Genomic DNA, 72,089 nt, shown 5'->3' with positions numbered 1-72,089 from the left:
GTTTATGAGACTTCTCTATTAAACTGTCCAACATACCTTTTGATAGTCTCATTACATTTTCAACGTGACCCACATGGCAACTAGAAAGAAAAACAGATGACTAAGGACCAGGATTGAAAAGCAAGGCTTTCCCTTCTGAATGTGCTGTATATTTAAAGCAAAATTGCTGTACCATTATTGTAAAGTTTCAGATCAATATGGTCTTTGTGCCATAGTGTTCAGTGGTTCAACAAGACTCTTCTTGTATGCATTTGGTCCTTGATAGTGCTTTATATTCAGTAATTTCACATATTGCCCCCCTGTTAAAACAGTGGTGCTGGGTCTTATCCTGCCGGTCCTCTGACAGTGGTACAGGTGGGGTGAGCACCTTCCCTTCCCCTCTGAGTGAGGGTTTGCACATGGTCTCCTCTGCAGAGGGAAGCCTCTCATGGAGCAGGAACATCCCCACCATAAATCCAGCCTGTGGCAGGTGCATGAAGCCTGAAATTATACTGACCTGTGGGAGTTTATATGTAACAGGTTCACAAAGTCTTACCTTTGGAAGACTGAGTCTCCTGTCCCTCTTGCTGCCAGCAGATTCCCCTCACACTGCTGTCATCATGCTCCACTGTCTTTTTGATGCTTCAGCAACCTGTGCCCCCCTTCTTGCTAAGGGTTCTGGTACGTGGCCATGGCTGAAGCAGGAGTCTCAGTGGCAACTAATAAAAACTTTCTATGGGAAATAAAGTCCACTCCCTAGGGAGCCTTCTCCAGCTTCACTGCTACAAAGAGGAGGAGCTGCCGGATGTTTGGTGGAACAGAGCAGTCACCCTCAGCCATTGCTGTGTTTGCCATGCACAAACCCCTCACTGCTGGTAGTGATGGATTCTTTTTCAAGAGCGACTGCCCCATCTATAAATACAAGGCCGTGTCTTTTAAAAACCTGTTTTATTTTAATTATCTTATTCATTTAGTCCATGGCAGTGTCCAAAAACCTCCAGCTGCTTCTGCAGCTTCCTTTGGAGAGGACTGTGGCAGGACAAGCCTCCAGAAGGCAGCTGGCAGACTGTGGCAGACTGGCTGCCAGGGACATGGAGTGGTCTCTTCAGCTCTGCCTGGCCCTGGGAGAGCCACGGCCCCTGTGGACAGATGTGTGGCCTCTGGCTGCCCAAGAGGAGCAGGAGAAGCACGGAGCAGCTCTGCAGGAACAGGTGTGACCGTGTCTGCAGGACAACACAGGTAGTGCTTGTTCACCTTTGCTGAAGTACTAAACCTCAGCTGACCTTTGGGGCTTGGGAAGAAAGAGAGAGATCCAGACAGCCCGTCGTGAAAGAGTATTAATTTCTCAGACGTGTGTGTGCACCGTGGCTTAAAACAGACAGTGGAAATGTTGCTGAAAACTGTACTAGATGCCTTAGCCTTCATTTTTTAAAGGCTTTGAAGGATTAATTGAATATCAGGTAAATTAGTTTGGTAGTTAATTATTATCTTTGTTTTTCAAAAAAGGTTAGCCTATCTTATCTCTGGCTTAACAGTTAACAATTTGATAGTTGCCTTCTTTCTCTATCCTGTGTCTGTGAGTAGGCAGCCTGGGTTCACTTATTTGAAAGGAATTGTGTGAGCATTCTGCAGTTCATAGAATGTTTTGAAATTACTTTCTGGCTGTTTACATTTGAAAACTCAAGGTGGTCTGCCTGGACATAACACCACCAACAATTTCCCTGACATCCGATGTGGAATACTTCTAATATTTGGGTGAATGAATATTTATGATTTAAAGTGCATTTTCTCTGAATGTTCTCCAACATCAGTTCATAATATTTTTTATGACTGTGGCTACCATTAACTTGCAAATGTATGGAAAACAGGCACAACCACAGTAATTGTGTGGTTGCATTCGCTCGACCCTTTTTGTAACTGAGAATTTCTGTCACCCAACAGCTGTTGGGAGCCTCTGAGAGGAGATAGGTGGTGTCAGACCCACTTCACAGGAACAAGCCACTGAGGTCCACTGCCAACGTGCAGCGAGAACTGACACCTGACAAAAGGAGGTGAGAATGAAGTGGGACAGGGTGTCCTACCTTTGCTGCAAGGTGACTCCTAATTGCACCTGAATAAAATAGGAGAGCAGAAAAAGTAGTTTGCATCATGGTTACCCCATTTTTCTGCTCTCTAGATAATGAGATGTCAGCCTCTGGAGCCACCTTTAGCATATTCCACAACTGCTAATTTCATTAAATGGCCATGAGAAGGGAGTACATTAACTAGTTGAGGTAGTTTCACTTTTTCTTTCCCACTATTAATTCATTTAGACGTCTTAGCCTTTATATAGGAAGAGAAATGCGTATCAAATTGTATATCCTGTCCTTGTTAATTGAAGAAGAAGTAAATTTAAGAGTCTTAAAACTTTCACAAAGGCCAAAATTTAATGGCCCTCAGAAATCTGGGAAGAAATGAGTAAGTAAAACAGAAAGGAAGAAAGAGAAAATACTAGAAGCACAAGTGAAATGTGTATATATATACAGTCTTAAATCTCCTGCTTTACAACTGAATAAATAACTCCTTGAGCAATAATTTATTTTCATGCTGTTAATTAGAAGCATAATTAATTTCTGTAGATTATAAATAATGGTGCGCAAAATGTCATTCTCAGCAGATCAAATGGAAATAATATAAACATTCTTAAAAAAACAACAGTAACTTGCAATGAAGTTAATGAAACTTGTACTAATGAAAACTATAAATTTGTGTCTGAAATTAGTAATTTATTGGTAAAATGCAAGGGTTCATTAATCATTCTGCTTTCTCTTATACTTGGCACATATGGAAGGAAAATCTCTATGTTTATCACTGCTTCAAATAAACAGTAGCATAAGTAGATTATTCCCAACAGAAAAATTTTTCCCACACCCTAATCTCAGAGCAATCATTCACTGATCTAAATGAGCAGTTACTTAAACCGCTAAGAAGGGATGCTAATTAGCTAAGGAAAACTAGGCAAGAGTATTTAATTTACAAAAAAAAAAAAAAATTCCAGCACTTTTTTTCCTCTGCTCTCCTATTTCCTGTGTGTTATTTACTCCTGGCTGGCTTGGATGCTGTCTTCATGACAGTGTCATACATGGGTGTGTCTTTGGAGGAGGACTTTGGAAGTTCTTACAAACTTCTCCAAAGCTTTGGGTTTGTAGCCTCCGCTCAGCTGTGGTTACACCTCTCACTTCCCAGTGGGTTTAGGTATGTACTGGGCTAAAAATGGGAATGGATGTGAGCCTGCTTTGCTCTCTGCAAGCAGGGAGGGCGCATCTGCATTTGCCTGGACTCTAAACACTTTAAAACATGTAAATATTTTAGTTTTTCTACAGATGTCTCATGCCTCCAGGTCCAAACAGCTCCTAACAAGCTATGTGCCTTAGAAAGAAATATTTTTTAGCCTTTGATGCCAAACAGAATTTGCAGGATGTGATGCACAAATAACATCAGAACTCTGCTAGGCTTGTAGATAATGTTGGGTTTCTGCATCCTGGAAGCCTCCTCTGATATTCTAGCCAGCAGCAGGGAGAATGAAGTGGCACTCAGGAGACATAAAGAAGGGTTTGTCACTCAGCCATCAGAATTCTTGCTCCTACTGTCTGTCCTGGGCACAGACCTGTCCCTCTTCCACACCTCCAGTAGTGCTTAGAGAAAAGTGTTAGGATCATGGGCGCTGTTGGCACAGGATCGGTGTTGATGTGTTGATGCATTAATCCTGTGTCAAGCACATCTGGTTCTAAGTCAAAGAGCTGCAGAATGGCTTCTTTCTGTAGATTCTGGCAGTTCTGATCACCCAAAGATGTAGATTTTTGTGATTTTTGGAGATGTGAGGTGTCTTATTTTTTTGCTAACTGTTGTCTTCAGTACTGTGAGCTGTGCTGGTAGTCATCATGTGAAGAGGGACAATAACCAACACAGTATTGAGGTAGCACATTTCCATGGATTAGAAATTTGGATTTCAGCTTTTGGTTCCATTTTACTCTTTTTATTCTGCCTTCTGACTTGCCAGTGTTGAGTGATGTAGGGAAGGGTCTTTTGGAAAATACATGGACATTGTCAATAGGCTGCTAATGGCTGCAGGAAAGCTTTCAGGTTTTAAATTTATGTATTTATTCCATTAAAAATGAAATGTTTCTACAGAGAGGAGAGGCATTATGTAACAACAACACTATTACTGAATGGATGGAATGGATAGATATGGATGAAATTCTGGAACTGTCTTACATGCCACCTCACTCATTTATCCTTGCTTCTAATTCCAGCAGACAAACAATGCTGTATAAGCATGACCTTATCTAAGATATAGCTTATTTCCTCTCACTAAATCGTATGTATTCCTTTTACATTCTCTTTTGCAAGCACAAGAATCTAATACACTATCCTGCAAAAATACTTCCACCTCAATTTTTGCTTTAATTCTTCAAGTAGAATTTTAATGTGTTAAAAGAGATTTTCTGGAGGGTTGGCAAAGACAAGCTTTTAGCAGATCTAGGTGTTAGAGATTTTGCTGGTATTTCTAGAAGGCTGCAAAACTGTGTGTGAATGGTAAAAGCAGAGCTAAAAGTTGTTGAGCCCAGGCAAATACATCGTGTATATTCCCGCGTACAGAGATTAAAAATCAAGCCCATGTAGAGTGTGTAGATTGGTCTTTGTTTAGCCTGTGAGCTGTGATTCACCAGTTTGGCATTCTGTTGAGTAGCCAGGCATCATTGTCGACCTTTGATGTATTCTCCATTAAAATGCATGTGCTGTACTTCTGGAGGATTGATGAGAGGTGGAAAAATTGAAGACGTAGTAGAAAGAAAACAGAGTAAGAAAGAATTCTCATAGGCTACGTAGAAACAATTCATGTCAACATGTGAATAAATACTTCATGTACCTATGGCTATACAAAAAACACTGAAAGACTTCAGTGCTCTGCTGCATTTTCCCTACAAAATTAGTAGCATAGAAAATAGTTCTAAACAAGAGCAAGACACATTCTGAACTAAAGCTTTTGTGTTTAAAGCAATTGGACATCTGCAGTAATGGGTTCTGTTCTTAACTCTGCCACGAGCTTATTTTAAGGCATAAAAAAATGTTGCCAAAAATGCCTATGTTTCTTCTTCTCTATTGGTAAGAAAAATATGAATCTGATTAGGAAGTTGTTAATTATCATTTCTGAAATACTTTTAAGGTCCTCAGAGAAGAGTACTAAAGACATGAAAAGAAGTATTATTTTACAGAGATTTTACAGTTGGGCCTAAATACTCTGACACTAAGGATAGATTGGTTTATGACAGATACCTTCAGCTGTTTGATATAACTGCTATGAAAACTGGCAAAAAAAGAGCTTGAATTTGAGAAAGCACACTAACAATCTGTAGTTTTGCATAAGTAGTATTTTAAATTCTGACCTCCAGATGAGATCTTTCATTGGATAGATGCATGGTTTTATATACTAATATACAGAAATAATAGAGACGGGGAGGATTCAGAACTATGTGAACAGAGGCATGAAAGGCTCCCAAACCCTTTCATGTTTTATCATCTTTGAATAGTGCTTTGGTCTTTTGTTCCTCTTATGTGTTGCAATGACAGAGAAACTCCTTCTCTAAGTTGAGGGGGGGAAAAGTTAACCGAGATTAAATATATGTTCACTTACTCACAAAATTTTTCATAAAGCTAATTGCTACCAATAGTTTTATTTTTCTGTTTTTGATGATGTATTGCTCATGTATGACTGCTTTTCCTCATGTCATAGTTAAAAGTAATGAGATGTTTCTATGGTAAAAATGTTAAATTTCTTCTTTGAGTAAAAGAAGTAGGTATTGACAAATATTGCAAAAAAGCTCTATGATGAGGTTTTTAATGAAAATGCTAGATAGTGGTTTATAGAGATTTATGTATCATCTCATATTGTCTTTAGTCTGAATATTGTTATTTTACTATTCTCTGCCTGACTCCACAACTTTCATTTGGACCTGTTCCAGAAGCCTTAGTGAATCCAAAATCTTATACAAATTAAAAATTACAGATTGTGACCTTTTATAAGAAAGAAAGAACCCATGTGAAAATGCTGTTCTCTTCCTCCAGCATCACCTTTTCTATATAAAACATGAAACCTAGATGCAAAGTTTTTTTTTTGTTGTTGTTTGTGGGGTTTTTTTGTTTTGGTTTTTTATTTTAAGTAGCAGGAATCTGAGGGGGTAATTACTGGGTAATTGATATGCTGTACTACAGAGCTACTGGGCTCACACAGCTGCTCAGAGAAGCAGGATGGTCCCTTTTCCTTGCACTATTTGGTACAATCAAAAGCCTGCCACAGCATCAGCTGGTCATTTTGGCAGGGCTCTGTGGGTATTCTAGACCAAAAAGCACATGCAAAAAAAATGGATCTATTTTGGATGTGCACTTCACCAGAGTGCTCCTGTAAGACATCTCATTTCATAACACAAGCCCTTTCTAACCCGGCCATTAAATTATCATATAATTAAAGCCTTTCTTTGTTAATTATTAGGTCATTAAATGTGTTCTGCCTCCTGCAAACCTAAGGAAAAAGCCGTGGGAAACTCTATAGGAGATAATGTGGAGAAGCCCAGAAGTCCTTTAGAGGTTGTACTGTAGGTGTTCTCTCTTATGCAAACACTGTAGGGCCCCATTTTATTAAACAACATTCGGGAATATTCTGCATTGTTACATTTAACTGGGGGAACCACTGAGGCTGCCCCACTCTTGCAGTAAGACTTCTATCATGTTAGTTCAAATGTGAGCTGTTAACCATGCTATTCTATGTGTTTTTTTGCAGGCTGTCTGCTACTCTTGTTAGATATTTTTGAGTTCTATGGGGTTTTTTTCAGTCTAGTCTAGAGCTTCTGAAATGCTTCCCATAGGATAGAATGAGGGAGGGGGTACTGCTAAGTGCTCTCAGCTGTTGTGGGTGGGTTGTGTGCCCTAATCTTACAGGACCACAAAATGAAAGTCTTTAGAAATAGGGAACTCAGCTGCAGCCTATTCCCTGGTGGCAAACTGGTATGTTCCTGTTAGTGGTTGTCACCTTTTGACCATGATGCCTAAAAATTAGAGAGAAATAGAAGAGAAGGGGGTTTAACAGGCTCATATTGGAGAAATGCTTTACAAGAATGATGAGCTTGTTTGATTTGTGTGTAATGAGCACCAGGTGCCACACCATATGTGTAAGCTGTGTTACTCACCATCCCCAGTTTCAGGAAATTTGTTGTGTCTGGCCTCTTGTTTTCCTGACTCAGTTTACACTAAACTTCAGATGGGTGACAAAACAACCTAACCAGTTCAGATTCACTCCTTACCACTGCCCAGGAGAAGATAATATAGGTATACAGGTAATGGTGCATTCAAGTAAAATACCTAGTGCTTGTAGAGCTCTTTAGATCTCCAGATGTGTATTTTGTTTGGTTTAAAGGCATTATATGAATGATACAATCTACTATATGTATAGAAAATTATGTTTATGGAAATGTCTGTATATTATATATTTTAGAATATCTTACTTGGCATCTAAATGCAGAGCAGCTTCATTTTTACTGAGATGACGTGGTCATGAATAGGAGATATTGAGCACTAGAATAGATAATGACCCACATGTAAGAGTTGCCTTTAGATATACAGCCATGTTTACAGAGATTATGGGAAGGCTTCATGCGCTTCAGTGCAATTTACTAAATACAATGTGGGATGAAATTGCTGTTGTTGGAGCACAGGACAGCTTTAGAAATGAGTAGCTTGGGGGAGGAAAGCCTTATGTATTCACCTGAAACAAAAAGCATTAGTAAATTTAGGTGACTGTTCTCTTGAAATAATTTGCAAAATTGCAATACCTTTGACAGTGAATTCCAGTTAATTGCTTTACAATAAGAGAGTGCTTGTTTTTCCAGGAACAGCTCCCTTGTGAGCCTTTCCTAATAAAGTCTTGCAGATTTCTGTCCCATTTCTTCGTGTGTTCTGTCATGTCATCAACTTCATTTCTCCTCATCACATCTTCTTCTTGGCAGTACCTCAGAGTCTTTTCCGTTTCAGCCCTGTTTTCTGATGAAGTTGTTTAACTTAGTGTTTTGTAATCTCCCCCCAGTAACTCATAAGCTCTTGTGTAGTTAGAGGGGACAAAGACAACACATATCCCTGCTAGTCCAGAGTGAGCCTGTCCTCAGCATGAGCAGCCAGAAGTGATGCTGTGAGAATGTGCAGGGACAAAGTCCTCTGAGCATCCCCTTAATGGGGACAGAATTTGGCTCTGGCTTTTGTGAAATCTTTAGCAACAATCTCTCTGATAATACTGCCTGTCTGTTGAGGATAACTGGCCAGCAGAATCAAAGGAACAGGCAGAGGCACAAGCACAAAAGACTCATTTCTTTAGGAAAGCGGGCTAAAAATAATTTGGCCTTTAGATATCTGCAATATGTTACAAATGCATGGTATGTTACCACACAATTCTTATGCCTCTCTTCTATCCCCAGAAAAGTCTGTGTGTATACACACATTTATTTATTTGTTAAGTATGGTGAAATATTCAAGGGTCTCTGTAATGTTATCCAAAGCATCAGTGCATGCTGAATTAAAAAAAAAAAAAATGCATGTAACTTAACTGTGAAAAGCCTGCAATTAATTTATGAAATAACTGCTGAAATGGAAGAATAGATCTTCCAGGAGAAGTTGTGAACACTTAATGGAGCGAGCTAATAGGATTGGCCTGGCATAGTTGCAACTAATAGTGTGCAGTGGGATTTTCAAAAGCACTAAGGGAAAAAATACTTTTATAGAACTCCCATACTTAATCTTCTCGTTGTTGCTAAGCTTCCATGATATGAACATTCTAACTCATGTTAGGAAATGTGTGCCTTGCTAGACTTGCGTTTTCAGACTGTGAAACTGGAAATTCAGTTTTGTAAAGCACTGACGTTTTCCATGACACCTTCTATACATTGTACGGTTCTATAAATCACCATAAGCCTAACTTAGGTAGACATACAGATAGCTGAATATCAAACCAAACTAATTCTTCATTGTGTTGAACAATTAATGAAGCCTTTTAGGGAAGCTATCTATGAAGCCTTAATGTAGCAAGCAGTATAATTTGGCTGCACAGGAAAAGCAGTGTGTTCTGGCATTTCTGCAAGGGGGAGACTGGGCCCATGTAGATGTGCCCAGGTCAGTCTGTACAGTGCTTGTGCTTGCTGGGAAAGAAGCAGGGTCCAGGGCTTATGTAAGTGTTCTATTTCATGACAATTTAGCTGGTTTCCATGGAAATAATTATGTTGTCACAAACTAAGGATAAAGATTTCAAGCGCAAGATAAATAGGAGGAGCACATGGACTTCCAAGTAATAAAGATGTTCTTCTTTTGCTCTGTTGTAACAAAAGGCAACTATAATCACAGCAGTGAAAGAGTGAGCTGTCCTTGCGATAGACATTGTTAGCACTCAGTATATCAACACCCTGTATTTCATACTATGCCTCTCAATACCTTTTTTTTTATGATCATGCTTTCAGTGGATAATAGTTTTCACCAGTTACACTAGAGTGGGGCCAGCCCTTTAGCTGGAATAAATCAGCCCAGCTGGACTGCAGTCAATGAAACTGTGCTAAATTAAAGCTGAATTAAGCTGTGCTGAATTAAACCATTTGGGAATTTGACTTAACATTGTTCACCTACCCTGCCAAGTGATCAGGTCAATAATATAAACAACAGAAGATAGATATCTGATGGATTTTTTTCTGTAAGTAGTTATTTCCTTCAACCATCTGAGTTATTCAAGACAAAGGTTTGGTCAAGCTTCTGGCTTACCAGTGGCCCAACCAATTCCTTGCAGTAAGGGTGCTGTGTACTCCTGTGTTTTAATCACCATTTTGGTTAATTAGTACGGTAACAACATTTGCTTTTTCTTTTTACTTATTCCTTCCCCCATCCCCCCTTCTTTCCAGCCACAGGCTTATATACGTTAATGACAAATGCATGTTAAAGAGTTGGATGTCATGTTTCCCAAGACTATTTACATTTCTAGTCTGTGAAACTCTTGATTGAAATTGCTCTCAATTTTTAAACTGTTGACAGTACTGGAAAAGAGTCTGGATAAAGCCTGAGTGCAGGCATCTATGTATACAAGAAAATAAACTGCAGGTGAGTCAAAGTGTGTTTGTCATCTGTAGAGCCACATCCATATGGTACAGATTTGTTAGCTATTGGTTGTGCTGTTAACTTGTTGGCCTTGTAAATCACATCTAACATCAAAATAACATGGAATATCCCCTTTGAGTGGGCAATATGCTCAGTTTTTTAAATTTAGAAGCCACTCAACACCATTACATGCAAATTACTTGGTACGTGCTGTTGACTGTGGTTCTAAATGTTAACAGTACAATTGAGTTGCCTGAGCACAGGCCCCTGGTGTCACCCTGCTGCAGGGCTGGCAGAGCTGATCCTGGCTTTAGGAAGACCTTCATATGCTGGGAGTGTAGGAAAGATAGCACAGGAGATTGTAATGTAAAGATGCTCTTAGCGGGGTGATTGTTTGTACTCAGTGGGTGATCCATATTGTACTCATAGAATTTATATTTTCTATATAATGCTTACTTATGCATTAAATATATTAGTTATAAGTAAATATTAGAAGGTAAGGAGAGATATATGCATTACACATGTAGCAGATTGTATACTTAGACTATTAATACATGTTGAAACTCTATCTTTTATTTATTAATTCAATGGCACTGCCTCAGTTGTGTTCTTTGTTTGGCACTGACAAAAGCTTTTGTAACTTTGCACTGAATCTGAAAGTTCTAGCTTTCTTTCTGTGTTTTCGTGTTACTTGAGTGAGAAAGATGCCCTGGACAGTGCTGCCCTGTGAGCTGGGGCTCTCTGTGGGAGCCCAGCTGTGGGGGCTGCCCCACTCCCCTGTGGTGCCAGGAGCCCAGGCTGGGAAAGCTGTGTCCACGTTGTCTTTCTCCTCCAGATCAGAAGTCCTATCCCATTCTCTCACTCTGCCACCTGCTTTTAATCTGTGAGTGAGGCTTACTGCTCTTGTGGCTCTCATCTGCTTATTTTGTCTTATTATTTGCTAAAGTATATGGTAATTAGAATGAGAGTATAGAGACATAACAATAAGCAGAAAATTCCTTCACACTCCCTTTTTTCACTCAGTTGTTTTCTTATATCCTTTTTCCACTGTATACGTCTCCTCCTTTTTTTTCATGTTTTTTCTTCAGTATTATGTCTTGATTTTAGCCTTTGGTCTGTGCTGTATTTTCCATTCTACAGGGAATTTTTATCAATTTTTTTCCAAAAGAACACGTGTTTAAGAAACTTTCCAGTTTTCTTTACAAACTAGACTAAAACAGTGATTCAGAGTGAAGCACTAAGCTGTCTGAATTATACCTTTCAGCCGATACAGCAGTGGAATGTCATACCATTTAAAGCAATTCAGGTTTTCTGTCCATAACTTAGTTATGCTGTAAAACCCAACTTGGGAATATTCAAAACCATAAGAACTGAGTGAATATTTGAATAGCCTCTCTCTAAAAATATTGGGTTTTCTTTCTGTTGTGAGATTTTAATAGATGCATTTCCAAAGTTACCAGCTAATCTGTGGTGGGGATGGTTGAAATCTGGTCTTGCACAAACTGCAGGCACTGAATTTTGAGGAAACCCACAGTATGTATCTTGTCCTTCTGAATTTCCAGTGGGGTTTCCAGTACTTGCCACATGAGAAAAGAACAAAGGCCCCAGCTGCATTTCTTTGTGTTTGAATTTGAACTTGTAAGTCAGGCATATCCCAGAGAGACACTTGCTCACGTTAGGGTTACACTCATTGCTTGGTCTGGTAATGAGCTGGGATGGCAGCCCTGATGGGGCAGGTTCAAGGCATTGTTTATATGATGAAGCACCAGAATATGAATAACAGATGCACTCATTTTCTGCTTGCAGAATGTGTGATTGTATCACAGAGTGGCACAACTCAAGGGCAGCCAGAAATGCCTTGCTAACAAAAAAGGAAAGACCCTGTAAGTTGCATGGTGGTCCATTAGTAGACCTGAGGGAAAACCTGTGGTACATCAGCTCTTTCCCAGGCTTCCCACTTCAGATCATTATTTTTACTACATTTCTTCTGCAAGGAGTACAGAAAACAGAAATTGCATGCAAAAATCTATATATCCTAAAATAAAAATATTTCTCAGATTGTAAGAATCTGAGATTTTTACTCACATATACCACAAAAGACAAGAGGACAGGACATACTGAGCATCAGTACAAAGATGGTGCACCTCTGCACCATCTCCAAAGTAAAAGCAGAAGCAATTGCAGAAGCTGTAGTTTGTTGTTTAAAAGGCACAGAAGACAGATTTGGTCATTCACTTCTGTACCTTAGTGAGTCTCTGGCATTTAAAGATGTTATTTCTCATCCAAGATTTAATGCTAATGCTATAACATCAGGTAAATTCTTTGATGGTGGTCGCTGGTCTGTCTGCTACAGTTAGATAGGGATTATCTATCAGACCTTCAGGTTATTTAATCCTATTGAACAACACTGTGAGATGTAATAATTGATTTATACAATGATCTCTGGATTGCATTTATACTGTCTACCAAAGGACTCCTAGGTCCTAACATTTGTATTGAGAGAATTTCAAAAGGCTCATGGGGGATGGCAATAACTCAGATGATATCAAAAGGCGATTTCAGTGCCTGGGAGTCTGGGATAGTTTGCAAAGTGCTCCAGTGTCCTCAGAGGTCAAATTAACCACAACGTGTTGTATAGCTGCTGTTAGTTTGGTTGCAAATCAAATGCCTTTCCTTTGGTAGTGCTTCAGAATGGAACATTTTGTGAGAGTGTTCCTTGAAGCTTTCCAGTAAAGACAATGACTTAAAAAATAAATCTTTGTGATAGGGTTTAACCTTTCATGGCAAGAGTGTGTTAATGGCAGTTCTTCCCTTTAGAAACTTAGTATGGAAAGACAGGCTTAGAAGCTGTTCTCTGCTTTTGCCACAGATATTTTGTTCATCAATAAAATTAAAAATTCAATGTACTGTGGTTAAGTTTGCAATGGGACTGTGGATGAGAGGAGCAGCTATAATATCATACTTGAGTCATTAGGATTATATTTCCCCTTGTCCATTATTTTTCTTACAACAACAACAAAGTGTCAAACTGAGAATAAATAGGCAGCAGTGTCAAGGCTTGTCACTCTTACCAGCTCTAGCAAGGGTAGGCTTTCAGTTCCTGGTGGTGTTTTCTCCCTGTCTTCACCATCGTCGCTGCTTTCACTGGAGACAAAAGTGCACTTTTTCCTTTTTTAATTTTGGATGCTGAGGAATTGTGCCAGGTTGAGCTGGCAAAGAGCTAAGTGCCACAGCAGGAAGGAAGATTCATAAATGATGAAGACACAGTCTCTTAAACTCCCTAGCTCACAGGTGTTTTGTTATTAATGAAGCTGAAAAAGATGCTCCAAATTATGTCTCCTCCTTGTCATGAGAGCTCTGGCAGCTCTTTGTGACTGAAAGATCCTGCTCTTGCAGGTGTGTGGGATAAACTTGCAAGCCAGAATGGGGAAACAAGAGAGAGAAAGAAAAACATTCACATACCCAAGGGATGCTAGAGATGGGAGAGAAATTAAAAAACCCCTCAGTCAGTGCATAGTGAAACGTATTCTATCAATATATGGGAAAAGAGATAACTACAGACTTAATCTCCATGCATCTTATTTATCCCTCCAGCCCACATACACCTGGCAGCAATGAGAATTGTCATCTGGTCTGTAACCCTACACTGACATCCTTTCTAATTCCCTAAGCAGAGCAACCTAAAGGCTAAAAAGGATTTTTATAGTTTTGCAAGCTCTTTTCCAAAAACCAACAGTGATGACATCAAAGCCTTGGAACAAAAGCACAAGTTTTCTTTTTTTCAGTTTTTTCATCTTTTGCCCCCGATGTGTTAAGACCTGGCTTATGGAAAGTAATAATATTATGCTGGGGTTTATTGCCTTGTTATGGAAGAATGAAGTTCATTTTTGCTTTTTATTGGCACCATCTGTTTCTTTTCTGGCAAGACAGCCCCAAATGGTAGTATCCTACATATAAATGGCTGGTCCTGAGGTATGCTGGCTGTACTGATTGTTATATGTTCAAGAGTTCTGTCTCTCCTTTTGCATAGTCCGACCAAAAAAAAAAAAAAAAAAAAAAAAAAAAAAAAAAAGCTCTCCCTGCCCCAAAAGCCATAGGACACATTTTCTGTTGAGAAGCTTAGCAAAATGTTATCTGTTAGACAAAATGAAAAATTTAAATAAGGTGTTTCGGAAGAATGTCACTAGATTTGTCCCATATTCACCTTTCTAAATCACTGGAAATGCTGATGAGAAACGCCCTCCCCTCTTCCACCCTGGACTGTGGTGCACAGCTGGATGGTCATGGTGACTGCACAGGTCAGTGGCGCAGGAGGATGTGCTGTGGTTTGGAGGATAATTAAAATTCTGTCACTGACTTCATTTCCAGACACCGCCTTAGTCTTAGACACTTGTTTTGAGCCTGCAGATTGAGTCATTATCTGCCAGTACCTACTGACTGCTGTACAGGGAGTACAAGGAATGAAATTAAGCAAGATGCATCCCACTGACTGTTATGTACAAAAGCAATTCCAGGTATTGATATAGCAAAGGAATACAGCCTTATTTTAACATTTATTGCAGTCAAATAAAGAGAATTTCAAAAGTCCACTATTTCATAAGGGCTTTTATAGAAACTGTGTATTTGAGAAGGTTTTGGGAATTTAGTATGATGTCAAAGCTGAGCCTAAAGTGATCCTCAATGATGATTAAAGTTCTAAAATTAGAAGCAGCTGAAAAACAAAGGTAATAGGAATTTAACCTCAGAAAGCTTGGTATACACTTTTATACTGTAAGCAGTATGCACAGTGTTTTCTTTGGTTTGTGAGTCAATGTCATGTGTCAACAATTCCTAGTAATCAGACACCTAACTCAGGTTAGGCTGAGCAGAGCTACACCTGAGCATGAAAGAACACTGAGCCATGTATCCTGATGCAGAACAGCTGAGAACTTTACTTAGTCCTCATGTAATTATTGATTTATTTTTTGGCTGGTTAGAGGTAGAAAGCGGTATTGTTCTAATAAATCCCTACTAAACTGGTTTGTGGGTTTCTATGAAATCTGCCAGTGGTGACAGTTTGTGCAGTACACATGTTTACCAGGTTTTCAGTAAACAGGGTCCAAATATTGTGCAAATGCTTCATTTCATGAGAACTCAATTAGTTTCTATGGAGACAATTATGTTGTCACAAGCTGAGTGTTGTGATTTCAAGTGTGAGATAAATAAGAAGAGCATGGGAACTTCTAATCAGCTAAAATAATCTATTTTGCTTTGTACGGACAAAAAAGCAAGAGCAACCCACAGGAATGAAATTAAAGTCAATTCTTTCTTTAATGTTGGCAGAGAGTAACATTTTAATATTCTGAATTCATCCTGTGACTGTGTAAAACTGTCTCCTCATATTAGTTCTCATGGTTCTTCTGCTAAAAATTAGCATCACTTTTTAAACTGCTTATCCAGTGGTAGAGGAAAACAAAACTGGTAAAGCACCTATCAGGATTGATATTTCTTCAAGGACCATGTGGCAGATCAGATGACAGATGCATGCACATTCCCCATCTAATGCTTCACTTGTTTGATGTAGCTGGTTAGAACTATTTACTGGAATTTTAAATCTCTCTTATTTATGCATTAGAAAATGAAATATAGCCTGTAAGCTGGATTACATACTCAGCTCTTACAAATGCTTGCTGTTCACCCAGTGTATGTTTTAAAACTAAGAGGGGAGAAAAAGTGAAGATTTGGTAATCATTGCTGTAGTTCCAGCTTTCCCTTACACTGAGCGACACTCTGTTCTAGGGAATGGCGAGGGGATTGTAGCCTCAGGGCGTGACACAGCCTACACCTTTATTTCATGTAGCCCCGAGTCAGAGGATTCTTTTCTTGTATCATTATTAGATAGCTGTTGACATGCTGATGTCTGTTTTGTCAAAGATGCGTGAAGGGGTCATTCACCCCAGGCAGGGAGATGTCTCCCCGCTCTTTAAGTACAGCGTATGCAGTTTGGGGATGCTGTTCAAGGAACATACACTGAGCATGAATAAGATATGAGTGTGCTAATTAGAGAACTATTTTTATTTTGAGTAATGAAATACAGAAGAGGGAAATATACATAGGGGACAAGTTTTATAGATTTACTATAGATCAGCACATACCTATGTGTGGGTGTGCATGTTAACAGATATTCACACAGTTTGCATCCTACTTTGCAGAGTAAATATGAAACTATAGTACATTTAGAATATTTTCTCTTTCGGTACAGACATGCACATTATATATTTATATCGAGGCTCCTTCTTTCTCTTTTATTTTGTAATTCAGTAGTACTGTCTTGGTAACACAAATGGCTGGTTTTCTTTGTTCAGCATTGACAAGAGCTTTTCCAACTTAAAAAATCTGACACAGTTCCAGCATTTTTTTTTCTTTTCTTTTTTTTTTTTTTTTCCAGGGTTTCATGTTACTTGAATGAGAAGGATATATACTGGTTGAACCTTCTGTGTTCAGCTGTTAAACTGACAGCTTTTTCTTCTGCCATGAGAAGGCTTTCAGTAATTTGGATGTGGTGCCTTTTTCCTGTCACTGCCAAGAACAATGCTTCTGTTCAGGCTGACATCAGAGGTATAGAATTGCTCTGTGTTTGACCTCTGATAGCTGTGCATAATAGATCTGTGCATCACAAATGCTCCACAAATAGTCTATTTGGGTGCATAGCTCAAGTCAAAACAGCAGTATATGTTACAGGGATGTGTAAGTCAGAGGGGAGAGAGTTTAGGGGGGAAAAAGTCATTGCTAGACTTGCCATTTTGTATCAATGTTTACAAAGGAGCTATCTTCCTTATGCAAATGGCATATCCCCCATCCCTGCTCCTGCCTCCGATCTGCTTCGTACTTTGCACAATAGCATTGAGCAGACAGGTTTCCCAGAAGTTTAGTTTAATTCACTTATGGGTGCAAGAAGCATTTGCAAGACAGTTTTGGTTACACTTTCCATTACATTCAATTCCATTACATACTGTTGGATGGAATTGAAGTTTTTGGTACGGTTTTCTGAGAGTCAATATGCAGTGTAAATAAGGCAAGGTGGCATTTGCCAGTCGGCTGCAAAAGTAAATGAGAATTATTTGGAAGTGGGGGACAGGCTGGTTTGATTTACATGCTAGAGTGGTTTTGGTTTTTTTGAAAATAAATCCCTTTTGATAAGGTGTATTCTTCAGACTCCTCTGAAAATCTCTCCTAGAGTTAGTAATTATCTAATTAGACTTTTATGGGTGTTGTCTTTTCCTTCTATTAATCACAACAGAATGGAGAAGCCTTTCTAATATACTGAAATATCATAGTGTCTATAGATATTTTGATTAGGAATAGTGTTTCTTATATGCCTGACAGATTAAAGCTCCCTGAGTCTATAGTTTTGATGTATCTTTTTCTCTGCTCTGAAATAAACAGGAGAGTCAGAAAAAAAAAGGAAATTGCACATCTCTTTCTTTACATGTGGAGAATGAGGTGCCAGGTGGATTGTTTAAGCTGCTAAGATCACTAAAAAGTCTAGCAAGAGAGCTGCTGTATCCCTGAGCAGTATCCAAAGCATAAATCAATCTGGTTTCTGGTTTTGATTTATTCCTTCAAGAAGTACAAGAATTTGAAACTGAAATTGCAGTGGAAAACCTGTTTTGATGTGTCTCTACATAAGTAAATTTGAGACTGATGCCAGTGTGGTACAGTTGGGTGCGCTTGGCCAGGCTGAAACTTGGGGAATACAGAGTAACTTTCTACAAACACACATCAAAGAACACCTGTGACTACACCACCTGCAATGTGGCAATAGGTGTTATATGAAGGCTGCCTCCCTCTATCCCAGTTATGATTAAAGGAAAGGAGACAGCAAGATCTCTTTTAAGGGAAATCCCAGAATGTTTATTTCAAGGCATCCTTCAAAATAAAGCTTTTTATTATTTCTGTTTGAATAGTTGGTGCATACTCTTTTCCTGCTATTTTTTAAAGATAAATTCTTCCTCATATTAGCCCCCACTATTGGCCATGGCATGAATTGCTTCACATTGCAGCTTTGCAAAATTATGCTGTGTACTTTGCAAGGTTTTACCTAGTCTTGTGTTCTTTTCTGATTCTATACATATACAGTGTGACTGTTTAAAGGACTTTTATATTTCTAAATGCAATCACTTGTAGAAATGGAAAAATTAATATTTATTAAAACTGCCTCTTATTTTCCAGAAGGCCTTCAAATACCTTTAAAACACAAAAAGAAGTATCTTTATTAGCAGTGTTCCATAGAAAATTGAAAATAATTGAGATGAAAAGCATACATAGAAGTAAGTAAAACACCACTGTTATTAATTGTTGGTGCAGTAAATCAATTTATCTAGACTTACATTGGAAGCAGATTTGGCCCAGTAACTCCACTGAAAATTTGGCAACTTCAAATTTTTTTTAGCAATTGGAAGTAACTAATAATGCAAATATTCTTAGCAGGAGAAAAACATACCTAAATGTCTATTAAATAAAAAGTACAAATTGAAATTAAATGCACTATGTCTTGGTCATATCTCTTGGTATAATATAGGAAGCAAAACCCTAAAGACATAACTGGGAAGTGCCTCACTAACCTGTCTAGTAACCTGAGAATTTAATTTAACCTATTATTGGCCCCACCATTTACAGAAACTAGTCCCCTTACTGACAAAAGCTGCTGTACTATAATGAAATGAAGAAACACTCTTTTTTTTTTTGTATGAGATGCAAATATTTTTTTTTCTAGTAAAACAGAAAGGTAAAAGAAAGTTCACATCTACATTTGAAATACTTGGCAGCTTAAGTATAACATTTTTTCATGCTTCACAGTGCAATTTTATTTGACATATAGCATTTGTAACAATTTGTTAGTTGTTTACTGAATATTTTAAATATTTCACAAACTGACAATCAGTTTGGAGCATTTAATGCTGATGGTAAGAAATGGTCAGAGATACTAGTGTGGCACATGTCTCATATGCATATGGCATGAATCCTGTTTAACTGGTTTACAGAATATCGAGCATCAGGTGTCTAACACTAAGAATTTCAAAACTTATGCTTGTTACAAATAGCTGTTTCCATCTTAAATAGCTGAAATATTTTATGTTAGTCATCCATCCATGAAGAAAAGATTGATACATAGGCTAACTATTTATCCTGGATTTATCAATACCTCACACTAGAGTTCTTAAGTAGACTGTAGATGGTATAATGTGGTACTGTTCCACTGAGGTTTGGAATCTGGAGCTGTTCCACATTACCAGAGCTAGGGACAGAGGGAGTTCAGAAAGAAGATGAGAGAAATGTCGCCCTCATTTCCTGAGTAGAGATGCATTTGGTATAAGTTTGCTTTTCTACTCTGTACATATTTCATTTGGTTGACTATTAATTCCTGGAAATCTCTGAATGCCTTCGCTACTGCAGAACTTTGGAAAATACAATATTGTGACACTCTTTTGTTTTCTCACCTTCTGCTAAAATAGCCACCTCCTCAGGAGACATAATGGAGTCCGGTTTTTAATGTAGCTTCTGGTACAGATCAAGACAGATTATTGGACTGCATTCACATTGGAACTATAAAAGAGTGATCTGTATTCCTCAGAGCTGTGTAAGATCACTGTAGATGACTGTCAAACATGGCATTTTAGAAACAACTGTAAACCATGAAACTATTTGGAAATCACAGTCTGTAGATAGCTAGAGTTTGCCAGTTTAATTTTACTCACATATTCACAATTTGGATGATAGCTTTTTAAGGAATGGTGCTTGGTTTAACTGTGAATTTTTGCAGTGTCAGTGTGTGGGAAGCCAACGTAAATCATTGGCCATCACCACACATTGGACTTGGGTCACATCAGACCATGCTAAGAGTCCCTGTCCTGTCTCTGTTTTCCTTGAAGACACATTGCTGGGTCTCATTGGTTATCAATAAGCACACCTTAAGTCTGCAATATGATAACTAGAACTTCATCTGGGCCTTGCATCCAAACACTGTAAAATATTAATTAGCAAAGATAATTGCTAAAGAATAGCACTCATGAAAAAAGGTGTGCATAATGTCACAAGCAAATTTATGATCACGTTTGCCCCAACACTGCTCAGCTCAAAACTGAGCACTGAGAACACTGCAGACAAAAGCACGTGAAGTATGAGAGAGTAGGTATTTGAAGAACAGCTTTCCTTCCCACCATCCTGTTTTATTCTTTGCAAACTAATAAAAGATAAAATCAGACAAGCTGTGTAAAAATAATGCTCCCTATTGTAACCATGGCTCTTGCAGCATGGAAGAAAAGGTAGGTAACAGAAATACCGAATAGCTTTGTAAAGACAGGTTAGTCAAGGGCTATGTGGGAAGAAGTAAGGTAATGCTCTTTCTTTCCATGCCCATCTCACACCAAGAGCTATGTAATGAGAAAACTGTAGTGCAGGTTTTTGGGAAAAGAGCGGTGGTTATTTGTCAGTATGGAACTGGTCCAGCTCTCAAAATGTAGGTTAAGTCCACAATAGACCAACAATGGCCATATCTTTATCTAAAGATTAGAGAAAAAAGGCATTATTTCTACCTTTGTTAGCATAAAAATGATGGCTCTCTTCTGTCCTTTTTCTAGAAAAAGCTTGACACTTTGAAGTCTGAATCCTGCCTTTTCATTTGTAACAGAAGGCAGAATTTTCATTTGGTTTCTTTGGAAATGGATGCTATAAAAGAACTCCTACCATGTTGGTGTCTACCATTTACTTCTCATCACCTGACAACAGGAGCAAATTGGAGTGAATTATTCATGTTAGGTGGATATAGTTAAGTGAAGTTCAAAGACTACTGGTTTTTTTTCACCAAATCTGGTTTAAGGTAGGCTAGCCAATCCATTATTTACAAACTTGTGACTATTATATACCTATTTACATGCTGCATTTCTGGGCTACTCTGTAGGCAAGTTGCTTCATCGGAAGTAAACTGCGTGGTGTGGTAGTTGCTTTTGCTTAGTACAATAAATTCCTTCGCTCCAAAGCTTTTGCAAAGTAGAAACCCACATTGATCTTCTATTTTGTGGAATAACTTTTCTTCCATTTAATTTTACTGTAGGGAAAACAGATTCCTTAAAAAGCTGGTATTTATGAACATGCCCAACCTAGACTTCTTCTGCCAGCTGGGGCAGGCAAAAGCCCAGGATAAGTGCTAAAAGTTTCCCTAAACAGTCTTCTTTTTGTTTGATTTCTTTCTGTGTAGATGTTCTTATACTAATGGATGGATGTAATTTCTGATTAATTAGTGTTCATGTCCAAAGGCAAGGTACTGTTTGTCTGGATGTGTATAAAAGAAATTTGCCAACTCACAGCTTTGAAAATAATGTAGGAGTCTGGTACTCAAACTGAAATGACTTGGTGGTAAATCCAACAAAATAAATACTCAAAAAAGTGAATAAAGGTCTCATTTTCAAAAGAGATTAGTTCTGTGGTAAAACTCCCATTTTTGTCAGAAAGTGAACTCCGTATACTAAATGCTGGAAAATCAAGCCACTAAGCTTTTATCTAGAGTTGAGTATAAATAATAAGGTAAAATGTGTCTAGAAAAACCAAGTATTTTCTCAATTAGATATTTTGTTTTTCTTTTAGCTAAGACAATATGGGAACATGATGCAGTTTGCAGAAAGCCAGCTACTGAACTAGCAAATCTAAGTTCTTCTGTTATTCTTGGTTTACATTTTATTAATTACTGAAATATCCTAGTATCTTACACATTTGACCAAATATTAAAAGCTAGAAAATTATATGTAAAGTCTACATAAAGAAAAACTTTATATTTTTGCCTAATGTAATTTTATGTTCCTTTTTTTTTTGTCCCTATACATTTTTATTTAAACTAACATGAAAAAATATAAATTTTACTTGATTTTTTTCTCTTACGACTATGCATTATTGATGCCTTTTGAAATTTTCAATGTATTTTCTCAATGCAGGGGCTAATACCTCGTGCTATTCCATGCTGTCAATGGATGTCTGTTTATCTGTGAATCTCCCAACAAGACAGATTTTTTCAGTGACTATATCTGATAAACATGAATAAATCAATTATTGTCACTTTACTTGTTCACATGTATTTATTAAAAGAAAATGTTTTAACTTCTAATATTTTTCTGATGATCTTTAAGAAAGCAAATAATTATTTTCAGTGTCTTCAGAGATCTGATAAAAAGTACCCTCATCTTCATAAGGGGTCTGGAGCATTGCTAGTCCTTTTGCCTTGAGAACTATTGATTATTGCATTGTATTAAAATATATACTAAGTTTTGAAGTCCCAAAGGCACTTAGGCCCATAAATCCCATTGATTTCAATTGGAATTAAATTTCTACATGAGTTCAGAGGACTAGGTTTTATTGGATTTTTTTTTTACTATAATTTCACTCGTCAAATTATCTTTGATTAGAAGATGATGAGCAAGTAACAGCAACAGCCTTTGAGTCTCCTTCTGATGGAGTTAATTCTGTAGCCAGCATTGGTGCTGTGGAAAAAATAATGTGAGAGGTATGGTTTTATTTGGGGTTGGTGAGACCCTCAGGAGTTTCACCATTTCTACATCTATGTTTGGAATATACTGTTGCATTTTCCATGAGAACACCCTTCCTCAATGGCTTTCCAAGCAGTCCCTGGAGATTAATATAATAAAAGGATACCACTGTGGATCTGTTCCTTCTTTAGGTAGGAGAACAGGAGTGATGTGTTTGACTGGGGTTGACCTTGTGCAATTTATGTACTTAAAAAAAAGACAGCATGGATGCTGATAATTAGAATCAGTTTAAATTTTTTGATAATTTAAAAAATTTTGAGGGGTACTTAATTTGACTAACTTTCTTTTCCTTGTGAAAGCATTCATTATTTCAGACTGCAAAAGTGTCAATTTAACTAAAGATAAGACACAGACAGCTTTGACAAATCATTGGCTTGTTGAGATTAATACAGGAGAGATGTAGTTCCATGAATTTAATTTGGTTTTTATTAACATGCTAGAATGTGAAATAGATTACAGCATGCAGTAAGAACACCTAGCTGCACTACTCCCTGAAAAATATGTATGCTTTGGTTAGTCTGACACATGTAAGCTCTATTTAGTCTGAGCTGGCCCCAAAATGTCCAGGGTGTTGTTCACTAACGCTGTCTGAGTGGTGGGAGCTTCATCTGTTGCAAACATTATGCATAAATATCAGGACTTTGCAGACTGACACTTAGTGACAGCCTTGTGCCCTTTGAACAAGCATTTCACTGAATGGAAGAGAAGGGGAAATAGAGGGATATCAGAGGACAAATGGTGAGGGGGGAAGAGTTTTGTAAGAAAGGAGAGAGACCACTGTGCACCAACAAGGCAAAGTATTTTGTAGAGCAAAACACTTCCTATAGGAAAAAAAAAATATATGAGAAAATGTAAAGCTCTTAGTACATATTACCAAATGCAAATTCTTTGAAGTATTTCCCTTATTTGGTTTTGAGTTTTGAATTTGTTCTGTAATGTGGTAGATAAAAGAAAAAGAAATCTTGACCTCAATTTCCCCCTCTTCTTTTATCTACTTCTTGGGAAAGGATAAGTGGTCCTGGGATATGACTATTAGGTTAAAGGAGCCCTGCCTAGCAGCAACTTTTTTACTCCAAACATTTCTAATCCCTGGTGGAGAAAGCAATAAAGTTCTGTGCTTCAGGTCACGTACCTGAGTACTGGCAGTTCTTTTCAATATCTTAGATTAAATGAACTGTGAAATATTTGTTTTATTAGAAGAGCTTTAGTTTACTTGTGAGTTGTTTTCTAAATCATTTCTGTCCGGAGTAGCTTTGGAAATCAAGTAGTGTGTATTGAACACAGTGTTTAGAAACATTTTTAACAGTCTGATGCACAATACTTTATTGTTCTGATTGTTAAAACATTCATATAGGGCCATTCTCCTCCTTGGATGCATACATAAATCTCAGGAAGACTAATGGGAAATTAGGCACATGCAAGGAGAGCACAGCTCCTCTAGAGTTGCTGGTAAAGGTGTACATAATAGGCAGATTTCTGGATGAAATGGAGGCAATGGGAATAAAGGCTTCTGCTTAAGGGGCTGGAATAGGATTCAAATGGCCCACATAAATATGTGGTTCTGCTACAGGTCTGTGTATGTCCCCAGCATGCAAGTCAAATGGGATGGTTGTGGTGGGGGTGCAGGTAACAACACAATCTGCTCATGCTCATCTCAGCAGGGACCTCCTGCTCTGGGAGAGAGCAGGGATAGAGTGAGTCCAAGAAGCTGCTCAGGTTTGGACTTGAGATAGTAAATCCACTATAGGAAGCATCAGTTTGGACATTGGCTGTCTAAAGAGGCTCACATCACATTTTATTACTACTATGGGCAAATCCACAAAGGCATTTGTGTGTAGGAATGGAATGAAAATCTTGCTGCCAGAATGGTTTTGCTGCAGTGGAGTTTTGCATCTATGCTTTCACATTTGGAGGCACACTTGCTCTGATCTCTGGCATCTGGAAAATGCAGTAAGCTATTTCTGCTCTATCATGAGTTTCTTGGTTGTTTTTCAGGTAAGATCACCCTGAGCAATATTGTCCTAGAGGAGGTGGACCTGGAGGGACCCAGGCTTTGCCAGTATTTCAGCCATTGTTGAGAAAATCTGTAATGGATGAGCTGTGAACTGGGGTGTTAACTCCTTATCTGGTGAAGGCCATTCTGCAGGTATGATGCTCTAACTGGCAGCAGCTCCTTAGCACAGACAACAGGTAGACCCTTCCTCTAAAAAAGAATAAATTTTGGAATAGTGCTGTGGACTGTTTTTTTTTTGTTGTTTGTTTGTTTGGTTTTTTTTGTTTTTTTTTTTTTTTGTTTTTTTTTTTTTTTTTTGTTATTGATCTTTAGGCTTGCATATGGGAATCTAAGAGAAGGATTTTAGTGAGGTGCTCAGTTACAGACATGTTATACCTTGCCTTCTACCTTCACCTTCTCTGAATTGTCAGTAGACTTGGAAAAAATTTCTAATATTTAATGGGTCCTAGGTGTAAAAATGGAATGTAGATCTGAGAAAAGTCTGAAATAACATTTATAGTGCAGCCAAAGCAATTAGAGAAGCCTGAAGAGACTGTATCTGTCCTCTTAATCAAAAAGGATTACCTGTCTATCCTTTGTCTATCACTTTCTAAGACTTGCCAGAAGAAGAATACACTAAAATAGTCACCTCTCTTCACCTCCCAGAAAAAACTGCAGTAGGCAAAGAAACTAAAACGGGTGGGGATTGGCCAAATAATTGGCATTGTCACAATCCTACTGTGAAGCTCGTAATAAATGGGTTTAAAAAACATGGGATGTGAAAGAACTAGGATGGAGTGAATGGAAAAATATTCAAAAATATGTTATTCAGAACATTTCATGTATTCATAAATTATTCACCCCCACAGAACTGCAGGTGCCTCAGGATTTTTCCATGTAATATCAGATCCTCAGCTGGCACAGGCTGGCACTGCTGCATTTGTTTCCATGGAGTAATGTCAGTTTACAAAGATGTGGTCCATGTTATTATTTTTAATTTTTTTCCTTCTTCTTTTTCTGTTCCTAAACATTCAAATACATGTAAGTCTACAGAGGGAGCTATGCTGAGTCTGAAAATGAACCTTGGGGCACTATGATTGTGCAAGCTCTTTAAGCTTTACTTTCACTGTTTCCATGATAACATCAGTTCTTTTCTGTATGTGTTGATAGCGTGCTGCTGACAGCTACCTGCATGTTCTTTCTCTCTCTCCTGCACCTGTTTGGTGTGTGTATGTTAAATGGTCAAGTTCCATTATACACCAATCTTCAGCCGTTATCAAGTTAATTTATGGATGAATGTAGTTAGCTTTGTATATATTTTCAAAACTGAGAATAAACAGAATTGTTTTCCCTTATTTAAAATCCCATTATAGCAGCTGCACTATAAAGTGTAATTTTTCTGCTGTTAAATATTTTATCTTGACCACAGCTTGCATATCAGCACACTAGTAGCAGTATGTTGACTGTTATCTTTTGTGTACCAAAGCACTAGATAGTTTGGAATAATTAAATAACATTGCTTCTCCATTATCCTTGGAGGGCTGATACTCTTTTCTTCTAAGATAAAAGGTAAACATATATTATAACAAATCAAACTGTCAGATGATAAATATTTTTGTAAGCCTGGATAATAATGTAACAAAAATAAGATGAAATCCACGCTTTCCCACTAGTATTCATCTCTATATTTATCTTTGCTGATAGAGCTATGGAAAAGGAAGGCTCTGTGGCAGTGCATTTGCAAGGCCATTGCACATTCCTGAATGACACAGTCATCACTACTCTGAGCCTTATTTGCTCAAGGTTTTATAAATATAGATTGGTGTGTGGGTTTGGGTGGGAAAAATATCAAATCTAGGACAGATACATAACTCAAGTCAGCACCATTTCAAAGGGGTTTTTTTTGAGATTTTGTAGCCTTTTCTTTATAAGATTTCCAGGCTGATTTCTGCAGAAATAGTTGTGACCATGTGTTGTCTGTGTATTTCCCACATCTTTGTTAGCATGACTGACAGTTGTAGTGTCTTTAGATCTTCAAGTGAAATGAAGGCATTCCCGAGTACTACTGAAATTAAGATTCATAGGATCAGAACAGAAAATATTTTTCTTGATATATTTGTGTCTAATATATTTTCCATGGCAGAGATGTTTATACCAAGACCAACATTTCATTGACTTCTGGTCATTAATCAAGTGAACTACTCAGAGGAAACCCATTTTTGATTTGAGAAAAGCCTAAACATTACTTTAATAGAATAATGGGTAGAGATATGGCGAAGAAATAGTTTTAGATGTAAAGGGTGAAGTAGTAGTACCAGATGGGAAATCTTAAGGGAGTTAGGACTAGGATAGAAAAGTCTTTATGGCACAGATTCAGGGGGGAAAAAAAGAATAAATTGAACACAATAAAAGCGTGTGATGAGGATCAGGAAGTATCAGAGGATAAAATTATAACTCAATCTGCTAATTTTTGCTGCAGAACTATATGATAATAATAATTAATAAGACATATTGCTACAGCTTAATTAAAAAAAAAGAGACAAAAGCTTAGGAAATCCCCCAAATAAAAAAAAAAATAACCCCTTGAAAATTCATTCAATAAAATATGCTTTTATATGTCTTATATACTATTTTTTCCATTTTATGTTGCTTATTTGAAGAATCTGAATTAAAAGGAGTCTTCAGTTACCAAAAGTTCCTTTTCCTTTTATTGTCCTTAAAGGAAATTGTCACTAGCACAAAACCTTCTACCCCATTGCTATGATTGGTTACAGAAAATTTCAGTAAATTTTCAGTAAAAATGGTAACTTACAGGACCTATAGATGAGCCCAAGTATTTGTCAAAACTCAGTTTTCTACAGAGTATAAAAATTAAATTGCTGTGAATTAATTTTATCGTATTTCATCATGACTGTATTTATTCTGCTACACTCTAAAGGTGCCTTTACCTGTTTTTTGTTTATATATAACTATTAGAATTTGTCCTAGGAAGTATAGAATTTGCATAATAGTAAAATAAAGAATGCATATACAGATGTGAAGTAAACCAGTAAACATTTTCATCCATGAAATGTTATTGCTTGACCTGATGTAAATTAAGACCAACTGCTAATTGAATAGTAATTACTTGTTATTTAGAAATGCTGTTACTGAAAATAAATGAGTAATTTTTTTGTCATGTTAAAATAGTGATCTTTATTCATCTTGTTGTAAGTCTTTCGATTTTATAGCACTATAGCTGTCATTTAATTGTAGCAGAGATGAACAATAGTTACTTGTATTCATTTTGGCAGATATAAACAAGTAAAGAATGTCCAGCACGTATTTTCAAGTGCTGTAGTCATAGGGAAAACTTTATGAAACATTTAGTTGTTCAACAGAGTAGCAATGCTTAGAGGTTGACCTTGAAGTTTTTGAAATGTGAATTGATCCACTGGAACAAGTACAAAGCCAGCTTTGGTGCTAAATGTAAATTGTTAAAAATGGTGCTGCATAACATCTGCCTTGTAGTACGCCTTAATCAGCACTGTGAAAAATGAAAGTTTAACGATCTACCATAGTGGCTTCTAAGTGAAGGATAAACAAAGGATGAAAGAGTTTCCTTGCATGGTTTGTAACTGATGGCATGAAAAATGTCAAGAACCATCTGCCTCAAACTTATCCAAACTGTCATCAAGTATTCTAATCCAGTCAAAGGAGATACAACTTGAACAACCTATGTAACTTGCTGAAGGCTTATCCAAAGAGTTGTAAATAAGGGAAAAAAAAAAAGAAAAAAAAGAAAAAAGGAGAAAAAAAACCCCCTATCAACTGCATAAGCACAGATTTCTGCCAGCTTGCCTGTGGCTTTGAAATTCAATCCCATTTCTCTAGTCTGACAAACTGTACTAAATGGTAAAATGGATTTTTATTGCTTTCAGCCATTTTCATTCCAGCTGCTATCACTAGGTAAGTACTCAGTTTTCTAATATGAGAATTATATTTTTTTATTTCACTTTTCTCTTTTGTGTGTGTATATAGACTGCAATATGCACAAAAACCTATTTTTGCAGAGCTAGGGTATAAATGGGGGCATTTACACATCTGAGCTTAAAAAGCTGCTACTCCTTCTAACTCAGCACACAAAAGAATCCCAAACATAGCTATGTCAGTGCAGAAAGCTACATTCAAGTGAACAGATATGTTTTTTTGCATTGGCAGCAGATAGGAAAGCATGATTTTCCGAAGAAAAGAAACACACACATTTAATGCTGATCTTCCTTAATTACACCAAGAATTAATCAAATGACCCTACATTTGCTAGTCTGATTTTCAGTAAGTTATGCAATTTTCAGTAAGTTAGGTCATTCTGTATCTTGGGCATAGATTTAGCTATTTGAAATGTCCCTTGGTAGCCGAAGAGAACAATTCTCATTGAAAGTCAATGAAAAGTCTGTTGCTAAGTCAATGAATTACCTGGAGCTCTGTGTCTCATCTACTGGTGCCTGATACTGCACTTGACCAGAGCATATTGGTTTTTTACTGCACGTAGTCCTGCTCCTTGTGCTTAAGGGATTCCAAGGGTTGGGAGTTAAATCCCAAGGTTTCCTCTTCTATTCCTACAGAGGTCCCTTGGTTTTGACTGGTTTCCAAAATGGCGAAATTAAAGGCTTTTTGTTTTTACTAATGTTGTGAAAGTGAGGTTTAATCAGGGCTAAAGCATGTGTGAGCCCTTTGTTAAAACTTCCTCTGAAGGCATTTGTTGAGAATTGGAATTTTGGAGAGGCTGGATAACAATTTAGGTAAGCAAAGGTAATCAAAAGGAAAACAGGAAAACAAAAGCAAGGGACACAGAAGGAAAAGTGAAAGGATAATGAATTTCAAATATACTTAGTATTTTCACTTGCATTTAGGTATCACTTTTTTGTAATAAGTAGCGTAACAAACTGTCTCAGAGCTGAAAACTATAATTTTTGGGCATGGAATGGGAAACATGCAATTTCATCAGGTTCCAGTTAAGGTTCCATATTGGCAGTCTGTATTGATGTATTTAATTTTCACTCAAAATTCAGAAGTCTTAGAATGCATACAAACATCCATATATTGTGTTGTTTGAAGTTGTAATTTTTTCTTTGCTACCAAGCTATGATATCTTCTAATAGCTGTGTAGAGTTTAAGGGTAAAAGAAATCTTTCTATTAAATGTATCCATACTTTTCATTGGCTCTTGAGTGAATTTATACAATTGATGTTGATACATTTGTCATGGAATATTCTAGTGTACAGGTGGAAACAGATGATACAGTATAACTTTTTTTTTTTTTTGGTGACAAAATGGTATGCAATGCATTGGAAGATTAGTTATCTGTAGCAGTTATATGAAATGCAAATGTCATAACACAGATTACATTTCCATAAAACCAAAATAACACTTCAATATATGTGATTTAGTTTTACTGTGCACATTTTTATTTAGCAGAAATGACACATTGCTTCATATTTGCATCATTTTTTTGCCTCTCACATTGAACAAAAAGGTGAAGAACTATTTCAATGTACAGTAACCATTTCATTTCTGGCAGTCTCTCAAAAGGGATTTTCAGTTTAATGAAAACAACCTCCCACTTTTTCATCCTTATTGCTAAAAGCTAAAGGGGTAGGCCAAAAATTGAATCTCCTTGCAATTCCACTATGGGAATCTGGCACTTCTAAAATCCTACTTTGAGCAGCTTTTACAGAAAAAGGACTAGGGAGAAGGAACAGGGAAGGATATGGTAAAGGGACAGTCCTGCTTAGGTATCATCTGTTCTTTTTTATCCATCTGAATTAGTTAGGTTTACTGGGTATTTATAAAGATAACTGCTTTCTTGTCCAATTCTTGGGACTGGCCTACTTTAGCTAGAGCAATTCTTAGCTCATCTGAGTTTCAAACATGCAGGAAAGAACTGGGAATAGCAGGGTTTGTAGGTAGTAAGGCATTCATCAGAGTCTGAACTTTGCTCCTTCTTTGTATTGTTTAGTCAGTTGGCTTTTGCTTATTAAAACAGTAGATGTTAAGTGGGACCACTCATCCTCCTGAGAGCTCTGGGAGTCTACTTAACTTGATATTGCCTTTTTTTTGTTCATTAATTATCATCATCTGCTTACATATTTGGGTAATAAATTCATTTAGTTAGAACGTAAAAAAAAAAAAAAAGCACTTAACAAAGAGTTACAACAAGCTAAGTGGAAGATGACACAGAAGAAGCTACTCCAAGAATGAAAAAACTCCTAGTTTGGTAGTCAGAGCTCTCGTCATGCTGCAGACCTCATATACTGTTTTTAGGATGTCTCAGGCTATAAAGCACCATGTGCAGCTGTGAGGATCACTAAAATGCCATTGCTATGTTCTTCACCACCTCTAAGATAAACAACCACCAAAAATTATTACTTAATTTCTCTCTATATTCAGTGCAGATGTATAAATACCTCTGGGTTATGAGCATCTGTCTTCAGACATCACTGGAGGAGGATGTTTCCACTGATGAGTGAGGGGAATAACTAACTTCATACAGCTAAAGAAAGAGAAGTCCCATGCTCTGTGTCCTCCCTCAAAGAGCTGGCAGTAACTTCCTGTGTGGGTTGTGGTATGGTTGGTGGTGTGGAGTTTTTTTTCCTTTTCTTTTAAATTTCTACACCTGCATAACTTCATCCTGTTAGTATTCATATCCAGAACACTTGGCATTCACGGGCATTTAAAACTAAATTACTGTTAACAGTCTGTAACACATCAGTAGTAGTATGAAGTGCTACTTTGTGAGATAACAATGGATGCTGTAAATGGAACTTGATTTTTCACAATATCTGACTGTGGCATGAGAAAAGTAGAATCTAAATGATCATGATACAATAAAGCATCTGTGGACTAGCTGAGACACTAATTTAGCATTTTTTGATAAAGAATAGTGTGGTGCATAGCCTATAAACCATGCTAATAGCTCTATCTTTGTAATTCATAAAGCATATACAACACATGCAGGTGGTTTCTTATTTTCATAGGAGCAGAATTGTTTGAGTCTTGTACCCAGGTATGTATCCTGTGATTTCCTGGCTTTCTCATAAACCAAATTTCTTGTTCATTATTACTTTCTAATTGTTTCCACTGATTGATGGTATTTATTGTGTTTTTCTATAAACAGCATGTGATTTAAAGAAAAAAACCGCTCTGATTTCATTGCATATTACTGTTGCTGTTATTTTGCACAGTTGTTAAACAAAAATCTCATGTGGTTACTATTCATCTTCTTGTGGCAATTTCACTTTCAGTACTCAAAGATATGGCAGTGATGGCAATGTGTTTACCCTGTATTGAAGTACTAGGTGTGTATTTGGGGTTTTTTTTGTGGGTTAAGCAATCTAGAGCAACTACAGAAACTAAAACTTTCCAAACAGCAATGTTCAGTTTGCTGGCCCCTAAACAGAAGGTTATTGCAAGAAGTTATAAAATGGCAGGAGAAGAAAACCCAAACTTTCTCTGTTCTCTGTTTGCTGCAAGAGACCCTCGGAGGTGTGCTGGTCATGCAGTCATTTCCAGTGAGATACACGTGAATTTTAATAAAACTGAACAGGTCTTTCCAGCTCAGGTTTGCAGGCAAGCTTTACAAAAATGTTGGATGGAAATCAGCAAAGAGCTGGATTCTGGTGCTCAGCACACCTGGAAGTACATTAATGCACTCTTATGTAAATGGACTTAATGGAGAGAATGGAACATATCCAGCTACAACGGTTAACGGGATAAATCTCCACATCTGAGTGCACGGCTCAGCCTGGCCAGCTGAAAACAAGATAAGTCCAGGCAGGAACTAAGAGGAAAATCGTGACCTGGTTTTCTAAAGGCCCTGGCATGCTGGCATTTGGGCAGCGTGTCATACTGTGCATACTTCTCCCTGAGAGGAAAAGGGGATTTTTTTAAATGTGCTGTGGGACTGCTCTAATTTTGAGTTGTTCTCTGTTATTTTTGTCATGCAGCAGACTCAGAGGTTGCTGGACTCAGGTTGAGAATGGATGAGTGTGAGGCCATGGGGAGCACCATGAAAGGGAGCTTCTGCCAGCTGATGGATGCTGCTTGTTCACTGTGGGGAGGCTCTGGCCAGCCCAGGGGAAGCCATGGCAGCACAGGGGACTCCTGCCACAGGGACTGTGTCCTGTTTGTGGTGCTGGATGGGACAGCAGGGAGCCCCACTGTGGGGACTTTGTCCTGTCTGTGGTGCCAGGAGGGCTGTGGGTCCATGCGCAAGCTCCCTGTTGGTGTCCGTGACTGCAGGGAGGACAGGGCATCCTCCCAGACCTTCCCTCAGCCCAGTGAGTGCATGGCACAGGGGCATCATCCCACCACTGCCCTCCTGCATCAACTCACTTGGAGGTTTTGGGGTGGGATTTGGCCCTGGATCCTGAGCACGAGGGCTCCTCTCAAAGCCAGGGTGATGGGACCAGGTTCTGCATCTTCACCGGGCTGCAGTTCACAAGGGATGCTTCTCCCTTTGCTCGTTTACTCTGTATCACTGTGAAGTGTCACAGCCAGGAGAGTCACCAAGCTGGTGCTGGCGCCATGTGCAAGGGCTGGTTGGGGACATCCCCTGTCCAGATGGAGCCAGGCTCTTTATCTGAGGACAAATAGGAGCAGTTTCCCAGGCCCTGGTCAGCCCAGGAAACCAAGCCTGAAGGCCAAGGGACCCTGGCACGTACTGCCCTCTTTGCTTCAGAAAAGAATTGACTACCTTGACTTAGACAAGCAGTTGAGCTGGGGAAGAGGGGAAGAGCCATAGCAAGGGAGAAATAAAGTACATTAATTACAGATTTGTAAGTAAATGTCTGTTTCTTCAGTTTTATATAAAAAAGGATTTCTGGCAGTAATTGCAGAGGGCAGGAGAGAAAACCATGAATATTGATTTATCTCCTAAGAGAAAAGGGTCATTTGTTAAATGTAACCTAACATTTGATTGCAGGGGAATAGGTTAATTTCAAAGAGTGATTTTCCACATTTTGTGTATTGAACATATTCAAGGAAAGAAGAAAGTGATTGACCACATTTCATTACATCTTTCTTCCAGCCCCCAATACCCATGCTTAATTGACAAGGACTTGGACAAAAACAAGCAATAAAAGGTTAAAAAGCTTTTTAATTGTGTCTTAGATACTGTTGCTTTACTGCAGCTCTAAAGGTTCAGCTTAGTACGGGTTTGGAAATTGGGCTTATTTTGCACTGAGTGGAGAAGTTTTTATTATTGTAAGGTGTACCTACCACAATATAACTTTTCTCATCTATTAGGGCTTGATGGGAACATTTAGTCATGTCATAGAAGAAAATTGGTAATATGGTTCCATAACCACTGCATTGATTAATTTGGAGTTAAAAACAGGTGAGTTTTGGATTTGTTTTATCTTGGTCTACTTCATTAACTAAATGACAAGTAATTTCTTCAATGGTTCTTCACTTCTGCTGTTCTAATGGAAGTTAACAAGTGGAATTATTGCACCTACTGATGGTTAACATCGAAAAGTCTCTTCACCTGCTGTTGTGGAGGAAGAAAAATCCTGACCACTTCCAAGGAAAACTGAATTTAATACTTATACTGCAAATTTGAGACAACTTACATTTCTTGTCTGTAAGCAAAAGCTTCAGGTTTTCTCTCACTACCAGAAGGTCATAACCATAAATCAATATTTTTCTGAATCATGTTAGAGTTCTTGCACTAGTGCAAACTAGATGTCAATTAGTATGAAGTTACAAAGATGGCACTTTTCATGCACCCTTTTTACATTGTTACAACAAGCACTTGAAAAAGAAACACAAATTAAAATCTATTAAGTTCTTTAATTGGCACTGGTGAGTTATAGGAAAAGAATAAAAAACAATAGGTTGTGATCATCACTAAGCATGTTGTAGGAAGAGACGGAATTTGATCTAAAAATGTCACATTTCACCATGAACACAAGTCTTTCACGATGAAGTTATATTGCTCCCTGTAATGCTTTTATTTCTAGGTTGGATTATGCTGAATTTCAATTCAATATGCATAAGAAAAAACTTGGCAGATTGTCTGCCTGCTTTCAGGAAGATTTGTGTGCTTAATACTTAATCTATTGGATACTATTCCTTGTTTTGCATTTTTTGTTCTGATTTAGAAAAAAATGGTTTTACCAGTTTACAAGCCTTACTTTCTCTAAGTCTATAAACACAATGATTTCCCCCTCAGAACCAAGTCTTAGGCTAGCAAAATTGGATGTATTATTCTTATGAGTACATGGCAAATTTTACTCTTAGTCATTGTTCCCTTTTTTATTTTTCTGTGTGTTCATCCAACTCTGTTCCTATCCAGGCTGTGGTTTATTCTTTTTGGTTTGTCAGTTTTTTGGGTTTGGTTTTTTTTCCCCTCTTGTGTGGAAATCTTGCAGACTGTGTCAGTTCCAAGACTGTGCTTGATTTTCCTTGTCGACTTTGGTCTCTGAAGGAACATGATGTAACTCAAAATTTAAAGTAGGCCTTGGTGAGCTGGTTCAAATTAATGGAAGCCCAGTAAGCCCAGTGGGGCAGCCTCCTTTTTTTTTTTTTTTTTTTTTTTTTTTTAGTAATAAGCTTAAGGCAATTTTTATGAAAGCCTAGCTCATTGTCTCTTTTTTTTTTTTCTTTTTTAATCTTAGGTAAAAATCATCATCCACTTCCCACATAGCATGAAAACATTCTTAAAATACTGAAGAAAGCCTATGTATCACAGTACTTCCAGCCAACTAGAAATTTTCTGGAAATTGAGACTTGCTGACTAAAACTGTCAAATTTTAATTCTTATCTGAACAGGGATGTAGCTACAGATCTTTGGTGGTTCACCCTTTATTGCTTTTAGAGGTACCATAATTACTAACCTGCAAGAAGGTCGTGATCTACTGAAACAGAACCTGATTTTAAAACAGTGTCTGAAATGAATGAAAGAAAGATTATAATCCAACTCAGTGGCTGGATCCTTGATCTGGTTAATATATCATTCATATTTTACCGGCCAGTGACTTGTCTATTTTGTCAAAGAGACTTTTTTCTTTGTCCAAAGCTTGGGTGTGTAGAAGTAATGATGCTTGAATTGTACGTGCTTTGTACTGTCCTTCAAAGGAAGGCAGATGGGAGGGTGCTCAGGAGATCTTAAAGTAGTTCCATATCAAAAGTTTAAATTTTAAAAAAAAATTGCATCAGTTTATAGTCTTCCTTGCTCTTCAGATGAGTGACTGACAGTGGGTTCTATTTACCTTCAGTGAAAAAAAGCACACAGGATTCAAGCTATTTGTGTGCTTTGTAGTGTCAATATATTTATACAGTATTTATGACAATAACATCTGCTGCTCTCTTACTGTTGGAAAAATGAGTACAAATGAATAGGTGATACAAGGCTTCATTCCCATATTGGACAGTTTCTGAAGGAGTAATATGTTTTATGGAAGTTAATGAATGTTTGAAAGGCTGTCTTTATAGTAGCATGTTTAAGATCATGCCTTACAAATAAATTTGTGCAATACTGGGGGATTTTGTTTGTTTCTTAACAGGGATGTCAATTTTTCCTTGATGTCATTTAACATTGACTATTATAGAACTCGTGTTCTGAATATTCAGTATTTTCAGAGCATAATAGGCAGGATAATGTGTGTATACACACATTAGCAAAACTTGCAGAATGTATTTTAAGTTGGGGGGAATTTAAAGATCAGGAAAATTCTGAAGCTCCTGGGTTTTCTGCTTAGTTGTGCAGTCCTTGGAACATTCATTGTGTTAGCTTATCAGATACTGGGTTTTCTTGCAGCTGAAATTGAAAAGTCTGGATGATATGCCCTTGGCACAGTACAGTAAACTGGCTTGCACAATGTCTGTTGGCAAAGGTGAAAAGTGCTGTTGTGGTTTTGTGAAGTCAGTTTTGACTCACAGCTTCTGAAGCTCCTACCACCTAAAGTGCAATAGGTATCCTGGGATCTTAGTATCCATTTAGATAAGTGCCATGTCAGTCTCTCTCCATCTGTATTAACTACTCTGCATTACATATATATCATATATATATATCAGGAACCTGTGTCTTGAGCTAAGGAAGCTTGAAAGCGAAAGAAAGAAAAACTGGAGTGCATCTTAATCTGCTCAAATGTTGTTTTCTGATTTTTTTTTTTAACACTTTGGGCTGCATCTTGATCTCTTCTATCAAGGCAATGTATTTCTGCATAACATCAAAAATGCATTTTCTGCTTGGGTACACTGGTGACAGAAGTTTTTAAAATGCTACAGCAATGCTTGAAAAGATTTTGTGCTGATTCCAGGAATATTGTATGAATACAACAAGAAACCTAACTCCAGTGGCAGAACAGAGGTCCAGAATCTTTGTGGTTGTCAAATAAATAAATAAATGAATAAATAAATAAGTAACTGTGTTATATATTCATTTAGCTATAGCATCTAAACTGAATTGAACTATGTTGTTTTATATTTTGATCTTCATCTGACTCAGTAGAATGAGACTGTATTCCTTTTCTCCAGTGAATTTTTGCTGTGTTTGTTTCTTCCAAAAAAAAAAAAACCCAGTTAGGTGACAATAGTTTACAGCACACAGTGGTACTAAATGAATTTAGTGGTGCTCCCCTTGCTTTGCTCTAGCATAAGTGAGTGGAGAAAGAGAATGATGGATGGATTCTTTAGTGGTGACCCCATTAACCCCTCAAAAGCTACACTGAGATCTCTAAAGGTATGTAGATTTTTCCAAGCCTTCCTCTCAACCTTCATGGCCTAGTGATGCAGAGATCGTGGGAATAATTGTGGATGTCCACCAGAGAGAATTGAAAAGGAGGAGAATTAGTTTTACAGTTTGGTCTAGTGGTTTTCTTTAAACCCCAAAAGATTTGAAACGGAAGCCTGGAAAGGAGCCAGATCAACCAAATAGGAAGGTATTATTTAAACTGAGGCGTAGAAGTGAAAACCCTGTGGGATCTCTGAGGAAGTACCCTTCCAGGCTACCTTTGAATGTGCCCAGACCCTGGTACAAGGGAGTCTTCATCTTCACGGCATCAGGTGTCTCAACAAATAAAGAACAGACAGCTGACTATAGAATGCATAGTCCTCTCCCCAGGACAGGCTTTGTCAGTACCTGAAGCAGGAGCAGCTAGAGATCAGGTTGAGAAAAAGTGTAAAATAATCAGAGCAAGGCAGGGCACTGAGAGGGGGAGTATGCTCCCAGTGGCTGAGAACCAGGCACTTCAGACAGCACAGCTCTGTTTCCAGTTCTATCATATAATGTTTCTTCTATTGTCCAGAGTCCTGCACACCAAAGAGCTGGTAAGGGCTATTTTTAGAATTAAATACTGCTATTTCCTGATTATGAGACAAACGTAGTTGTCATTGTGAGGTGCTCACAGGATTAAAGGGTATATGGGTATGTGAACTAGTCCTCCCTTTGAAGTCCTAAGGAGTTAAGAGGGCTTTAATCTTCGTTCCTAGGAGTCGAGTAGCTCTTCCTGTAGACTGAAAGTCAAAAGGGTAGAGGAAAAAATAACTTGCACTAAAGAGGACTACAACAATTTTTTCCAAAGGATATAAACAAGAGTCCTGCAGAAATGACAAACTACATTTGTCTACTGAACCATGTTGGTCTAGTGAGTAAGGAAAATGCCTTGTGGAATTATTTGAAGAAAACTTAATGTGCCCTGAAAAGGCAGGGTGGAAATGGAAGGGGGCTTCAGCAGTGTCTTTGCATTGATGTCCTGTAGAGCTTATCCCAGGAACTACACTTCTTCTGCTTAGGAACTACAGCAATATCTCTTGGTGGTTTTCTTTTGGTTTCTTTTTTTTTTTTTTAATATCTCTTCCAGTAAGAGGAGGACTTGGAAGGAATGTGTTGAGACCTAATAGAGCCCAGTAAAACATTTGCATCTACCATTCACAGATCTTGGGGTCTTTAATGAGTATCAAGTAAACTACTCCTGTTAGGCAGCTAAATATTGCTGGCCCTACTTCAGGAATGGGTAAATTAAGACTGAGAAATGTTAAGGGACTTGTCAAACATTGTTCAGAAAGTCTGCATCATATATTCCTGACTGTTTTCTATCCAGCAGTTTCATTTCTCTGATGTTTAACTAAAAATCATAAAGAAAATATATGCTTAACAGGTAACAAAGGCCTGTTATTGTCTCTTTGTTTTTCTACAGGTGTTTTTATAATGCTTCCAGATGACACAAGATTCTTTTTCCAGTGTTTTCAGATGTGTAAAGATGGTAAAGTTGTCTTCCTAACCTGTCCCATCTACTGTTTTTTTCTGATGCCAGGGAGAGGTAAATGCAGAGGTCAGGTTCTGTTTCTGAATCATTGTGACTTATTCTGAGTGTGATGCTGCTTTGCTTCTCTCTGCCCACCACCCGCCTTCAGTTCCCACAGTTGTGTGTTTGTGTGCACTGTTTTTTAACACCTAAGTGGAGATATAAAATGACTCAATCCACAATGACATATTTAGATTTCAGATGTTATACTGGCCAATATGCTCACAGTTAAGCTGTCTTTGTAGAATATACTTTTTTTATCACTGGTTTCAGGCTTGCTATGCAGAGCTGTGGTAAAGTCCAGTTAGATTTATCATAGCAGTATTCCCTATAGACACCTAAAAAGATACAATATTCCAGAATTTACTTTATATTTTGAAACTATTCTTAATATTTATTGTAGAGCACACAGAATGAAAATATCAGTCTAACCTATCACACCTCTAACTTCATATCACTGATCTTTTAAAAGGGGCTACTTGTAAACAGACCAGATAATATCAGAATGATCATTTCTAATACCATTAGGTATTTCTGTTCCTATCAGGATCTGGTGATCCTCTATTTCAGTGAAATGTCAAATTACTACATGTTTTGTTTGATAATTCGTATTATTGATGACTGCAGACTTTTCTTGGGGATGTGTTTGTACACAAAATTTACAGAGAAGCACATAATAATGTAAACAACTGAGATCACAACATGTAGTTAAGGTCTCAGGGTTACGGACATATAAAAAGAACTTCCCCCCAAAACATCTGTCCTTTAGCTTCCCATCTGAGGACTGTAGGAAGCTAAGCTTTTTTTTTCCTTATGTGCTTTTTGCCATGAACTCTTTTGTAATTCTGATTTCTTTGTTCTACCATGTATAGCCCAGTAGCTCTTTGGTCTTATCTCTGGTGGTCCTTTTGACAAAAGTAACAATATTTTTGTGGGTATTATATGATCCTGTTAGTCCAAAGTCATCAATCTTTTGAGAAACCAAATCTTGTTTTCTTCTTGTACAGAAGAAGGTGACTCAATCCAAAGCCCACTCAAACTGGGGAATTGACTCTAGCCTGTATCAGCTGAAATCAGGTCTTCTTTCCTCAGAAACTAAATATGTATCAGACCTAGAAACTTGAAATCTTATGAATCCTGTACTTATCCTTAATCACACTTCTTGATTAAAGAAAAAGTGCTTGTGATGTCCACTGTGATAAGTTCTGAACTGTGTCAGAATTTAAGGTAGCCAAATAGCATATAGTTTTATTTGGTGGAAAATATCATTAACACCTGTAACATATTTGACTGTTGTACTTGTGTTTGCTCACTATTTTCCGTTCCATATCTAATTGCTGTAATAACAAGGCATTAAACCATAATAGCACAAAGAGACATTACGTGTAAATTACGTAGCTTTTTGGCATGGGGTGCAGGGAAGGGAAAAACAAGGATGAATAAATAATATGCTAATGTGAGTAAGTGTATTTTTCCCTGGCAATGTTTTTTGCTGGGTGGCTGAGCTGTGAGCACTGCTTTGACAGAAACGGCTGTCAGACGTAGCTCTGCACCATAAACAGGACAGTGCTTGTACTTCTGGAGCAGCAGCGAGCAAATGTTTCAGTGCAGATCTTGGTTTGTTACAAAGACAAAGATCTCTTTGCTCTCTGGTTTCCAGGTTGCTAGGACACATGAAAAGTGTTTTGATTCATTTGTCCACAGGAAAAAAAAAATAGGAAGAGAACAGATACTTGAGAAGGCAGGTTAGTATTGCCTTGATCCACTCCCAAGCTGTGTACATGTGCCCTGGGGCTAGCTCCAGGTGCAGGCCTGTGGAGAAAGTCCCCAGGTGACATATGTTTAAAAAAAAGAAAAAGGTTATTATGGAGTTTATTTGTTAGGGGAAACCTGACTGCAGTATCTAATCCAGGTACAGGCAGAAAGTAACATCTCAGTTTGCTGCAGGAGTTGCAGTGGTTTGTAAATGTTGTTAGAAGATGGTGAAAAGGCTGTTGTCACCTTTGCATGCTTTACCTGCCTCATCTGGCAAATGACTGCTGTCCTATCCTGAATGAGAGAGAACTAATATTCATTAGGGTTTGTCTGAACATCACAACATGAAAGCAATCAGATGGCAGAAACCTGGCTTATAGAGAGGGTGGAGTATTATTGGCAAAACATTTTGCAGTCTCTGCTGACTTTATCCACTGCCCTTCAACATGCTCTACAAACCTGTGTAGTTTGTTAGGTGGGGTCTTTAGGTGAGAAAACCAAGCTTAGCGGTACCTTTTGGGATAATGCTGATGGTAGGAGAAGCCTGACATTTCCATGTTTTTCCTGTCAGATCTAAGAGAAGTGAATTTAGCACCATTAGTGGCTTAAAACTTTCTTGGAAGATGAATTAATTTAGTAACATTAGCAGCTGACTCAAGGTTTCAGCATTTTTTTTTTCAGAAATGGCTAAAAAACTAATTAAATCAGAGTGGATGTTTTATCACCTCATCTTCATATTTTTCATACATATCAATATACACTCATTTTGGTATTGGATTCCAGACAGAGATACAGGAAATCTGTGAAACCAAGTCTGTTTACAGTTTGATATTGGCATTTTTCCATTAAAAAAGAAATTGGAGGGTTTAAGAAGAAAAATATGCTTCTTGGGGAGCAAGTCAAGTCTTCAGAAATGTAGATGTATATCCTTGCTTATGCCAAGAGCTGCTTCTTCCCTCATAGAAGTTGGTCAGTCTCTGTCTCAGTTATGTAAATTGGGAATCACAGCACATCCCTATTTCCTGGTGGCTGTGGTAGAGCATATCTATGAAAGTGTGAGGCAATGTTTTGGCAAAGGAAGCTGCACCGGGATCTCTTTGATGGCATGGCAATTACTGCATCCATCTCAAGAAAGGGCTAGGAGTCAATTGGTGAGGCTCACTGGGTACCACTGGAACGTACCTACCACAGCTTTAGCTGACTTGTTCTAGGCTTTACACATTGTGCTGTTTGTTACTGTCCAAGGCGGCCACTCTGAAACATTAAAAAAATATAAAAATAAAAAAAAATTACACCCTCCTCCCCCCCTCAAAACCCCACCACTTCTAATCTTCTAGTGGACAGCTTCACATGGTACCAACTGAGTTGCAATCCAGGTACACAAAGGTTTTGTGGTTTTTTGCTTTCTAACCAGCCTAGAAGACATGAGTAGGAGAGACAACAAATGCATTCCCAGCTGTAAGAAACACGGTCAAGGATTGTCTCCCAGCAAAACTGTGAACTGTTTCCTTTGAATTTCAAAGTGCAATTCTTCTGTTTCAGCTGAGGAAGGTTCCCCAGCAGTCACTCAGCTTCAGTGGGAACAGATCCAGTGTGACATATAGGTTTGCAATGCAAACAACATGGAAAGCTAAACCTTGTTCTTGGATTTGCCAGGCTTAATGATGACATTTGTCCAGACTACAGTGTTTGCTCCCTTTTGAGCTTAATTACACTTATGACCACTATTACATGCTATAATAACTTTACTTAGATTTAAGAATTTGTAACACTTTTATTTTGTGAAGCTTTACCTTTATCTTTTTTTCCCTGTCAAAAATGTTCTTTCCTGCATCTTTTTCTTCTAAAAAGGGTAGGGAAGGAAAACCTGCTCCTGATTTTTTTTTGCCTTCACTCTGTGGCCAGTGCATTTCTTGTAAAGAAAGGTGAGGTCTCTAGTCTTTCTTCTGTGCTGTCACTGTGTGTTCTAGAGCCCAAGTGAAATGTTTATAAAAAACAAGAACTGGCCAATGCAGTTGACAGGTCTAAAATATTCAACCTCTTCCTCTCCTGCAGGACTGTTTCTGTAGTCTTTATGGTCTTGGATTTGTGAGATGACAAATATTTTACTACCAGCCAGGCTTCTCCTTAGTGGCCCTACAGCAAAGAAAGGGATAGCATTTTGGGCCTCTAGTATTAGAAATATGGTCTAGCTGATTTGGGGGAGCATTCTTGCAAGATCTGGCAAGAACTATGACACGTACTTTCCTTTCTCTTAGGATGAGGAGTTTTAAATCAAGCATCTAGGTTTTGCTGTTATTCCATTGGACATGAGACTCTCGCCAGGAGCCTTCTCTAAGAATGTTTGGTGAGTTCCGATTCAAGTGTTGTGCACAGTCAATTTTTTATAGTTAAGAGTTATTTGGGTGTAGGACGTCTATATCTTTAGACCTGAACAAAAGAAAATGTAGAAGTACTTAAATATGTAAATTACAATCCCCTCTTTCAGTTGTTTTTTTTTTCTTTTTTACCTCCTCCTGACTCTGTTTGGTTTGCCCTTCCCATGGGAAGTCCTGTATATGTCTTTTAGCCTGTCGTCTACCCCATACAGACTTACAGCATATTGGAGATGTGGTTCTGTGGGGTCTGGAGTGTTTCCATGTGGTTTAAATAGGGAATACATTTGAGAAAATACAATCTGCTTGAGGACATGCTGGAAGCAGAGAAGGAGGCTAATTTTGTTTAGTTAATTATTCACTGATAATTATTTACTCAGCTCTACAAATTGATGGAAACTTGTAATCATGTTGCTATGGCATCTGATGTCATTTATAAATGCTGAGTGAAGCAGCTCCACTTAATTGTAAAACTGGACACAGTTCTCGAACAAATGAAATCTGTCAAACTGAATTTTGTGAGGGAAATCTTATCAACAGAGTTTGCAAGTTAAACATCTAGCTGTAAATAAATTCTTCCCTGTGAACCTGAAAACACAGTTGCGCAGTTTTCTGACTCAAGCCTGCATATTATTATCTTGTTAGAGTAAGCAACATCTGAATAACAAATTCTGTTATCTGAAACTGCTGAAGGCCTTTCTGAACTCTTCCTTCACTGTGAAACTATAGCTATTTTCTGTCACAGTCTTACTCTTGCAAAACAGCTTTCCAGAAAAGACCACTATACAAGGCTTTGATGCAAGGACTTTCGAAATCTTATTTCCCAAGCAGTTTAGACAGCAGTTGATGATTCTCCAAGCATTAAAATGTAAATATTATCAGTCCTACAACATATGAATGTTTAATCCACAAGCTGAAAATAAAGCTTTAATTTTCTAAATGTAAGTGGACCTTCATTATTAATTCACTTGCTATATGTTTAATTGAGATAAATGAGTATAGAACTAAATTCAGCTATGTATTTCTATCTGCTTTTCTTTGTGATCTGGCCATGTATAATGCATCGTTATTTTAACTGTCCTACCAGCAAATTGTTCTGCATGTACTTATTTTCTAAGTTCTTTAACATTTTTCTATATTGTGGGATTTCAATTGTTTCTGTTCCTTTCTTGGTAAATAGTTGAGGAGTAAGCACATTTTCAAGAGCTGTAGGGAGGCTAAGATGCCAGTTGCATTTTAACGATATGGTGCTTTATCATTCTTACTGTAGCCAATTCTCTTTTAAATCATTGCAGTTTCTGCTTTAGCCTCCAGCTATAGAATTCTTTTCAAACGACAGTGAACTTGGCAGATCGCCAAGAGAAAAATAAAGGTGTTTTGGTCCACCAAAGTATTTTGAGTGGTTCTTAGTGATACAGTTTTCTTCTCTACATCTGCAAAACATTTTTTTTTTCTGAAGTGAATTTTCATGTGAAAAGCCTCCTTAATAATCACCAGTATTGTTTGTTTCAATGCAGTTATTTAACTGCACCCCTGGGTGCTTACAAAATAAACAAGAGAGTCTTCTAAAGAGTTTTAAAAGTGGCAGGTGCTTAGTCTGTGCCCTATTCACTTAGTTTGCAATGACATTTTTGTGTTAATCTATAGACAAACAAGAGACAGGTGACACACAGCATCAAGTACAATGTGCTAAGTCGACAAACTTTGGTCTAGATAAGACGTTTGTGCTGCATATGCCTACAGTGGCAACATGGATTTATACTGTTTATATTTAAGTTTTGCTCTTCAACGCTGGTAATATCACAAACTTAAATACTTATAAAGTGACAGTGAATGAAGTATTTTAGGGGTGAGAGACTTCAAATCTAGCCCCTCCAAAAAAAAAAAAAAAAAAAAAAGCCAAACAACAAAAAACCAACCAAAACCAAACTCACAATAAAAACTCAGCGAAAAAAATTGCTAATTCCTGTAAGCACAGCATAGTTTGCATTTTTAACATTGTTGAAATATAAAACAGATTGTTAAATGTTGCTGAAATATAAAAATGGTATTTTTGAGACTCTGGCTGTGAATACAGTTCATTCACTATAAAATACCATGTCCATGGCATTCTCAGGCTAACAGTATTTTGCACTCTAAAGGGTATAGATATTACTAAATGCTGTGTTATAAAATATGGCCAACAGAGTAATACTAAATGAATTAACCAGCAAATGGAAGCAGGATATTCATCATCCCTCCCCTGTTTCACAGTCTAATTCATTGAGATACTACATGAACAACAGACTCAAAGCTTTTTAATGTTTATAAGGGTGAGCTCTGTTTAGAGAGGATGAGATTGGAGGACTGAGGGAAAATGAGACAGGAGAAAAGAAGGTTGACCATGTTTTTTTACTAAGGTAGTTTTTAGCCATCTCTCCAAGGGTAGATGTTAAGGAAGAGCAGCAAATGTACATGTAGGGCAGTTTGATGGCTATGTGAACCTACCACACTGTTTAAAAATGTCACTAGTCCAGGCAGATCTCTTACTGTAAGGCCTGTATTCTCTGTAACAGGTAGTTGTAGGAGACTGTCTATTCCATATTCTCATTCCTGTGTTCAATTCCAGTTTTACACTGGTTGTCCCTGACATCGGAAGAAGCAGAGCAGCCTATTACATTATCAGTGTCACTGCTTTTGCATGTGAGGCCGTGTATGGAATTACTTTCCCTTGCAGAATAAGAGGGGAACTGCAGTGTGCACACACAGCTGTGCAGCTTTTGTAGAGCCTTGCATTCCTCCTTAGCATTCCCAGTGGGCGGTGTAGTTAACGACAGAAAGGAATGGGCAGGGGGCTTGTTGCTGCAATGGAAGAGAATGGCAGAGTTTTTTCCTGCTGATTCATCCAAACCCAACAAATGGGGCCAATTTTGGGAACCAAAGGCTGGTTCTCTATAGACAGTTTGTGCAACTTGGCTCACAGCATGAGCAAAAAGTATCATCACTTCACAACAGAATATTGTCCTTGCATCAAGGTCAGTTGTCCTTGGGAGATCTATGCATATGGTTCCAGCTATCCATTGCATGTTTGTCTATTAAAAATATTTCTATCTCCAAGTGAAGTTCAAAGAAAAAGGAAAAGTATAGTTCATCAAAAAAAGAAAATAAAATTGGAAAATAATCAATTTTATTAATGGTTGTTATGGCACTTTTTTTGGTTGTTTTTTGTTTCCAGATTGCAATTTGGCCTTGACTTTGAGAAATGAAGAATAAAATTTTATTATACTTAACCAAAACCCAGCCGAGGCTTTGATGCAGCTCTTGATGCAATTCTTGATCACCAGGTATGTAATTATCAGCACTACTTCTTGAAGTGTGTTGTTTTTCATTATGGAAGAGCATAACTTAAATGTGAAGCCCTGCTTTGCTTAAGAGCATTGATAAAATCACATTTGCTAAATGGAATGAGAGGCTGCTCTTGAAGATAAATGATAATCTGGACAATAGAGCGGCAGTAGATCTAATTTTCTGGACTTCAGTAAACCATTTGATAAACTACCCCTTGGGAAATGGTTAGTTAACCTGGAGAAGATTTGGATTAGTAGAAGAAATGAATGGTGAGCAAGGAAGGGACAACAGCATGGAATTTTTTTTTGTTGGTAGGGAGTCACTAGAGGAATATGCCAAGGTGTTTGTTTATTTAGTACTTTTGCTAGTGATTTTTTTCTGGGGGTGTGGTAGGGGAAAAGGGCTTGATAATGAGATTTTTAGGTGAGGCACACCTGAGAAAACATAATGAACATCAAATTTCAGGCAGGTGGAATAAGATGATGATAAATTGCAGCAGGAAAGACTGAGACCTGAATAGCACAAGTGTGTTTCAAGCTGTTGTATATGAAGGGCTCCTGTTCTGCAGATGACAGCAGTGGAGAAAAAAGGCCATGTATGTTCCCTGACCCCAAGGGGATTCCAAAATACAGAACTGAGGCAGTGAAATATTGGGCTGGACTGAGCAGAAGGTTAATATTGTGCAAGGTACTATACTGGTTATTGCATTTACATATGGGTCAGCTATTTGAACAGGAGGGGAGAAATAGCAGTGCAATCAATTCTGTGAATGAAGACTTCCATCATCCCTCCAGAGGCAAGCAGCACTGAATGGGCAGAGACACCCACACCGGCCCTGAACTTACCCACACCAAGAGGGCAATTGGCTTCCATGGGCCTGGGATGAGTGTGGAGGTAAGAACATTATTAAGTTCTTAGCTGAGAACTAAGTGGAAGCAAAGCAGATTAATGACAGAACCTGGGAGCTAGAGTATAAATCTCTTGCCAATCTAAGTCAGCTGTTTCTGTTCTATTTTTTTTCCCTCCAAGTTGTGTGTCATCTTCTGTTTATGACAGTGAGGCTACTGTTGTCACTTATGTGCAAAACCAATTAAAATAATTTCTGCTGTTCTGACAATTGACGTTGGTTCCCATTTGCTCTGTTTTACAAATGAGCTGCATTATTATCTATAGCACTGACCATCCTTCAAGTATGTTATCATGTAAATAGTTCGTATAAATAATTAAAAGCTGGGGTTCACAGTGGTGTCTGCAACAATGGGCTTGTTTTTTGCAACTTGATGGGAAAGATTTGATTTACATCTGCTCTGGGTATTTTATTCCCTATCTTATTAAAGTTAACAACTTAGATATACCATAGTTTTTTATGGGGAACCTTGCCAAACATTTTCAGATGAAGAGAAATTTTCTCCAATTAAGAGATAGTATCAGTGGAATAGAGCGTTGTCACAGGATAATGGTCTCCTGCTGCTTTGTTAAATGCCAAGGTAAACCTGAGGCATTTATCAGAAATTAATGTCAAAGCAAAGTCGAGAGGTTTATCTTGAAAGCTGGAAACACTGAGCCTGTGAAAATGTCTGTTAGAAAATAGTCCATGTTTCCTTGTGCATCCTTGCTCCCCCCAGTTATGCTTGGAAGGAAGAAAATTTTCTTTCTGGCACCAAATGCTGCCCCCAAAACAAGGTACCAGCTTCCTTTTAGATGGATAAAAAGCCTGTGGAATCTCTAATTTTAAGCTGAAGATGAGTAGTTTTTTCAATTGTTTTTGTAAGTATGTTTGAGCTTTACCTTTGCATCCCTTAACACTAAGCTGATCTAGGACTTTGTCAGGCTTCACACAGCCCTGATTCAAAGGATGTTGAAAAGGGGAGTTTGAATGCTAAAAACAAAGCAAATACATAAATCTGCTGGGCTTGCTCTGTTACCAGGATAGAGCCTGAAGGAAAGGGTGGGGAGAGGGAAAAGGAGGGACAGAAGCTAAAAATATATCTTAGTCACTTGGAAAGATGTAACAAAATGTTTTATGGCACAGAAATAGGCTGCAGTGCTATGTTCCTGTTTGTTCCTTGCAGACACTGAGCAAAGTTTGTCAACTTGTGAACAGAAGAACCTGTTTGTCTGTAAGATCTAAGGCAAATCTTGTTAGAGAAGTAAATCCCTATAAGTATTCTTGCTCTTCAGTTGCAATGCAACACTTCTGCTGGTGTCACAAGGTGTCCGCTGCCTTTTAAACCCTAAATTAACCATGTCAAATCAACTTTAATAGCTACTTAGTCATGTATTTGATTAGTCCAGAAATATGCATGAATTTTAATAATTTTCTCAAGTTTCCCCCTTCAATTAGATTACTTTGTATTATTTGTAAATCATGTATTGCTTTACTGAAAATCTAAAGGTGGGAACCACTGTACATAAAAATGAAGCTGATTTGATTGCTTCCTATTGTCCTAGTCTTGGAGATTGGAAAAATATATACCTGCTGACAAGTCTAAGAAATCAGTTCAGTCCTTAACACTATTTTGTGTTTGCTTAACTTATTCAGGGTAAATATTTTTCATTTGCAGAAGTTCTGTGTCTCTTTAAAAGTTAATATGACCCTGGGCTTCACTCAAAACATGAATTCTCCCAAAACATTAGGAGTGGTCAATGTACTGCAGGTTTGTCCCAACTGAAAACAAAACTAACAAAGACAACAAAAAACCCCAGCCAATCCTCCCCGCAACAACAAAATAAAGCCCACAAATAAATCCTTTATCTCCCTCTTTCCCCCAAACACACACACACACAAACAGACATACACAGCTTTCTAGTCCATGCCAGCACCATGTTCTACGTTTTAGATAATGGTTTGCCATTTGGGGGCCCTGGTAGTTATTAGTCTAATTTGCTAAGAAGATGAAAAGAGACAAGTAAGGCGAAACAAGTGTGCTGGTTTTTTTCCCCTCTTTCAGAGTGGAGAGATTTGTTTTGGGGCTGTTTTCAGAAGAGTAGATATTGGGCTGTACTGCAGCATGCAGTGTTTCATCAGTTGTGCTACATTATGTCACTTCAGGTGTTTCTATGAATTAATTTTAGTTTCTGATATTTACTGAGGTGTGATAAAGCCATTCCATGAAAGTGGCAGTGGCAGGCAATCCTCTGCCACCAAAGAGGAAGGAGTTTTTTAATCATAGACTGAGAAGGTTTGGGAGGAAATGCAGAGATAAAATGATGAGACAGTCCTAACAAATTAGCATATTGTATTAAAACCTTGTGTTCAGGAAAAATGCCCATGATCCTGCAGTGTTCCTGGATGTGGCAGGCTTCCCAGCCTAGTGGTCAGTTCAGCTCCTGGTCTGGTGTGTGTGTGGCGAGGCAGGGACAGGAGTTGTGGTTTGGCTTTCCATGTGGGGCACATGGAATTCCAGGTGGTTGACTAGGGAGAGCTAAAGGCCATGGAGCAGCCTGCCCTGGGAGGCAGAGGGGAGTGGGTACCCATTGGTCTGTCTGCAGGTAACCAGTTCTTGGGCCATATTCTCAAAAGTGATCTGCAGGGCCAGAAAGGCATTAGTAAAGCATGCATCAATATTCACTGAATATTCATTGTGTCTATTTTCTGGAGAACAGACAAACATGTTGTCTTGGAGGAACAAGGGAATAGCATTAAAAGGTGTGCAATCATATATGTGCTGAATTTTCAGCAGCTTTTGGAACCTTTAGAGGGATGTTCCAAGGGATGTTCAAGGTCCAGTCAAAACAGGCAGAGCAGAACCTTGCTGTGGATAGCTGTGATTTGGCTTTAGGCCGCTAGAAGACCCAGCTTCAAATCCCAGAGAAATAAGTGAAGAGAAGCAGCAACTTTTAAACCGAATTTTCTATACCTCAATGAAGGTTCCTTCAGATTCAGGGCAGGCCTGAATGCCAACAAACCTTTCACTGCTCTGTATTAAGCATACCCTTTATGTACAAGGGTTGGTCTAGATCCTATGCCCCTGAACCTGTGTGGCTTAAATTGGTGAGAGCTTTGCTATTGATTTCTGCTGGGCTGTGATCTGTGCTTTTGGGTCTGGTTGATTTGACTTGGAATATGTAATCCAACAGGATTCAAGAAAGGAATTTATAAACATGGATTTTTTATTCTAAAAAAGTGCATAACCTCTTAGATTGCTTGTCCACATCAGAAATAACTGTGTAACCAGCACCTATGAGCTAAAGCTAGAATGGATGTAATAGTGGGAACAGCATGTCATTCATAATCTACTACAAGTAAGAATAGTATGGCTGTAAAAATATACTATGAAATAGTGACGCTGTTAAATCTCCAGTTATAAAGACATATAAGAGGGAAGAGAGTTGTGACCCGTTACACTACTAGTGATCCCCAAAGGTGATATCACAGTAAGGCTGAATACTGAGTAACTACAGTAATTTCTGGTGGTTTCAATGGTTTGTGGCAAAGAGATTAATATCAGAAGTCCAAATAATAGACTTTCTTGCCTAGGTTTCTATTAATAATGAAATTCTGTTCAGATTAGTAGAAAACATTACAGTCAAAGAAGAAAGGGAGTGGAAACTAAACAGAATTGCCACAGGATTTATTTTTGCTGTAACTTGTAGATGATGATTAAAAATGTGTATCGATTTGCAATTTACCCTGATACTTGAAACTGATAAAAGCATAAACTACTACTTTGGTCCAACAGCTTTATTAGAGCTGAGGCTGGGCAGAGTTATGTGGGGTCACTTTTTGCCTGGGGTTGCCTATCAGTTTTCAGCAGAAGAAAAGAATTGGAATGAAGCATTGACAGATCCCATCTGGGCTCCCTGAGACAGCTGGTTTCAATACAGTCTGTCTAATGCTCGAATTGTGCCTTCAGTTGCTTTTGTTGGCATATCACAATAGTTTGGTGTTTTGAGATAACACCTACAGAATGGACTGAGCCTATAGTGTGTTAGTAGCAACATTTCTCATGAACTACAGAAATATTGGATGTCTGTGTGCTGATTCAGCTGTACAGAGCTAGTATGTGTGTTATATAAAACAGCCATAAATTCTATGAATACACAAATTAAGATTAAACTACAATTAATTTTAAGGTTTCTCTGGGTTCATCTGTGTTTGACTAGCAGTAGGAGATCAATATTTTTAAATTTTAGCATGTAAATATTGTATATTGATGCTTAATTCAACTTGGCTTACAAACATGCTGTGTGGGTTATTATCTTATTTAAATAGCAGATTTTTAAATCCTTGAGTGTCAAATGGCAGCAGAAACACCTGGTCAAAGATATTGGAATCCAGTATGACAATTTTGCTGTGACTATTTTACTAGAAATCACATATTTGCATTTAATTTGGTTTTTGGTCTTGTGTGAAGTGAGATTGATGATGTCTAATATTCTCATTATTATTTAACTAACTGTTGTAGCTATTAAAAAAAAAACCAAACTTTCTCTCCCTGAAAGGAAGAATAGTGCCTGCTTTACAGAGTACAGAAACTGAATAAAACAGCTTAACCAGCAACAATAAATGCATTGGGGTTAGGACTTATTTTGGGAGAACTGAAATTGGAGCCTAATGTGGGGAGAAAAATAGCAAAGCAGGAAATGGCCATATTCCCTCAAGAAACTTCAATGCAGCAATTAACAAAAATACTATGAGATTTCTAATATATATACAAATGCATACATCAGTATTGGTCCCTGATCCTCTTCAGCTGAAATCTTACTTTGCAAAAATTAAGTTGCCTTCTGCCAGAAAAAAATTGCTGTTTGTCATTTATTCCAAGAGACTGCCTTGTTTTGTCTGATCACTTCACTACATTTGCAATATCGAAACAACATATTTCCATTAATGCAGATGTTCACTTTCATCTCCATAAGACTCCTGAAGCACAGTACTCTAAATTTAGAAGCACTCTCTGTTCCCTCCTGCCCCCACTCCTTCAATTTCTTTTTTAAATGATGTAGTTATATAGCTAAGATTGAGTCTATAATCAAACCCAGCCTGTAAGATGACACTCATTGGCGAACAGACAGCTTACCCACCTCCTATTCTAACATTCAGATGCATAGCAAGGAGCAGGAATTCTTTTGGCCTCTTCTTTGATCCACTTTTTTTTGAAAAGGTGGTTATACTCAATATTATACAGGGAATACAAAGTAGTCACAGAAAAGTATGTCTCTTATTGTCTGTTTCTGCTTAAAATGGGGCTATTTTGTCCTGCAAACCACAATTAAAATTACAACTTCTTTGTAAGGATCAGCAGTGGGAAGCTTTGCAACAAATGCAAGGTACTTCACAAATTTCTTTTCCAAGATATTGCTCCATGACAGTAAAATATGTGCAGGTTTTTTTACTCATCTGGATAATCTGAAGATTTTTTTGTTTGTTTTTTTGTTTGTTCCTGATATGCTTATGAACCATGAACTTGCACCTTGGTTCTTTAATTGCAATACAGTTTGGGGAAATGGAAATTGAGAGCTGGTAATCTGTGTATAGTGAACACACAGGAATGCCAACATGATTTAACAGGGCTGTGGAAGCAATGAGGGACTAAAAGGAAGGGTAAGAACAGGAGAGGTTAGGTTTTTCTTTTTGGAGAGAGACTTCACTGAAGAGTTAACAGAACTTTGATTTGAAGAACTTCTGTAATGTCACCTTTACTTTGTTTCATTATTATTTAAATGGTGTTAAAATGAACTGCTTGAGCTAAAAGTGGGCTAAAAAGGAATGGGGAGATGTCAGATAAAATATGTGTAGCACACATTCTTTTACATTTGTGGCATAGTGTTTTGTTCTGGGCATTTTCTGGTATGTTCCAGAGCCTGTTGGAGTGGAAAACGATGCCACATGTAACTCCCATGTCTTTGTGTTAAATCACCCTTTCTTTCGCAGGTCTCCAAGCAACAGTATCTTAAAGATGAAATATTCATTTCTGAAACCTAATTTAATTTCAGAGTTGCCTGAGCTGCAGAGCTTATCAGTTCATGGAATCCACAAAATTCGATGAATTAACAACTCTTTTCCATAGATGGAAGGTTGTTTTTATTTTTTTTCCGGGATCTTGTTAAAATGCATCTTCTGATTTTTAACCTTGGTTTCGCTGGTTTTGATTTACTCATTTTACTCATGATACAGCAGATAAGAAAAAAGACTAGAAGCTATAATCTTCCCATCAATAAATGCTAGGCATTGTAGCTTTATAACAGCTATTAGCAACCCTGAGCAGTGCAGAGCCATAAATAAATGAAGATTAAAGATGTTTTGTATTTCCCTAGGTTTGGTTCAAATTTTGTTTTTAAACATAGTTGGTCCAGAATCTTATCTAACAGATCACTAGTGGCATATTTTAACTACTTAAGTCAGTAACAAATGAAACTAGACATAAAACATTATGGAAATAATGAAAGAGCTCACAAGCTCAGAAAGGCTCAGCTTTGTAAATGCTATTATAAAATGAGCTAAGGTGAGCTCACCAAGAGCATCTGAGGATACCTCCTTTATTCCTGTGAGCTTCCAATGACTGGCAGATGAATGTCTGTGCTTCTGATGTTTACATAATTTTGCAAATTAGATACTTCTGAGAATTCTGATAATTAATGTGTAGACATTATTGTCTCCTTTTCCTTTTATACTAAATAAGCAGTAATGATTGGAGAATGGAATACCTGAATTCATTTTGGGGGTCTTTAGCTGAAGATAGGATTAACCATTAGTGCATGAGTCATAAACACTGAGCATTTATCCACTTTTGAAGAGGGTCAGTGTTCATTGTAACTTGAGTCCTCCTGGAAACACGGAGCAGAGCAGCAGTGCTGGGGATGCAAGGCCCAAGCAGCCCCTCCTGCCCACCTGCCCTTGTCCCCTGTGCCACTTCTAGTCTGGCCTCATGTTCCCTGGGCAAGCAGGTGTAGAGGTGCCAGGATCTCTCCTGGAGTAACTCCTGTGTAATCACTCTGTGTGGAACAGGAGCTCCCCTCCTTGCATGTCTGCTGCTGATAGGCATTGTGAAGGAGATCCAGGAAAATCTGTTACTGGTAATCTCCAGGAGAAAAACCGAAAATTTGGTGGTGGGCTCGAAATGAGTAGTCATTCTTCTGTTACTCTGCTCTACAGTATGGCTTCCTCTGAGGTTATTTGGATTTACAGTAACCATATGGCTAGGGTTTCCTCCAAGGAAAGAATACTCAGGAGAGTTGCATTATTGTATCTTAGGTGTATTATGGAGCAGGTGTATGCAGACAGGACTTGTGCATCACCAACTCCAGCTCAAACACAAATAACATCTGCTGCTGCATGTGGTATGATAAAGATCAGAATTGATGAATAAAACCTGAATCTTCTACGCAATGAAAAAGATTTACTTAGCTGTAATTGGGCAATCTCACATTCCAAGAAACTCAAATGATTACATAATAATTTATATCCTTCTCCACAAAGCAAAGTGTGTGTGTTTTTGTTTGTTTGTTTGCTTTGGGTTTTTGTTTGTTTTGTCATTGCTTTGTGGGCTTTTCCAAGCAGGAATAAAAATCTCACCAAGGTGAGAATCTGTAGATATTTAAAAACATTTTCACAGCAAGGGTATCAGGAGTTCTCAGAATTAATTTGCATTTCAGGGCAAATTTTCAGTGTTTACTATGGTTCATAAATGTCAATGACACAACCACGTTTCTCAGCAGGAGAAATTACAAGCCTTAATTCAAGCATGCCTCATCACTTACTAGCTATGCTTCTTTTGCAGACAACTAGGTAGAACAACCTGGTGTGTGCAAGAAAGGAGTAAGCAGAAAGTGCTGTAAAAATACATATTTTTTGCAAGGTTTATATAAAACTCCTATGGTGTCTACATTTTTTCCTTTTATAATATAAAAATGCTTTGTCTGCTTATGCATTTTTTTTAAATATCAGCAAACGAATACATTTTCCAAGACTGTAGTGAATTTTACAACTAAATAGAAATCATAGAGCAAAATAATGACAACACATTTTCGCAAGCTAAACTATTTTTCTTGGCTCACGTGCTGAAGAAAAGAGAAAATAGATGAGTGTTGCAATGCTTTGTGAAGGGTAGTAATCAGGGCTGCTGCTGGGGAAAATGGAGAGCTTTGGCACCCTTGCAAGGAAGGACCAAATTATGACCCCTTTGTTTTTTAGAATTACATTTAGTTCTAATATTTCTTTCCATTTTTTGTGCTGGGATTACAAAGTTGTAGCCTTAGAACTTTAAGGTTAAACAGCTCTAAAAAAGTACAATTAAAATGTAATAACCTATCTGGAATAAAATGTAGGACATCTAGAGAGGTCTTCTCTAAACCAGAACATACCTGTGAGAAGCTATGATTCTGAGAGAAAAGGTCACTCCTGGAGGGCATGAGCAGTTTTGGATTATTTTGGATACTGCTGAGGAGGAAGGCAAGGCCTTAGGGCGCTTCTCAGCCTCTTGGCTAAGGTCAAGGGTAGTGTGTAATGAGTCTCTCAAGTATGTGTGATTTTATGTTTAAATCTCATGGGAAGATGAGGACTCTGCCTGGGTTAAGGCAAATTTCAGTCCAGAGATCAACCATGAACTTCTTGTGGAGAGACACAGTTGCTGCTCTTCGGGGAAGTGTAATATTGATCTTCGTGTAACTGTGGATGCACATAATGCCCAAGACAGACCTGAAGAGGAGAAATATAGCATAGTAAAATTAACCAAATTAAGTCCCCGAGAGACATAAAGAAATCATGGAATCAGGTTTTTTATCTTGTGCAATTATATGTGAGTACATCATTCTAGTGTGACGCAATATCCTTTAATGTTCTGTAAAAGAGACTTCTGGATTACAAAACCACTCAACTGTTGTGTAATCCATATTTTGGAAGACAGATTGGCCAGTGGGAGTTCCTCCTTCCTTTAAGTGTTATGATTTGTGTGAGAAAATGGTTTGGAACAACTGTTTCTATTGGAATACTCCTGATTTTTACAGGTGTGTGCCAGTTCAGTGCAGAAAACATAACTTCAGATTTCTTCCTGCTGCAGGCATGTCTCATACCAAGCAGCACAATCTAGTTCCTGATAATAGGTAGTAAAGACTATGACAAAGCTTACGTGATGCACACTGTGATTTTTGAGAAAAATGCACAGCACAGAAAAAGTATATGCCCTGCAGAACAAAAATGTAGCATATGAAAGCAGGAATCTAAGAACAAATCATAGACAAAGCAAATGTAATTAGTGCTATGGCCACTTGCCTTCTTACTGGCTCACCTTCAATTTACCAAGGTGTTTGCTGATCATATGTAAACAGACCGTTGCTAGGAAGGAGAAATATTTGGAAACATATTCTCATTCACATTAATAATGAAAAGTAACATTTGATTCCCTGGGCACTTTTTCAGCTCAGGCTCTGAAATTGAACCTAATTACCAATGTTGCATTACAAAGTGGAGCCTTTTCTGCTCAGGGAACAGAACAGACATTAATGAGAGCTTCTATTTACTTATTTTTAAAAAAGATTTTCTGCACATTAATTTTAGTTTATTCAACATGCCACTCCTTGTCTTAAAGTAGCAGACCAAAAAACCACCGACCTCTACACTCTCTCCTTGCCTTTTAGTTTATGTGCTTGATTTGATTTATTTCCAGAGAGAAAATAAAACATTTTAATTTGACTTTACTGTCATATGGTTAGTTACCAACCTGAGATTTCAGTGAAATGTCCTTTGTTGAAGATTTAGAAAAACAATCAGTGTGCAGCAAATATTGATATGACTCTTAATGGCAATTTAGCTGATTAATATCCTTTCATGCTGCAAAGCAGCATGAAACACAGTGTTTTAATGAACGCCAGCAACAAAGAGTGTACCAGGTGTGTTACTAAGAAACAATCTCTAGCGTGATTTAATTAATCAAAGCATTGCATGGAGCAATTATGAGCAACCTTGTGTAAGTGGCGGTAGTACAAGATCGTTGATTTAAAATTGGTTTGAAAGAAAGACATCATGGCTCAATAACTATGCTTTACTAGTCATAGAACAAACATTTTCTTAATCTGGCATTTGCATTTTGGTGGTTTGGTGGGTTTTTTCTTTTGCTTTTGAGGTTTTTTGGGTTTTTTTTTGATTGTGTTTTTTCTTTGTTTGTTTGGGTTTTTTAAGTGGATGGAGAAAAGCAAAACTAATTATTTCAAGTGTTGGTAACAGGATGGATGAAAAGTCACTGATCTATTGAATATGTAACTGAATCATATTCTTTCAGCGCTTTTCACCATGCACTTTGCCCAAATCTGCTGAATTGATTTTTTTTAATAACTTTCTGAGAGGCTAAAGCGGCTCCTGCTGAGGAGGGAACATTCCTGACCAGCCTCAGGTAACAGCTAGTCGTGTATGTGACACTGAAGCCAAATGGCCTGAGCTGTGCTCTGCCAGGTTAGCAGTGCTGCATTGTGGGAGCTTTTAGGTGGAGAGGAAGAGGGTTCAGCTTGCAGTCACAAGATGTAGGAAGGAATTAAATAACTCCAGAATGAGCATCTGCCCATTTCATTCAAAACCAGCCAAACATCACTGTAGTCCACAGTACTTAACTGGAAACCTGAGGGTTTTTTATTAAGCAGGTGATTGCAATGCAAACCTGTTTGGAGAATTAGGAAGGTTTCCCCTCTGTTCGCTGGAGAAAAAGTTATTGTGACTGACTGTCCCAATAGAAATAGGCAATTTTTATCTCCTGCCCTGTGGCTCTCTTAGGGAGTTTACAGTTGAAATATGTTACCACAGTGTAGCTAATTCCTCTGCTATAAATAGTTATCTTTAAACATCGAAGTAGTAAAGACCTGTGTTTGTTTGGATCATAATACAAACTATTGATATGTGGACTTTAACCTGTCTAAATTCCATGCTCCAAGAGAAACTTGCTGTATACACTTACACTACTGATGTAAGGTCTTTCATGGAATTGAATAATTGAATATAGTGTGATGCAGCTCAGACTCTTTCCTTGCAGAAATTGTGGGACAAAAGCATGGGCATGAGCTGTTATGCGTATGCACAATTAAAATTCTCTTAAAATTCTCTGTTGGAATCTTGTAGATGAATTTCGATCCATCTATAAGCTGGAGACAAAAAGAAGTCAAAAAAACCTTCAGACATTAGCCCTGCAACATTAAATTTCATGTTAAATTTTGCATGTGCAAAACCCACAGAGATTAAAAAGAAGTAGCTGGACTAAACACTAATGGATGAAGAAAATTTTATGTAAGATGAAAAATTCTGCTACTATTCAGCATTTAGATTTCTGTTCGGGGAACTTTTCAGAGCTTGTTAAATCTATGTCATTGTGGTTTAAGATTTCATAGTGGAAAACACACAAGTGAATATGCAAACTGTGGCACAACTTCCACTAATCTTATAGTGGAGAAATAGAGAAAGACCTAAAGCTTTTTTTCCTAAATATCTGCAGAAATTTGGTGTGCAAAGGCGATGGTACATGAAGACCTTTCTGTTCCTATCAGGGCCATGTCTCAGGGCTTCTGTGGTACCATCTGCAACTGTGTGTATGCACAGAGAAAAATATGTCTGCATTTCTGAACATTGTCTAAACATAACCCTATTATTTCTTTAAATGAAGATCCTCCTGGGCCTTCAACTGTCCCTACTTGGAAGAGCTGAAGTTCTTACCTGAATGGTTTAATGCTGTTTCTGAAAACAATGTGCTAAGGATATGAAGCAAATTCTTTTAGAATTTGCTCTTTGTGCTTATTCAGCTTCCTTCTAAGTTGTGTGGAAAGCTTTGTACAGTGCACTTGGGTATTTTTTATGGAATAAAAAGAAAGGAGTTTTTCAGTTTCTTAGAAAAACCTGGAAAGAAAAGTTGAGCTCAAGACGAGGATGGAGTGGAGGACCTCAAGTGGGCCCTCTGACCCTCTCCATTCTGTGATCCTGTGATTTTGTTCTTGTATAGAATCAGAGAGACCTGGGTTGGAAGGGGCCCTTGGCTGATAGTCATTATTTTGGGGTTGGGGTTTTTTTTATCAGTAGAGTTTCTTGATTTGTAAGGCTGCACTTATAACTAACATCATTTATTTCTTTTAATCTTATGTTCCTGCCTGAATTTTGTTTTAAAGGACCTTGGCATTTAAAGGGTATGCATGACAGCGTTAAGATGTCCAGAGCATAAAGTCAAACTTTGGTTTATGTTTTGCCTTTGAGCATCAAATTTTTTATATACTACATGTGCTGAGGAAAAATAACAGTGGAGAATGTTCTGGGTTACATTTATGTGGGTCTGTCTTCAGTTCCCCCACAAGAAACAGAGCTTGAAGTTTAGCCTGAAAGTCAACCTACTATGCTTTTTTTATTTTAACACATAAAACTTGCAGGTTTTAAGATCAATCATGCAGGGGCCCAGAGGAATATTGCAGCAATAAAATATCTCTCTTGGCTGTTAATTTTCTTGTTAAGTCAGGCCTTTAACTATATACATTGCAAATCAGACCACTGTAATACCTCTGAAGTGGAACTTCATCACGTGTTGAAATTTAATGTTAAACACAAGCTTAAATCCTTCATTTTCTACCAGTATCCTTAAAGAATGATGGATGGGGTTCACTAGACTCCAAGAACTGGAACTTTAAAGCAAACAGTTTGAGCATCTTGTGAATATGATAAATATCCTTAAAGATCCTCACTGAGGAGAAAGAGCTCAAAGATTTCATTTCCCCTCCCACATCCACAATTCACAGCCTTTGGGGAGGAGAGTTTGTTCTTCTTTGTACAGATGTTCTTTAAATCTGCTGCTGTCAGAGGCAGCAGTTAATGCTTCTGACTTGGGCACCTGCTTTGGATTCCTCTTTACCTTGTTTCTTTTGCTGAGCTGGAAGCCCATATGGGCTTAAACCCACACTGTCAGCCAAAAGTCTCCTGGTTTCCCACTCTAAAGAAAAAAAAGGTAAGTCCACAGAGCAGGGAAGTTCTTAGAGAGTATTTTCTTCTAGTAGACATGTAAAACTCCATATGCAAGGTTTTTCCCCTTAGATTCTGGGACAGAGGGACTAGATATGCTTGGAGTAAATGTACATCTGATAGATGGACATAAATCACACTGTGCCTCACAGAGGAAGGAACAGTTCTTCATTTTTTATCATTGTTTTGTGATGTTGATGGTATTTTGACTATATCTGAATGTGGTGACATGAAGTAGGTGTATTAGACCCTTGTTTCTTCTTCCCCTTTCAAAGCTGCTTGCTCAGAGCTCTGAACTGTCTGATAAACCGACTTAAAAAGAAAAATAAATACTACCCCAACAACAACAAAAAAGACCACCTTAATGTTAAAACCCTCAGTAAATTCTCTACTTTGGTGTTTTGGAACTATGATTTGCCTATAGGCTTGATGACTATAGGCAACACACAGTCAAACTTCTCCACTATCACCCCCTTGCCAATTGTGACTCATTCCCTAGTCCCACAGTCCTGCGGGGAGCTAAACTGTGCCAGACCTTTTCACAGCTTATCTCTGTCTCTGTGCTGGATCAGCTGTGCTGGCTGACAAGTTCTATCATTATCAAATCCAGGAATTCATGAGTCATGACGCAAGAGTTGTGAAATTAACTTTCAAATCAAGGAGCTTATATACACATGCATCCATACCCTCACATGGACCCAACTGATATAATACATAATTCCATATATATAGGTTATTGTATTTCTTTTGACCTCTTATTTCAGCCTTTAAGCTTTACATTTCACAGTGTTTTCTTTACATGCTTGAAAGCTGGAAGCAGTTGTTTTGTCTTAAACAAAAAAAATCCCACTCATTTTCTTACTTCACTGAAGAGCTCTGGAAACTAGTGTTTCAAAGAGGAAAATAAGTCAACAGCTGAGCAATGTTGTTTTGGTGGATCAGAGTCAAGATTGAAATACAAACAATTTTCCATCTATCAGAAGTTTTCTTCTTTCTTCAGTCTCTGGTATGACCAACCTACTCGAAGGAGTGGACCCTGCCAAAGCACTTACAGAAAGGTACTTAAGACTATACGTTTATATATGTAAGGTCCTACATTTCCATGCTGTACTTGTAAGGTAGGAACCTAGACAGGTGTACAGGTTACGATTGGAATGGGCTAAAATGTGGCTATATGACAGATGTCTTCCAAAATGTATAAAAGCATATTTCTGATTTAGATGGCAGGAACACAGATTATAGATTAAGGCTTCCAAATTGTCAGTGCTCTCTGAACTTTCACGTGGAAGTAGTCAATACATGATATATGGCTTGCATGTATTATGTTGTTTTTATCCAGTTTTCCTCCCATTCCTCTGTTTTGTGCTTTAACACCATACAGATATATAGATAGTGCTGTGCTCTGCAAAACTTGCAGGTGTCTGCGATTGCTCTTCAAGGTTTGCCATGTTCTGCCACCCTCTTTTTTACTTTTATCTATGGGCCCTGATTTAGTTGTAAGTGAAATTAAAAAAAGGGGGAAAAGTCAGAAATTTTAAACAGAGTAAGTGAAAACTGCAAAGATTTTTGTTTTATTTATTGGTTCGGATAGCTCAATTTTCTGGAATAGAGCTTCTATCCGAGAATGGCAGATGAAACTAGAGTAGTGAAAGAATTTGCCCAGTGAGGGGAGTTCTCCTGATGGCAACCACGGCTTGGGTAAAAGGCTGTGGATCTAATAATGGTGCTTTGTAAGGTAGACTGCCACTGATCTCCATTTCCACTGGGAGAAATAGTAATGAGTTTAAACCCGGACCTGCAAAGATTTTGGTTAGATGTTAGGAAAATCATTTTAATAGCAAAAATGGGCACAGATAGGGATATTAGGCCTTTTGATTGCATTAACTTGCTGCCTTCTGACCTGAATTCTTTGTGAAAACCAGAGCCTACATCAGAGGTGTTGCTTACATAATTAATGCAGCTGCCCCTAAGTTTTAAAGGCAAACGTGAGTTAATCATTCTGTACTGGGCCTCTCTGCAAATGCCTGTAGCATCTGAGTTGTTCTACACTGACTGTGCTCAAGTTCTGTACATAGAACTTGTGTACTGTGTAGAAAAGCTGAAGTATTGCAGATACTTAAGATACAGCTGTGTGCATTGCAGGATGTTTCTCTGGGTTTTGAGGTCTTATGTTTGATAATTTGATAAGCATATGAAATTTAATAAAGTCTAATTAACACTGTGTACTACAGTGTACAACAAATGCTGTTTATATATCTCTCACTGATAAACAGGGCATTTTATGTCATAATGTCTGAACAGTTAGCTGCTTGCGTGCTAAATGCTGCTTTTAATTAAACAATAAAGAACATAACAACCTTTATTGTATTGTTGTAAATTTTGACGGGGTACAACAATTTGATTCCTTAAAAATTAATTGCCTAGGAGTGTGTTTAAGTAATATTGATTATGCTGGTGCTTTGTGTTGATCTGTGATACTTAACCCAGCATTTAAAATATCTTTTTTCCATTTTACATTTGTGATGCAAGAATAAAAGCAAAGTACAAAACAAATAGGCACTTGAATTCTAATAGCAATAAGCAATAAATGTCAGGCATCTGGAAATTATGGTTGCAATTTCATCAGAGTACACTTTGTTCTATTATGCCTGCATGAATTTTGCTACAGGCAAAATCTATTACAGATAACAGTTAACAACCTTTCTAATCTACACAGATAGTCATGGAAAAATGCTAGAAAACGAAATGTTGGAAAATGTAATATTGCCAAGTTAAACTGACACTCAGAAAATAATGTGATCAAATTTAGAACTGCAGAGATAATTTCTGTAAGATCGTGTTGAAACAGAAATTCCTGGACTGTTTGGTCCTGCTGAAGGGCGTATAACTAATAACATGCAGTATATTATTAAATGTGTTTATGTACTCCAGATAGATAGATGTTTATCTCTATACTGCGGGCTAGTTAATTTGCTTGTTTAATGATTGTTACCTGAAATAGCAGTTACCAAGTTGGGACTATACATTAGAAGCCAGTACTTTTCCATTGCTAATGCTTGTATTTGAATAGCAGCAATTTCTGCTCCAGGTCATCTCTATTGCCTGCAAAAGTATTCATGTCATATGTTTTATCGTGCATTATGATGCTTTACAACTCTTTAATTGACTCTGTAAAGATTTACAACCTGTTGATCAATTAGGATTCTGTCAAGTTCCAAAAGTAGAGTGTTCATTTTACATAGCATCTTGGTGCCAAAGTGCAATGTTCTAGACAGCTTAAATTTATCCTGAGTTACACTGGAGTAGCATAAAGCTTAGACACAGGTAAGAATAACACTGGTGCTGTAGAGACTCTTAATGTTTTGTATTTATACTTTTGCTCTGGGATATAATATAGAATTGAATAGATGACTTGTGCTCTTTAAACAAACTCTTTACCAAATTGAAAGTGGGTATATTGGATTGCATTCATCTCAACCTTTTTAATAAGAATGTCTAAATTGTTCTTTCAGTGTAAACATCAGTCCTAGACTATTTTATAGTTGCTAAGGAAGCTCTCTTATGCAACAATAAAATGTGCAAATATATGATTTGCATTGGCAGCTTGCTTTCTTCACTAACTAGGCATTCTTTTCAATCACCACTAAAAGGTAGATAAGCATAAAACTTGATTCATGCAGTAAACAGCACAATAATGGAAGTGTTAAAACTTGTACAGTGGCTGCAGTTGGGGTTTTTTTTTACTAATAGGTATCTTGGTACAATGTCACGAAATATTATTATAATAAGCTTAGTGAATGAATCATATCCTCCTTTGAAAATGTAGCTTTTGTCCTGATGAGTCAAATAGTCATAAGGGAAAGTTTTTGTGCATAAAGTGTTTAGGGGATGTAACGGTGGAAGAGTTTTAAGGAATGAGAATTGTTTTTACCTTTTGATGTGTGACTCAACATCAATGAAACTGAACTGTGAATCTCTAGAATTCTTGTCCTACTTTTGTTTAGAATAAAAAAGAGCTTTAAAAAAGTAGATGGAAGATTGCCTCTTTACTGGTAGAATGAAAAAGTTTATTTTGTTTCAAAATGAAAATTAAGATGCTTCTTTTACTCAGTGGTCTGGTATTTGGGTTCTTTTTGTGAAATGTAGAAAGGAGTCTTTGATCAATGTGAAATAGTTCATGACTTGAAACAGAATCTGTTTCCAGTTTTTCATATTTTGGAGATCAGAAAATATAATGCCTCCTCTAATTCTCTTTGGACATGAGAATGTTTCCCAATGTTCTTTGAAAGTGAGTAAAAGATCTTTTATAATTATATTTTTAATTTCTTTATGTTCAGCTGATAGGCTTACAGTCACGTAATTGCTTGGGGAACAAATGCTTGCTTGGACTATGTTTATTTAGAAATGTTTTTGTTGAACAGAGATAGAATTTGGCTTCAGAAAAGGGAAACAAATCAGTCAAAAATGCTGCAAGTGACATGGTTGATTGGTTTGGGAGAAATGTAAGCACTTGTATTGATTCCAGCAAAGATATGTAGATTTTCTGGGTCATGAAGAAGAGCGTATGCCAGTTGTCCATGTAACTTGGCTGAAAAGGAGACTGTCTCCTCTCCCAAGCAGATGGATTATGTACAGAAGTTGATGACTCTGTCTATAAAATTCAGGAATTAAACTGGCCACGGCAAGCTAAGAATCTTTTCTATTTCTTTTCTACTCCCTTGCCCCATTTCTGGTGATGAACACTTTGGTACCATGACCACCCGATAAGGTTGGCAGCTGTGCTTACAAAGGTTTTAACAGCCCATATCTATCCTCCCCAATTATGTGAGCTAAACAATCCTGAAGGTGAAAATGAATCTTTATATTAATTGTAATCTCTTACAGTACTTGTGATGTCTTCTCATGGGTGTTCTTGTTCTGAAATGTATGATCAATCTGACTGAAGAAATATAAAACCACTTTCATATTTAATATCAAAACGAAGAAAGCATATTAATGCCTTTGATGCCACTAGGGTTGCAAACCCTAGGGCTAGAATTTGTCTTGATTGTGCGTATCTATGAATTTTTAAAGAAAAGAGGGCAGATTCTGACTTAAATGAGACTACATGTGTGAGGAGGGTTCATATTTCCGTAGTTGTTGTAAGATCACAATCACACTCTTTGGCATTATTTTTACAAGGAGATACATGCAACCACAGGAAAAAATGGAACCCTTTCTAAAGATGTGTGCTGTATTAAGCACTAAGTTAATATTCATTTTGCAGCTGGTTATACATAGTAACTTTTATATTCAGCTCAAATACTTATTTGAATAGAATTTATTCCAAATGGCATACAAAGATCATCTCCCTGTATACATAGTGGAATGTCATTTTGAATGAAAATGGTTTATCTGAATAAATTTGTTCATAATTTTGCTGATTATGGGAAGAAGTCATGTATTTTCATGTAAATTTTTGGTCCTGTAAGCCTTCTATCTCTGTTTGTTGAAGTTTTATATTTGGGTAATTTAAAAATTCTAGTTACTATACTAGAATGTACAAAGCATCTAGAAATCTATTTTTTCATTAACCTGAGAGTTTTAATTCAATTACCTGATATATGTTGAGTACTTGAAATTATAGTAGTTTATTCATTTTGAAGCCCTTTAATTCTAATAATCACAGAATCGCAGAATATGCTGAGCTGGATGGGACCCACAAGGATCATCGAGTGCAACTCCTGACCCTGCACAGGAGCACCCCCAAGAGACACACTGTCCCTGGGAGCATTGTCCAAATAACTCTCTCAAGCTGCCACTGTGACCACTGCCCTGGGGAGCCTGTTCCTGTGCCCAACAACCCTCTGGGGGAAGAATCTTTTCCTGATATCCAACCTAAATCTCCCCTGACACAACTTCAGGCCATTTCCTCAGGTCCTGTCACTGGTGACCAGAGCAGAGATCAGTGTCTGCCCCTCCTCTTCCCTCATGAGGAAGTTGTAACTGCAATGAGGTCTTCTCACAGTCTCCTCTTTTCCAGGCTGAATGGACGTGACCTCAGCTGCTCCTCACACATGGCTTCCCCTCAAGGCCCTTCACCATCCTTGTGGCCCTCCTGTGGACATTCTTTTATAAGATAAGATCTTTCCTATATTGTGGTGCCCTAAACTGCCCCCAGGACTCGAGGTGAGGCTGCCCCAGTGCAATCCCTTCCCTTGCCCAGCTGGCAGTGCTGTGCCTGATGCCCCCCAGGACACGGCTGACCCTCCTGGATGCTGGGGTACTGCAGATTCATATTCCCCTTGCCATCCGCCAGGACCCCCAGGGCCCTTCCTGTGGCACTGCTTTCCAGCCTCTCATTCCCCAGTCTGTCCACAGATCCAGGTTTGCCCCATCCCATGTGCAGAATCCGGCACTTTCCTTGTTGGACTGCATGCAGTTGGTGATTGCTCAGTCCTCTAAGTTGTTGAGGTCTCTCTGTAAGGCCTCATGTGTCGGAGAGAGCTAACAGTGGAACCCCAATAGTGATAGGTCACCAGTCTGATGTCACCCCATTCACTGTAACCCTTTGTGACTGGCCAGTGGGTCAGTTCCTCACCCATCCCATGATGGTTTTTTTTCCAGCTTTGTGGTGGACATTCAGCATACTTCTAGAAGATGGATCAAATCTAAGTCCCATTTGAATTACCTTCACCTTGGCTTTCTACCCTTCATATATTAGTTCTTTCTTGTGGTCCCAGAGAAAATAGGTTCTGCAAGCTCTGCTTGGCACCAAGACCAGCTTGCCAAAGAGTCTCACTGCAAGCCTCTGAACAGGAGAAATTAATTGTAACAAAATCTTCACCCTCTCTTATTGGTAACATAAGTTTCACACACCTTATAATGAAAATCATGGCATGTCCATGTCCTAGTTTGAGAACAGTAACAGTTTCGGGCACTTTAGGCTCTCAGATAAATTGGTTTTGCTTTCATTCTACCGAGTCCTCCCCCCAAAATCCTTCTTAAACATTTGAGTACTTCTAGTTTACTTAGTCCAAGCTTTGTGGCTAAAGGCTTAAATATTTAGTTGTCCTATGTTACATAAATCTGACCTGCAAAATATGTCCTTTGTTTTATGAAACAAAACCTGAAAATATAACGTGAGCTGCAGATATTTATTATTACCATAAAACATTGATTTGAGCATGAACATTGGTATTTGCCATTATAGGACACAGAGATCCTGGGAGAGATGCTTTCTGGTAGGTTCACCTATACTTTATGTTGACTGCACCATCAGAAAATGCTGTTCAGTTCTCTAATCTGATGTGCAGTGGCAAATCTCACAGTCTGTGTGATAAAAGTGGGAAAGACCAGGCGCATGAAAAGCACAGTGTGCAGCAGGAATCTGATGAGTGCAGAGATAGCATGGGACAACGTCGACCACAGTCAATTTGGAAACTCACACAATTGAGTTCTAGGCTTTCTGTAGATCTTTAAAAAAATGTATTCTGTCTGCAACCCTCTGTAAAGAGAAAATGGTGATTCCTTTGTGAAGCTCCGTGTAAGACCAAGGAAATCTTAAAAATTGTTATCTAAGTAAGCTCTGCTACTCTCACAGCACTGATGTCAAGGCTAAGAGACCAGATTTTTTTCCATTAGAAGTACAATTTAATACAACCATGTGAACTGTCATTCTGGATAATTTTTTCTGTATCCTTCCTGATTGGTCTACTTTTTTTTTTTTCTTTTTCCTCTGCTGTGTCAACCCTCCCCTTCATCTCTTGGAAGGAAAAAAATCATGTATTCATTTGTGGAATGTTGCCACTCTGATTTTCATTTACAGCCATGGAAAAGGGGGGCTAACATTTATTATTCATTTACTAGCTATTTCATTCCATTTGTTTATTCTTGTGGAGTGATGGGACCTTGGTGTGTTTAAAAAGGTTTGCAATCAGTCAGTACATCACAGGTAGGAGAGTACAGTTTTAGATGGGGAACTTGCTCAGTGATATATTTTTCTCTTGTGTTGAGTGGATTGAAGATCATCTGCAGTGGAAACTGTGACCTACTTAACACAAATGAGATTGCTTAATGGCTACTGATTGGTTGTCAGAAAGTTTTCTTTAAGTATATATGTCCATCATTAACCACTTTGTAATAATAAATGTCTCCTGTGTTATCCCATTTGTCTGTTTATATCACAAAGTAATGTGTCATACTATAAAATGCAAATGTGTTCGTTGAGATAAGTTTGCTTCATCCTGATGTTGAGTGGTGTAGCTACATTACATGACATACAAGGTGTCAACTAATTAGGCATTAACATCTCTCTTATGTAATTGAATTTCAGAAATAATTTCTTTGAAGTGAATAGTTGTCTGAAGTGCTAGGGAAGAGCTACCAAAAATGCCACTGCACAAGAAATGCTGCAGAGATATTCTGTGGAAGGGATTTGTATTCTGAGGCTTGATAAGATGACCGAGGCAGTGCATAGACAACATGAGGGATAGCTGGCATCTTGGGGTATTTTTGTCATCTTTATTTTGTTTCTGGTCGTGTACCTTGTTCATCAAATGTAAAGCTGTTAAAATATAAAACAGCATAATCTGAAACTTCTGATTCCCCCTCCCCCCCCCCCCAAATCATTATGTAACAGATGGCTGTTTATTTCTAATATACAGAATTGTTGTTGTAGATTGCAGATTTACCACTGGAGTTGTTAGGAACATTTAGCTAATAGTTTCATAAATGACATAGATGACTTTATTTTGGTTGTGCACTATTAGGGAAAATGAGGAAAGAGAAGACTCAAATTATGAACCAATTATATTTGAAAAAATCCTTTAAAGGTATTGTGCTTTGTTTTTTGTGGTTTATTTTTTTTCAGAGGAGTCACTATTGCAGTCCTAATGGAGTAAAGTTAGTCTGCTTTAATTGAATCCAGCAGGAATAAAGCCAGTTCAACAAGAGATGTTTTGATAGTGTGATGTTGTGTTGTTGATGCCCATGAATACTGGATAAATCTGAAAGTTCAGTTATGATTTATTTTTCAGACGTATCAATGCATTGGCTAAATTTCCAAAAGTGCTTCCACTCTAATAAAACAGGGTCTAATAAAACACTCTTTCCTTCTTCAGAAACTTCATTGAAATGAAGAGGTCTGGACACATTCCCTTCACAGCTCTGATTTGGGCTCTCAGGATGATCAATCAGTGTTTATACATCTCACTTCAAAATCTGCAGTCATGATATTTCTGCTCTTCTGTGAATGCATTTATTGCCTCCCCAGTCTCCAAATTTTTAGGCAGGGAAATAAAGTAAACTTGTGTTGCCCGTGTTATTGCATGGCAAATAATTTGTATTTTCTCTGAGTCATGCAGATGTAGTTGCTGGCATAGAGATGGAAACAATAAGGACTGGTTTAATCATATTACAAATACACTTCTCTACGTCCACAAGGGCTAAGCCCAACTGGCTAATCACTTCTGTCTATATTTGACTTCATGGAAAGTTTGTGGTTTTAGTGTGAATTAGTTCCCAAATTCATTGCACTGAAAAGTCATCTGTTTGAAAGCTAGCAAATACCAATTATGAAGAAGTGCCTCCCTAGCCAATTAAAATGTGCAGGTGAAATAACTTTGTTATTGAAAGCTTTGATGTTTATCTAGGAAGTTTTATATCAAGAAATATTTTGAAATAATATTGGGAAATGAGCCCACTAGAAAAATATTCTTACTGCTTGGTGATAAAAAGGTGACTTAGGAGTACTGGATTCACTGCTGATTCACTGTCTGTGTTGATGTGAATTAACCCCCACTATTAAGTGACCAGGGAAAGAATCACTCTGGATGAAGAGGAAATAAGAGCAAAAAACCCCATATTAACCTCCTTTTAATTATCTATAAGGACTCAGATTATAGGAGAGGACTATCCTTGCAGATAATTAGATTTATGTAGTTATTGTGAAGGGAGCAATTTTGCTTCTGTAGCTTGGCTATCCTTTGCACAGAGCAATAGTTCTTTACCCTGAAGCCAGCGGGAATGCAATGAAGTCCTGTAAAGACAGTGACAATAAAGCAAGCAGTTTTATTTAGAAAAAGGAACATAATAAACTGGGCAAAGTATTTGAAGTGAAATATGTAGTGCTCCCTAGATTCTGATAAACCTTTTCCTAGGAACACACAAGTACTGGCTATTAAAAAGAGGGAGGCTGAACCCAGAATCAAGAGGGCTCCAGGAACCTGTATTAGCTAAGGTGGCAGTGTGTGCCATTACTGATAATAACTATTTAAGGGCAGGTTTCAGTTTGCTGCAGCCATGCTACACAGCACTTGACAAGTGTTGCACAGTTCTGCCTATTTCCAGCATGAAGTCTGAGAGCTTTTTTCTCCTTACCTTGCTCATTAGTTTTCTTTATTCAGGTTTCAGCGAGATCTTTAAAGGCTTATTTTACAGGTGCAGTTTCTCCAAAGTAATCCATGATTCATCCTTGCACAAAGCTGTGAGATAAGATACAGTATCCTAAAAGAAGGTCTTGGATTACTCTTCAAACATTGGGAAACACAAAAGCATAATCTCTTGAAAGTAGTTTATAGTTTATTTTTTCTATGTGGTTTGGGAGGGGGAGGGGGGCTTTTTTTTTTTGTTTTGTTTTTTCGCTGCCAAAGATCCTGGTTACTCATTTGTAAAAAAGACCCAAAACCAAACCCTAAATGAGGTGAGTGACAGAGGTCTGTCTAAGTCAAGTTTGATGCAAGTGTAGTGGGAACAGGCTGGTGAAGTAAGGGGTCTAAAGGACCTTTACCTGTTCCTGTTGCTAATGGTCTTGCAGATTCCACCGATTCTATCATGGTCTGTTTCAGTGTTTTCCCACAGATTGTGCTTTCCTTCATTCTGTGATCTCACTATTTGCACTCAGAAGTTTTGGCTTGTGCAACACCCAGCTGGAGTCATGCCCTACTTTTTGACAGTGGTGTGACTGTTTCTTCTGAGGCAGATGTATTTATTTTCATCTTTCTACTGTTCCTCCCAACAGTAACTTCATAGCCAGATGAATAGGTGGCATTTTGCTATTGTTACCATCCACCTTCAATTTTTCAAATAAAGACAGTTCATGACGAAGAAAATAATCCATGCTCTTCCTTGCTGAATTACTTCCTGCTGCAGGTGTAGGACTTGCGTGACAAAACTCTTTATCCTGAATCACCTTGGGGTATTGTATGCTGATATCTTATGGAGATAATTGTGTGGACACTTGCTGGTGACCTCAGGCAAGCCAGACTGGGAGCTGGCTGCAGAATGCACCTCTGAATGTGGTGGCAACATCGTAACAAACTAATATAAGAAGAAAAGGCACATGTATGAGCCAACAAGATTGTCGTGTCCCTTATCTGCTAAAAAAAAAAAAAGAAACAAGAGCTAGTTTCTCCTCCTTTTACACACTTCATGTACTTGGTTAGTTTAAGCTTATAACTCTGGGATACTCCTCCTCCTGTGTGCAAGGGGAGATGTGCAGTGTAGTAAAAATTTATTTCCCACCTCCTACTATTTACTCATAGACCTACACAGCTGCCTACAGCAGCTACTCCACAGAAAGTGTGTGACTTCCTCTACAGAGGTGGAGGAGGTGACTTACTCTAGTTATTCCAATTTACACATTAGCACTTGCTTAAGATGTTCCAGGAGCACAAGCTGGTCCTTTTCCTCACCATATCTGTGTGTCTTTATGGAATAGATGCCTTAACAGAAAGGCAGCTC

This window comes from Coloeus monedula (assembly GCF_965178545.1).
Source record: "Coloeus monedula genome assembly, chromosome: 13".
NCBI classification, from domain to species: Eukaryota; Metazoa; Chordata; class Aves; order Passeriformes; family Corvidae; genus Coloeus; species Coloeus monedula.
This window is presented reverse-complemented; position numbering follows the sequence as displayed.